The 72089-nt window shown below is 36.4% G+C and overlaps 5 protein-coding genes across 10 annotated transcripts in view; 1 reads left to right on the forward strand and 4 right to left on the reverse strand.

Moving 5' to 3' along the window:
• Positions 1-628: 628 nt before the first annotated feature.
• LOC131692710 (tudor domain-containing protein 3) lies at positions 629-20827 on the reverse strand. Its single transcript, XM_058979917.1, has 5 exons — positions 20591-20827; positions 20404-20491; positions 17091-18872; positions 1641-2330; positions 629-1575 (listed from the first exon to the last, which is right to left on the reverse strand). Exons 1-5 carry the CDS (start codon positions 20623-20625, stop codon positions 1159-1161), a joined length of 3012 nt encoding a protein of 1003 aa, XP_058835900.1. The 5' UTR covers positions 20626-20827; the 3' UTR covers positions 629-1158.
• A 943-nt stretch (positions 20828-21770) lies between these two features.
• On the reverse strand, positions 21771-23552 carry LOC131692712 (uncharacterized). The gene is made up of 5 exons (XM_058979921.1): positions 22961-23552; positions 22572-22901; positions 22370-22484; positions 22174-22298; positions 21771-22117 (listed from the first exon to the last, which is right to left on the reverse strand). The coding sequence occupies exons 1-5, from the start codon at positions 23066-23068 to the stop codon at positions 21791-21793; spliced, it is 1005 nt and encodes a 334-aa protein (XP_058835904.1). The 5' UTR covers positions 23069-23552; the 3' UTR covers positions 21771-21790.
• A 20024-nt stretch (positions 23553-43576) lies between these two features.
• Positions 43577-52378, forward strand: LOC131692708 (phospholipid-transporting ATPase ABCA3-like). Of its 5 annotated transcripts, XM_058979913.1 has the most exons (10): positions 43578-43913; positions 43974-44332; positions 44389-44590; positions 44646-44924; positions 47632-48019; positions 48082-49474; positions 49529-49970; positions 50018-50867; positions 50967-52017; positions 52070-52378. In XM_058979913.1, the coding sequence occupies exons 2-10, from the start codon at positions 44121-44123 to the stop codon at positions 52248-52250; spliced, it is 4998 nt and encodes a 1665-aa protein (XP_058835896.1). In that variant the 5' UTR covers positions 43578-43913; positions 43974-44120; the 3' UTR covers positions 52251-52378. The 5 variants fall into 5 exon arrangements, with proteins under 5 accessions (XP_058835894.1, XP_058835895.1, XP_058835896.1 ...); XM_058979911.1 differs by having other exon boundaries at positions 43577-43913; positions 50018-52017; XM_058979912.1 differs by having other exon boundaries at positions 43577-44332; positions 50018-52017.
• On the reverse strand, positions 52339-54132 carry LOC131692711 (uncharacterized). Of its 2 annotated transcripts, XM_058979920.1 has the most exons (4): positions 53803-54132; positions 53106-53748; positions 52660-52721; positions 52339-52603 (listed from the first exon to the last, which is right to left on the reverse strand). In XM_058979920.1, exons 1-4 carry the CDS (start codon positions 53830-53832, stop codon positions 52436-52438), a joined length of 903 nt encoding a protein of 300 aa, XP_058835903.1. In that variant the 5' UTR covers positions 53833-54132; the 3' UTR covers positions 52339-52435. The 2 variants fall into 2 exon arrangements, with proteins under 2 accessions (XP_058835903.1, XP_058835901.1); XM_058979918.1 differs by having other exon boundaries at positions 52660-53748.
• Positions 54133-69081: 14949 nt separating this feature from the next.
• Positions 69082-72089, reverse strand: part of LOC131692709 (phospholipid-transporting ATPase ABCA3-like) — an 11943-nt gene continuing 8935 nt past the window's right edge. Inside the window, exons 6-9 of the mRNA XM_058979916.1 lie at positions 71647-72008; positions 71382-71591; positions 69662-71328; positions 69082-69573 (exon numbers count right to left, since the gene is read on the reverse strand). Of these exons, the coding sequence (XP_058835899.1) occupies positions 69387-69573; positions 69662-71328; positions 71382-71591; positions 71647-72008 (2426 nt within the window). The 3' untranslated portion in view covers positions 69082-69386. The remainder of the gene's footprint in view (positions 69574-69661; positions 71329-71381; positions 71592-71646; positions 72009-72089) is intronic.

Raw genomic sequence — 72089 nt, forward strand, 5'->3', positions numbered from 1 at the left:
TAGAATAAAAATTAATGTGATTTTTGTTATTTCTCGAAAAGAAATTGAAAAACAAAAGTTGTACAGTATTTACGCATTACTGACTTCTTCTAAGAAGTAAGAAATAGATATTTTTTACTTTGTCAAGAAAGTAAAAACTATACATTTAACTTTGCACGCATGAGTATAAATTACCCATTTTATAGTTTGTTGAAAGAGTCAAAACTATGCATTTTTTTACTTTGTTGTGTGGAGTAGAAAGTATGCAGATTCTGACGTACTCTCTGTTTACACAAAAGAGAGTAAAACAATATATTCATTTTGTGGGTAGTCCCAGTTTCCCATCAAAATGCGTACTTCATAGTTATAATAAAGTTTGTTGTGATTACCGTGTTGGTAATATTAGAACCAGCCTAACTATTGTCTTAACAAAAAGAAAAGGCTTATAAACTACAAAAACTTCTCTAAAGGCTAAGTTGTTTAGTTTTAGCAAAATCTCAAAATTCCTGCTAAATTTGCATTCTGGACCACAGCGCATTGTCGTACGAAAGTTTACTATCTATATAAAAATTTCTGCGTAAAACCTTCGTTTTGTACAGAAGCAAAACCAATACTGAGGACAAACGTTCTAAGAATAAAACACGATTGATTCAAAAAGTCATTCTCATGTATTAAATACAACATATTTCGTAAATGCTTACAAGCATTTGGATTACTAAACTCTAATTATTATTCCACGTTACGTCTGATAGTACAATCCAACTAGGAGGCAATAAAAACTATTAATCATAACACTCTTGCTGACAGAACAAATCACATTCTGTGTCATGTGTTACATATAACACAATATTGTAACATGCCAAAAATTATGTGAACAAATTTACTGTGTTAGTTTATTGCCAGCACCTTATTAAAGAAATTCAACAATTTTATACAGAAAATAAACATAGATCAGTACGAAAACATTTCCGCGTAAAATTTTTCCTCAATCCATTTTTGTCATTTTCTTAGACACAAAAAGTACAGCAATAGTTATACGAAAAATAATCTCCTAGTACTATATGGACAAGAAATTATGTTAAAATGTAGTGGTGGCCCACGCGCCTGAACTATATGCGCGTGCATGTTTTGTATGTAGACACAATGACAATTTGAATCTATGCATGATCATGAAAATGATTACTTCCGCTGTGCCGGCGGAACATACATCGGTCGCTGTTCTCGGAATTTAGAAGGCCTATGCTGCGAAGACGCCTGATGATGGGGAGGGTGTTGATGGTGTGAATACTGATTCGAATGTGGTTGCTTGTAGCCATGGCTAAAGTGTTGCCCAGATTGACCGTCTGCTCCTTGGCTGAGGTAAGCACCGGTATTCGAAGGTGGTATTAGATTACCACCATGCTGTAGATGATTCGTTGGATGGAAACCCATAGCAGGGGACGGCGGCAGACCATGCAGTGACGGTGCAGAAGTTACACCACTGGGCCCTGTCACGGGAATGCAATCTGTTTTGAGAACTTCTTCATAGTTTCCATACTCCATAAAGCACACAACGAAGGTATTTTCAGAGATTCCAGTGATTTCGGCATTATATAACTAGAAAATGGAATGAGGGAAATTATCTCAATTCGAATCCTGATACGTTAGATATAGAAACTTACCCCTCCATCTTCCCAGTATTTGGCAAGACATCGATCACCGACCTTCCAGTTGGGAGTAACACCGGTTGGCATCGATGGATGGGCGGGGGATGCTAGATGCCCAGCGGTAACTACTGCCGCAGTTGCTGGTATGGTAACTCCTGGAATCGATGATGGCCCACCAGACTGAGCTGCTACGAGATGAACCGATTGAAGTGGATCGACTTGTTGGCTTTTTAGCACATTGAGTGCAAACTCGTTAGTTTGCTTATTTTGAAAGCCTACGATTTGGTATGGGTTGTAATTGAACCCGTTCGGGAGTTGAATAAAATTCTTTGGTAAACCCGTGGCTGATGCAGGCGGAGTTATACCCACTTGACCGCCATTTGGAGTTTGAGATGGCTTCGTCGAATTATGTGCATGCGAATTACTACTGATGAAGGGTTTGGTATTGGTGATTTGCATATTTGCAGTGGCATCCGTTAGCTGAGCCATCTTATTATTGTTGATGATATTAGTTGATGCTGGTACGGCACTAGGTTTGTTACTGGACACATTTGGTTGTTGATTTCCAGCAACTGGATGAGTTCCTGCGACATTGTGTTGTGAAGTCTCCATCTTTGGTGCTGGTGGTTTCCTCCATTGTGCGTTTGTTGAAGGGGCAGAGAACATTTGTGAATCATCCTTGGTATGTCTTGATGCTTTCTGGGGCTGTAATGATCAATTAGGAATAAATTAGGGCTTAGGTTGACGATTTTCAAAGTGATTGTATAGTCTTTGTATATGAGAATAGCAAAAAGTGCAAAATCAGTCCCAAAACGTTTTTGACAAAAAAAAAAATTCAGTATAACATCGTTTCATTCATTTTTATATCAAAAATATTAATTTAATTTATGAAATCAAATTGTCTGAAAAGCTCAGTTCCTGCTTACATGGCATCAAAAACCACCATAGATGGGCAATGTGGTACCAGCAACTTAAATTGTTAGATTTTCGTTACCCTTGACTACACCACTGGGTTAGGCTGACTCAGCTACATATACCCGGTTCGGCAGCATCAGTCTTCGACAAACCGGGTGAGCCAGACCCACTGATGTAACTATTTATCAGAGTTTACCATTTTCGCATTCGGGAACAGAATAAGGCGATATTACACCTACTTCGACTAGCAATAAAAAAGCAAACATATAATGTAACATTGTTTGCTCGCCAACTTTTCTCGACAAGGCAGCATTGGATCTCATCTTTTCGCAATATTATATGAGATGATATTTTCGCGCCTAATGTAAAACTACCGAATAACTAATGGTTTCGCAAAAAATTACAAAAATGAGTAGATACAGATCCTTAGAATGAAAATACTGCAATAATGTGGGGAAATAAACGAGTGTAACACACGAATGATGCCGCACTCGCATGCGACCTCCGACTTTCTACTTGGTTATTTACATTCGAAGCCAAAGGGGCCGGCCATCGAACAAAAATAGTTAATTTTCATTGTCAAAGAGGTGGAGGTTCGAACGAAAACTAGTATGGCACGCTTGTAATCGGATTTTACGGACGCAGATAATAACTGTTTTCACAAAATCCATTATTTCCGTTACTTTCAGTAATTGTACATTCTCCAGAATTGCTGTACATATTTGGAATCAGATAACGCAAAAACCTAATATTTTCATTCAGTGCAACAGCAGATATTCACGCTAAAAAAATCGAATAAAATTCCGTCCGATAATTTTGAAACGGAGCCCCTTATTGAAACGTTAGAAATATTCCACTTCAAAAATTGTTAAGGGGTGATATACAAAGTTGTGGCGAAATAGTGAGATAAGTTCGTGATTTTTTTAAAGTATTTTGTGCATTTTTTTTTGAAAAAGCGAAAGACAGTTCGTTAGTGGCATTATCGAAGATAGAAAAAACAAGTTGAATTAAAAAAAAATATTCAAGGTTGTCGGAGTTATGGCCCATCGCCCGAAATGTGTTTTTTGGCAGAGGTTTGCGGTGAACGCCCTCCAAGCCGAACCGCTCAACTGAAATCCAAAAACTAAAAAGATTATTGAAGAAAAATGTATTGTGGTGTACTTGAACGGATCGGTTTCCCAATAATTTTTTTTTCTTACAAATAGAACACGCTGACCAAAAAATTTTAAATAAAACTTCATTGCAAAGAATCCAAATTTTTTTAATGAAAAAGGAACCGCTCAAGTACACAAGAATGTAAATACAAACAATTCATAAAAAAATTGAAAATCGAATGAATAGTTTTTGAAATATCACGTTCACCGAAACGGTACTTTTCAAAAAACTTCATTCCGAGATAATTGCATTTAAAGTTTTGCGTTAACTTCATTCACAGAAGAACCAGCGCGCTGCAAACGGATGTAATTTAAAATCTAGTACTCCGATTTCGCACAGATATTTTCAAAAGTATGTACTTTCAGAATATTCAATAATTTTTTTTCGATTTTTCCAACTTTGTATATAACCCCTTAAGGCAAATAAACGTATGGCACGTGTCGTTGAAAGAATTTCCAGATTTTTATAAAATTGAATCATTACACTACACTGTCCACAAATCTCACAAATGATCAATTTTTGTTTTGTGCCATTCTACATGAAAGTGACAATATTCTTCACAAGTTACTCACTTAACACCACGTATATGGCACCCCTATCCCATTTGTATTGAACTGACATAAGTCAACATCTCAGCGGGCACACAAATTATGGGCCCCACTGACAGTTCAAATTGTTCTGCTCGTTTTGGTCGAAGCTCGATCTCCACTATTCAGATACGGCACGGCATGCCTCAATCATTAGATTTTTGTTAAAAAGTTTAAATATTGCACCGCTAATTGATAAAAAGTGTTGTTTTGGACATGTCGGTGAATAACAAAAAACTTTTCACCATGATGCCCAACAAATTAAACGAACTCGAGTATCACAAATATGTGTCGAATAAAATTGATTTTGTTTATTGTGGATCGACCCTAACGCGACGTTTTAGATGTTGGTATAGAAATCATGGCGGCGTAGCAGATACCTGCTTACCACCCAACGCTCTGGGCAAGTTAACCTGCTGTTGCTTGTAACAACAAAATTTCAATTCGATTCTTTGTCGATAAATTTTTTGGCCCTGAAAAAGGCCTTTTGTTTAAAGTTTTCAGAACTTATTTGGAGCTGGTGTATTTGGTAATAGATTTGGTGCCTTCTGAGACGACGTGCTAGGCTAACTCTCCTGGCAACAGCAAATTTAAGGCGGTTTGAATTTCGCGGGAGTTTATCGTCAAGGGCTTGTTTTAATATGCCAGGCGGGAGACCTTGTTTGCAATGCGTTCGAAAATGTCTAACAAAACTGTTCATGATGTTCATGGCTTTCGGCGAGACTCCGGTGTCCGGAAGGTGATGTTTCAGCACCTTGTGGATGTAGATGACATAGCTTTTCTTACGGCGTTGCTTCCGTTTTCTGTCTCTTTTCACAATACTCTCCTGCGCCTTGCCAGATTTCTTTACGACCTTTCCACTGGTATGTTATGATGCAACAAACGAACTGAAAGTGAGCCACAGCATGCTAAGTTTTATACCTGACTATAGCACAATGCGATGTAAGCTCGTCCGTTTTGTGTTGTCCTCAATGCGTATTATTCGTAGCTCCACCTCTTGGTTGGTCGATACACATCGAAGGGGGTATATAAAGACGGGCTTTCCGTGCGGATGGTATCAGTATTCGCACTTTTTATTTTACGTGAATCAAACGCTAAACGCAGTGAATGTCTGGACGTCGTAAAGGTGGCAAAGTTGAGGGAAAGGGAAAGTCCCCCTGGAATCGCGCCGATCTTCAATTTCCGGTTAAACAAATCAACCATCTACTGAGGAAAGGAAATTATGCTGAACATATCGGAGCCGGTGCGTCCGTCTATTTAGCAGCTGTAATTGAATACCTTGCTGTTGAAATATTAGAATTGGCAGAAAATGCTGCCCGCGACAACAAAAAGACTAGAATCATCCCCCACGTCATCTGCAGCTGGCGATTTGTAACGAACGACGTAGGCACAGAGAACAGACATACATGATCGAACAAAAATATTTAAAAAACGTGTGTAAACATTTGAATTAATATACGATAAACGCTAGCGCCGCCACACCAACCTATCCCAACTATCCGTCAAAACCATTCCGGAACCGGTTCAAAATCCTTAATGGATTCAGTATGGAATCTTGCTCAAAGAAAACAACCGATTCCGACTCTATCGGTTGATGCATTTGAGCTGGAATTCATGGTGGAAGTCCGAACCGGTTCCGGACTAGTTTGACTGGGTGGAAGAATAACTACTGTCAATTCTGTCGAACTCAGCCACAAAAAAACATGACGACAGTAGCGCACCTGGTTTGGATATCCCAACTACCTTCGAAACCGTTAGAGATTTTACACAAGTTGAATGCTGAAGATGGACGTCTGTTCTCTGTGACGTAGGGTTGAACAAACTGCTCTCCCGGAATGACCATTGCTCAGGGCGGTGTGTTGCCAAACATCCAAACCGTACTGCTGCACAGGAAAACCGAAAAGAGAGCATACATCGAACGCTGAAACTCACCAATGAAATGCTCTGATGAAAACCGTCCTTTTTTGATGTGATTTGCATTCTCAATAACAACTTAAATCAAACGGAAGTCGGATTTGATCGAACCATATTCTTTCGAAAAAGCTATCTCTTGTAATTAAGCTGAAAATCCTCAGCAAACTATAGCCGTAGAAAACCACTCATTTATTAGATAATCATAATTACATTTCGCAATAAATATAGCTGCGAATATTGGCTGTAATATTTAGACACACATTGCTGGGCACATGATATAACTAACGAAATAACCGATATTTTTTCAAGCGCATCTTTCGGATAGGTTATTGCGTGATTCGAATCATGATCAAATAGCTCGAGTGATTTGCTTGTTTCACAGTTTAAAAATATGAAGGTTACGTAGTCTGACGGAACCGGCGCCATCGTACTGCTTATAACCGGATATATCGAACCATATTTGCAATTTTCGCACTAAAATAAATCATAATTTTGGGTTTAACCCAAATTGCTCTCCAGGGAGAAACAGCTCATGAAATAGAAAATACAAACAAATTCTTTGAAATGATTTTGATGGCCCTGAAAAGGGCGTTTTTATAACAATTCAAGTGCATTCTAGCTTTTTAGTTTCCAAATGCATACAAAATGCGTCCCTGCCAGGGTTGTTAATACGATACATTTTTCACGATAATTTATCGGCGTTACTCGTTAACGATAATGTATCGTCATCGGAAACTCCGTTAACGATAATGTATCGTCGCCTTCATCGTCATCGTCGATAATTGTATCGTCGTTTTCATCGTCATCGTCGGTTCATCGGTTATCGCGATACATTTTGCGTTATTTTCCCATTTATTGGAGTTGAAGTTGATCCGGTTAACCTTCAATTGTTTAGAAATAAATACCTATTGAGGGACATGTTGTTGGCAGTTGGAAATCAATAGTTTTGGACATTTTCTATGCACAGCGGGGTCCAACGATGCGTCAAAATGAAATAATTTAAACTTTTCGGGAAAGTGTACTATATTGAAGGGAAAGTTGTTGGCAATTGAAAATCAATAATTTTGGACATTTCAATACGCAGAAGGGTCTGACGATGTGTCAAAATTGAATTTTTCAACTTTTCGAGTAAGTTTGTGCACAGAAGAGTCCCAGGTGCACAGTGTTTCCAAGCGGCAAAAAGGTGATCAAAATTATTTTGACCATGAAGAAAATAAATTTTGAGCTATTGTGTAATTAGTAATTTACAGCACGCAAAATTGTAGTGTATTAAAAAAAACTTCTAAACCACTATTAGTAGGCCATTAACAAATTACACTACACATTTTAGTGGGTTGGTGATTAACAGATTTTATTATAATTTTAATTTAATTTTTCCTTTTTAATTTCGACTATGTTAGTCCCATTTTCTTTTTTACGTTTTAACGACATTCAATTAGCTAGAGATTACTGGGTATGGAATGTTATGAAAATTAGAGCCATAGTACTCAAGTGAGAGCAAGGATGTGAAGTAAACAGATCGGAAAACTAGAAGTGGCAGATTCATTAGAACAGGCTTAATATCGTACGGCCTTATCTTTGCCTTCTGTTAATGAGGGTCGAGCTTAGGCAGAATAACTACGAATCACCCGAGTTCACTAACATGTGTCCTGATAAAGGTAGACGTATTTACCGTGACAACCGGTTATGCAAATGCAAAAAAATATAAATAAACTTTGCTGAAGACATTATAGCTAAAAAATGTTTTTCGTGGTTCAAAGAATTTATTTCACCTTTTTGCCACTTTGGAAACACTGTGCACTGGTGGATCCTCCTGTGAATTGAAAATGTCCAAAACTATCGATTTTCAACTGCCAACAACCTGCCCTTCAATATAAAAAGTTCGCGAAAAGTTGAAAAAATTTCTATTTTGACGCACCGACGGTACATTGAAAATGCCCAAAACTATTGATTTTCACTTACCAATAACTTCTTCAATATAATAAACTTTCCCCAAAAGTTGAAAAAATCCATTTTGACACATCGTCGAACCCCCTGTGTATTGAAAATGTCCAAAACTATTGATTGTCAACTGCCAATAACTTTCCCTTCAATATAAAACTCCCGAAAAGTTGACAAAAATATCCATTTTGACTCATCGTCGGACCCCCTGTGCATAGAAAATGTCCAAAACTATTGATTTTCAACTGCCAACAACATGTCCTCCAATAGTTATTTATTTCAAAACAATTGAAAGTTGACCGCATCAACTTCAACTCCAATAAACGGAAAAGTAACGCAAAATGTATCGCGATAACCACCGATGAATTATCGACGATGGCGATGAATCCGACGATAAATTATCGTTAACGGAGTTTCCGATGACGTTGACGGGTTGTTAACGTTATCGACGATGACGATTAATTATCGATTAACAACCCTGGTCCCTGCCGCTTAAGAGCATAGAAGACATCGATTGCGGTCTTGCGCTTGGTGTGTTCAGTGTAGGTCACGGCGTCTCGGATGACATTTTCCTGCACACCATCGTAGATCAAATTGGAGATGCATTTTACACCACCACGACGAGCCAAACGCCGAATAGCGGGCTTGGTGATTCTCTGGATGTTATCACGAAGAACCTTGCGATGAGGCCGGCAACGAAAACATACCACTTATTGTTCCGCCTGGACAATACAGTCAACATGTTGCTGGTGTAGCAAGTGATCATCCACTGATACAAAACAAGTTCGCGTTACTTGTATAAATAACGTTCCTGTATGTGACGAAACGCTTAGATGCTCCTTTTTGACGGCTCTACCTGAGATACGCTTGCAAATTTCGCATTTTCCACGCTGTTTTCGAAGGATTTTCCGAAATTCATTTTTGCCTTTCTCATATAAAGAAAGGCTATGCAATCACTGTAAAAATCGACTTTTTAACCGAGGCCCGGAGGGCCGAGTGTCATACCCCATTCGATTCAGTTCGTCGAGATCGGCAAATGTCTGTGTGTATGTGTGTGTGTCATTTAAACTCACACAATTTTCCCAGAGATGGCTGAACCGATTTTCGCAAACTTAGTTTCATCTGAAAGGTGTAACGCTCCCGCAAGCTGCTATTGAATTTTTAGTTGATCTGACTTCCTGTTCCGGAGTTACGGGTTGAAGAGTGCGGTCACACAGCAAATTCCCATATAAACTGGTACCACCATGATGTTCAAATGATGTAAAACATATTAAAATTGATGTAACATTACTCTAGTTTGCGGGTCTGGATCACTAATGATCAATCAAAGCAGCTTTGACCACATTGGCCACCTATGACGGTTCATGACGCCCCCGGGGAACCCGCCAAGTTCCTAAGCTAATATCACACCCGCTCCCCAGCGAATTCTCTACCGATTTTTACAAACTTGATTTCAAATGAAAGATACAGTAATACCATTGACTGCTGCTGAATTTCATTCGGTTCTGACTCTTGCTTCCGGAGTTACAGGGGTGTTAGTAAGGATACATTGGAATATCCCATATAAATCGGTACAATCGTAATACCTCAGAGGCAAAAACTATTGAAATGGTCACCAAATTACTTCTAATCGCAGATCTAGATCACTGATTGCCAATCAAACATTCTTTGAATATATTGTCCACTATCGACGACTCCGGAAGTTCGGAATTCCGGGCATATTCCACAATTAAAGTCACATCGGTGCTTCGGTGATGACTGAACCGAAATTCTCAAATCAAGTCTCAAATGGAAGGCAAAATATGCAGTTGAGTATTACGTCGCCGCCCCTCCCCCTTGCCTTGCCCTTACACCTTCCTCCTTTATCACTCCCCTCCCCTTGGACCACCCTCACGCCCGTATTTCCTTCATCCAGCCCGTGTACCGAAATAAGATGAAGGATTTCTGACGCATCCTCCACTCCCACTCTACTAACCCCCCATTCCTTCCACTTTCAAACCCATTCCACCAACATTTCAAAATATAATCACATGAAGATAACATTGAACTCATACTGATTAAGCTAATTAAATATTATTCTTTTGCCTTTCTCATATAGAAAGGTTATGCAATTGCTCCAAAAACCGACTTTCTAACCGAGGGCCGAGTCTCATATAACATTCGACTCAGTTCGCCGAGATCGCAAAATATCTGTGTGTATGTATGTGTGTATGTATGTGTGCATGTATGTATGTATGTATGTATGTATGTATGTATGTATGTGTGTGTATGTGCGGATTTGTTAACAAAATGTCCACATCGGTTTCTCGGAGATGGCTGACCCGATTTTTACAAACTAAGATTCAAATGAAAGGTATAATATTCCCATAGGTTGCTATTGAATTTCATTTTCAACCGACATCTTGTTCCAGATTACGAGTTGAAGAGTATGGTTACAAAACAAAATTTGTTGATTTGTCCACATCGGTTTCTCGGAATTTTCTGAACCGATTTGGCAAGCTTGATTTTAAATGAAAGGTCCCTCAGCTGCTGTTGAATTTTGTGTGGATCCGAGTTCTGGTTCCTGAATTACAGGGTGATACGTACGATCACGCACCAATCCCGATTCTAACGAATTCTGCGATGAATGCAAAAAGGTGATTTTTTTTTCCAAAATGTAAACACAACTGTTGAATTTGTAGACCTAGGTCACCAACAGTCATTCAAAGTCTCTTTGGTCACACTGGCCACCATCAACGGATCCGGAAGCATCCAAATTCAGAATAACGGTTATATTGGTTTCTCGAAAATGGCTAGACCATTTTCGATCAACTTTGTCTCAAATGAAAGGTGTTGCGTCCCCGCAAACTGATATTAAATTCCATCTTCATCCGACTTCCGGCTCCGGAGTTACGGGTTGTGGAGTGCGATCACATAGAAAACTCCGATTCAAACCGATACCGCGATGAATGCAAAAAGGTGCTCTTATTTATACTTACCAAGTGTAATAAGAATGAATGACATTTCCATAATGTTATATTGTACGAACCAGCTATTACATCATAGTTTGTAGAAATGAGAAAGGCACAATTGCACCTCTAGGTGGATTAAAACAGGTTTTTTGGTTCATTTATAGTTGTTGCACTAATTCCGAAATTTTATACGAAATACGTGCACAAATTTCCGATCAGATAGTGCAAAAATATTTCGATTTCGATAAGAAGAACGGAGCATATTTGCATTTAAAAACTGGGAAAATTATTCAACTGAAAGTTTTGAAACGGGACCCCATAGTTAAACCAAATACAAATTACATATTTGTATTTGGTTAAATGTTAGAAGTATTCTACTTCAAAAATCAGACGAATGGATACGACAATATTTAACATAATGAGAGATGGCGTTTGGTTAAGGGGTTCTTAGTCTGCGTCTATCACCTAGTCGCGCGTTGCTGCGACGCTCTGCGAAATAGGAGGAAAACACAATTTGTTCCAAAGCGCCATCTGGCGGGCAGATATTCTCCACCTAATAGCACACAAACACGCCACATACCAAATACCTACTGTGTGCAATACATACAAACTTTGACTTTTATATATATATATATATATATATATATATATATATATATATATATATATATATATATATATATATATATATATATATATATATATATATATATATATATATATATATATATATATATATATATATATATATATATATATATATATATATATATATATATATATATATATAAAAGTCAAAGTTTGTATGTATTGCACACAGTAGGTATTTGGTATGTGGCGTGTTTGTGTGCTATTAGGTGGAGAATATCTGCCCGCCAGATGGCGCTTTGGAACAAATTGTGTTTTCCTCCTATTTCGCAGAGCGTCGCAGCAACGCGCGACTAGGTGATAGACGCAGACTAAGAACCCCTTAACCAAACGCCATCTCTCATTATGTTAAATATTGTCGTATCCATTCGTCTGATTTTTGAAGTAGAATACTTCTAACATTTAACCAAATACAAATATGTAATTTGTATTTGGTTTAACTATGGGGTCCCGTTTCAAAACTTTCAGTTGAATAATTTTCCCAGTTTTTAAATGCAAATATGCTCCGTTCTTCTTATCGAAATCGAAATATTTTTGCACTATCTGATCGGAAATTTGTGCACGTATTTCGTATAAAATTTCGGAATTAGTGCAACAACTATAAATAAACCAAAAAACCTGTTTTAATCCACCTAGAGGTGCAATTGTGCCTTTCTCATTTCTACAAACTATGATGTAATAGCTGGTTCGTACAATATAACATTATGGAAATGTCATTCATTCTTATTACACTTGGTAAGTATAAATAAGAGCACCTTTTTGCATTCATCGCGGTATCGGTTTGAATCGGAGTTTTCTATGTGATCGCACTCCACAACCCGTAACTCCGGAGCCGGAAGTCGGATGAAGATGGAATTTAATATCAGTTTGCGGGGACGCAACACCTTTCATTTGAGACAAAGTTGATCGAAAATGGTCTAGCCATTTTCGAGAAACCAATATAACCGTTATTCTGAATTTGGATGCTTCCGGATCCGTTGATGGTGGCCAGTGTGACCAAAGAGACTTTGAATGACTGTTGGTGACCTAGGTCTACAAATTCAACAGTTGTGTTTACATTTTGGAAAAAAAAAATCACCTTTTTGCATTCATCGCAGAATTCGTTAGAATCGGGATTGGTGCGTGATCGTACGTATCACCCTGTAATTCAGGAACCAGAACTCGGATCCACACAAAATTCAACAGCAGCTGAGGGACCTTTCATTTAAAATCAAGCTTGCCAAATCGGTTCAGAAAATTCCGAGAAACCGATGTGGACAAATCAACAAATTTTGTTTTGTAACCATACTCTTCAACTCGTAATCTGGAACAAGATGTCGGTTGAAAATGAAATTCAATAGCAACCTATGGGAATATTATACCTTTCATTTGAATCTTAGTTTGTAAAAATCGGGTCAGCCATCTCCGAGAAACCGATGTGGACATTTTGTTAACAAATCCGCACATACACACACATACATACATACATACATACATACATACATACATACATACATACATACATACATACATACATACATACATACATACATACATACATGCACACATACATACACACATACATACACACAGATATTTTGCGATCTCGGCGAACTGAGTCGAATGTTATATGAGACTCGGCCCTCAGTTAGAAAGTCGGTTTTTGGAGCAATTGCATAACCTTTCTATATGAGAAAGGCAAAAGAATAATATTTAATTAGCTTAATCAGTATGAGTTCAATGTTATCTTCATGTGATTATATTTTGAAATGTTGGTGGAATGGGTTTGAAAGTGGAAGGAATGGGGGGTTAGTAGAGTGGGAGTGGAGGATGCGTCAGAAATCCTTCATCTTATTTCGGTACACGGGCTGGATGAAGGAAATACGGGCGTGAGGGTGGTCCAAGGGGAGGGGAGTGATAAAGGAGGAAGGTGTAAGGGCAAGGCAAGGGGGAGGGGCGGCGACGTAATACTCAACTGCATATTTTGCCTTCCATTTGAGACTTGATTTGAGAATTTCGGTTCAGTCATCACCGAAGCACCGATGTGACTTTAATTGTGGAATATGCCCGGAATTCCGAACTTCCGGAGTCGTCGATAGTGGACAATATATTCAAAGAATGTTTGATTGGCAATCAGTGATCTAGATCTACGATTAGAAGTAATTTGGTGACCATTTCAATAGTTTTTGCCTCTGAGGTATTACGATTGTACCGATTTATATGGGATATTCCAATGTATCCTTACTAACACCCCTGTAACTCCGGAAGCAAGAGTCAGAACCGAATGAAATTCAGCAGCAGTCAATGGTATTACTGTATCTTTCATTTGAAATCAAGTTTGTAAAAATCGGTAGAGAATTCGCTGGGGAGCGGGTGTGATATTAGCTTAGGAACTTGGCGGGTTCCCCGGGGGCGTCATGAACCGTCATAGGTGGCCAATGTGGTCAAAGCTGCTTTGATTGATCATTAGTGATCCAGACCCGCAAACTAGAGTAATGTTACATCAATTTTAATATGTTTTACATCATATATATATATATATATATATATATATATATATATATATATACATATATATATATATATATATATATATATATATATATATATATATATATATATATATATATATATATATATATATATATATATATATATATATATATATATATATATATATATATATATATATATATATATATATATATATATATATATATATATATATATATATATATATATATATATATATATATATATATATATATATATATATATATATATATATATATATATATATGTATATATATATATATATCATCTTGACAGAGTCTAGATGGGCGGATGAACCTCTGCCAGGGTGTGGGCTGAGAAATGACAATGACACTGTACGAGATGGCGCTGGGCCTGTGGCCTTCGACTGGCATGGTCCATTCTCATTGATTCGGAAGTCTTCTTGGCTGGTTGGTAGATATGCGCTCCTACTTGCAAGTGGATCAATTCGCTTGGGTGGGGGACATGTGGATCCTATTAGTTGTCGACTCTTTTGATCGTGAGTATGACGTTAGTTCAGGAAAGGAGTGCAGGACTGGCACCTAAGAGATAGTTAATTATTCAGAACTTGTTCTGATGATTATTAAACTCGACCAAGCACACCGGCTCTCAGAAATGATAAGCAACCCTTTCGGGTCGGTGTGGTCTATTCGAGTCGAACCAGGCGGACATTCAGTTCGAGCAAACTTTATGGGGAATAGTGGATAAATATTTCTTACGCCTTTATTGGCAGAGATTCTTTTTGTGAAATCCTAAAATACCTTCACTGGTATAGCTACTCAGGATAATAATATTAGAAAAATCAAAGGTTTGCCTGGTCCGTAATGTAATGAATATGTATATTGACTAGAACAGGGATAATCGAGTTATGTTATAAGATAGAGAAACAGCGCAGTTGTAGGAAAAGTATTCGTGAGTAAGGACTAATACTGCTAGTATATTTACCGTTTCAATTAATAGTCGATTGATCCGCTTCGGACCTAGGAGACAAAAAGGAGATTAGGAAGAGATAGAAGCGGATTCAATGCGAAACTTGCCAATATGGCGTTGACCCCAAGGCGATGGTAAGATTATTTTCCATAGGATGACAGACTAGATGACACGACGTTACACGTTCTAAACTTGCGCCAAATAGTTTGTATGTATGTATGTATGAATGTAAGCCCGTATGTATGCCTTTTTTTACATCCTAGTCCAGTACACGTGCTATTGGTAGGGTCCAAGCTACCACACGGGGTGCACTGGGGGCGTATCGGGCTCGAATGGTGACGCTGCCATTAATACCGACTAAACTCCATTGGGCTCCGCCATCATTCCTCCCAGGAACTATCTCTCGGTATTACTTCTGGGGGGATGGCTGTACTTAATGTACTCATTCACTCTCACTCACGCGTTCATACGTCCTGTATGAGGCTTACTTGGGTGCTCTCTCTATCGCACCTTGATTCACTCTCAAACACTCCCACATGAGGCTGACTTTTGTGCTCACCTTTTTCGTTCCTTGCGAGGCTGACTTCTGCTCACCTTACTCATTCCTTGCTAGGCTTACTTTTGTGCTCGCCCCACCCATACCATGTGAGGCTGACTTGGGTGCTCACCCTATCACCTGGTTCACTCTCAATCGTGCCACTCTATTGTACCTCTGTCACTCCCCCTGGCATCCCATGTGGGACATTTTTCTAAGGCCCACTTCTGACATACCATGCGAGGCTGACTTGTGTGCTCACCTTTTTCATTCCTTGCTAGGCTTACTTTTGTGCTAGCCTCTACCATACCATGTGAGGCTGACTTTTGTGCTCACCCTTAACATGCCGTGTGAGACTGACTTGGATGCTCACCCTTTCACTCCTCTGCCACGCCATGAGGCATCGATAGCTAAGTCCCAACATACTACGCTACGACCCTCCCGTCTTGGCATGAGGCAGTCCACTTATACGCCTATACACTCACTCTTCTGTCTTGCTTCGGGGTAGCTGGGTTTACCCTTGCCTCAGCATGAACAGACAGACGTATGTATGCCTATATGCATGGATGTGTATAGGACCAATGTATCCCTGAGCAACATGGAAGGATAGCCTCTGAGCCGCCAAAACGCTCTTGGGAAGCCGGGTGCGCGGTCGTAGGTGTGACCATGAAGCACTGCACACTGTCAAGTGCAACGGAGAGACGGTAGGTGTACAGTTAATGCATAGGTTGCAGAAATAGGTTGTTGAGACAGCCCGATTGTACACTGATAAATAACAATAACAACAACAAAATTTGAAAGCGAATTATCTGTTAAATTGTATTATGTATCACCACTGAATCAAAGCGAAGCGAAAAAATAACATGCAAGTGTTTCGGAAAACTTGAGGTTCCTATTTTATGGAATGATTGTTTAGACAAAACGCTCGTCACTTTTGTGCAACATAAGCCTACGGGGCTATTCGGACTGCAATTCTATTAACCACCGTACAGTGGCTTGCGTCGCTGCACACGATTGCACATCAAAGAATATACATGATGCGCTAATCGACAGCTCTAACTACTCAGATAATTTTTTTCCAACACAATTTATGTTTTGTTTCTTAAGGAGTTTCTCCCATACAGATTTTACAGGTAAACATGATTCCATTGTAAAAAACTAAAAGATTGACGGTCGGAATTGCCCCGTAGGGAGGTCCGTATTACCCCTACATTGTAAAAGGATGGAAAAACGTAGTTTTGCAAGTCGTCGTCTAGCTTGAAATTTTATGGCTCCAAAATGTAAAAAGACGATTTGCTGAGATACGTCTGAATAGCCCCGGATTCTCCTATATAAAATAAATGAAGAAGATATGTACCTTAATACTGGCAACGTTGTTGCTGTTGAAGTTTTGGGAACTGCTTGCATATGATTGTTCATTAGAATTGCCAGCGCTGCCGTAATGCGAGCTTGGATGATTAACGACATTATTGCTGTTAGTGTTGATTCCCTGTGGTTGATTATGCTCTCCAGGCTGATGAAACTGTGTCTGATGATGCGGCTGTTGTTGCTGATAGTGGTTTGCTACAGTTTCTGAATGTTTTCTAGTATCGCCAGAGTTTAAGTAGCCTTGAGAGCTTTTAGAGTCCCCATGTCCATAACCATAATTAACATTGGACTGTTTCCCATTGTTCAAGATGTGTTGATATTTGTTCCCTTGCGCACCAGCAGCCGTGTTGTTATTGTAGCTGTCGTACCTATACTGTGACTGTTGTTGATGCGGATTATAGGAAGAATTGTTGTATTTTGTGTCTTGGCGGCCTCGGGTATATGTATCATTAGCATGATGGTTAGACTGTGCATTTGGTGGACCTCGATATCGACCGCTGTTATAGTCTCCAGATTGTTTACGCCCATGCTGAGAATTAGAGCTCGATTGATGTGACTGCTCGTGCTGAAGCTGTGGAAAATTTCGGCTATTAGGGCCGCTGTGGGAATTTCTATTGGCAAAGCTACTCGAAATATTGTTTTCGAAACGCTGTTGATTGTAGCTTTTGGTTGGATTATTGTATTGTGAAGATGAATGTGACTGATATTGGTTTGAAGAATTACCACTGAATGACCGGTTGTTTGAATAAGTGTTGTATGGACTGTTAGAATTGATTTTACTTGAATAGCCCGTTACTTGGTCGTTTTCCTTGCTAGTGAAAGGGGTCGATTCCTTGCTACTATTTTTTTTGTTACTCGCGTCACTCTCTGGGAGAATATCTTCTAAGAACTCAAAAAGTGATACTTTGGTCGATGGTTTAGATGCTCCTTCTGATTCTGAGTCGCGTTTTCCACTCATTCCTCGTCTGCCTGATTTCTGGGGTGGTTCTATTTTTCCAGTTTTTATGTCGCTATGCGTTTGTTTTCGGTCTTCTATCCTCTGCAAATTACTCAAAGCACGATGCACATTATTTCGAGTTAGTTTAAGCGCGTGAGTTGCTTGATCCTCACTAAACCCTTTATCCATGATTTTTTGTACATTCGCATCAACCATTTGCTTAGCACCACCTCCAAACGTTTTCTTCGTACCCAATTTTGTTGCTTCGGCGATAGCATCATTTCGCAGTGCAGTGAATTCAGCGTTTTCTTTAGACTCATCCTTTTCCTTGACCTGCAAGCTTTTGAAATTTCTGTCGTTCGGTAAATTTTGTTGAATTTTTTGTCCAAACGCAATCCACGGTGGAGGTCCAGAAGCACTTAGCTGCATTCTACCACCTTTTGCGTATTTTGCCATAGCCCGTCCCAGTTCCCATTTCTCCACTAGTGCTGGAACCTTTCCACCTAGTATGGCAATATTATTAGCATTCAAAATAAGCAAACCTTGGGATATCTTGATGGGTCCATTTTTTAAATAAATTTTGGTCCCTGGTGGCGTATCTAAGCTCACCGAAGGAACGTGCTCACCCTCAAGTGCCGAGTACTGTATCTGTCCATCGGTAAGTGTTAATTTAAGCAAACGCGGAGCCGCTTTAGATTCTTCATTGGCTTTCGGTGCTGAAATGTTTCGGATCTTCAGAATCTGCACCACGATATTACCTTCGATGGAATCCGATTTGTTTCCTCGAGCAGTGATAGAAGCCAAAGCGCCACCACCAATTTCACGTAAGTCGATCTGGAAAGAAACCATCGAATTATGTCTAATGTAAATGTAACTATCGTCGAAGTTTTGCTTCAATATATTTTTAATAATTGTTTCAAATCGAGACTTTTTCGAAAAAAGTTTTTTTTTGAGGATGGCTCAAATCTAAAATTTACAACTAATGAAAACACCGGAGGAAATGTTTTAGAGTGGAACTGAACTGAAATTGAAGAAATAATTTCTTCCTACTAACCTCTCCGCTGGACGAGGTGGTCTTTAATTCACCGTTGAAAGTGCAAACAAACCTGTGATCCACTCGATATACTCAAACATAGTGGCTATGATTAGTTTAAGCGGCAGAGAGTTAGAGTATATCAAGTGTTTGCACTTTCGACGGCGCGTTAAAGACCACCTGTTTCGACAGATGTATGTCGCTTCGAATCCCAGCATCAAGCTAGTTTAAAGCCGACTGAGCGGTAGCGAAGTCGGACAGTGCGCCAAAAAGCGATGTGGCGTAGCCACATTCGTCAACCATTTTGTTATTTTGTATAAATGTGAGGTTATGTTTAATCATATTTGGTTTAAATCGCGAAAAATGTCGGACGATCCAAGTGCGTGTAGCGGGTGCCAAGTTACTGCAGATAAACTATTTGTAATGGGCAAAGACGAGATAATGAAATTTTTGTACGAACATGGTGTACATTTGTCTCAAATAACAAAATAGCCCCTATATTTGAGTAAACCGGGCAAACGAAGGGATCACAGGTTTGCTTACTATTCCGCCGGAGTTAGTCATCGTCTCGTCCGGCGGCAAAGCCGCATCACACCAGCTCCGCTCCATAAGCTTACTTGCTATGGCAGTATGTCATTGTTATGAACGTTATTAAGCTTAATTTATTTTTTCAATTTATCAAACTTTGGTAATAAATTTTACATTTCCGCTCTCGGATTCGGTTTATTGAGGTAAAAAAAAACATTTTAGCAAAAAAATGGACCTCTAAACAAAGTCTCTAAACTAGACAATTACCAAAACTACATAGCATATTTTTTAGTCAGATTAGTGATCCATACCAAGATGAACTTTTCAAAATATGTTTTTGTTTGGTTTGTCTTTCTTTTCTTAATGAAAACCTTATATGTGTAACTTTTTTTTCTAATAATTATTTAGTTTCAGTTATGTTGTACTGGTACTAGTGATGAACCATATAAATTCAGTTCGGTCAAATATTTTACCACAAAAGCAGTTGCCTGATATACCCACAACCAAATTGATAGCATATGCTCATATATAAACATACCGCACCGTCCACTATTACTCTATGAGCATTGCTGGTAAATGAATATCCTTTTGCTATTTAGAACATTCGTGCGATCAGATTTCAAAAATATATGTTTCTGAAGAGCCAGGAAAATTGGAATGCTCTCTGTATTATTTGCTTTCCAAAACAAGAAATACCCCTCTAGGAACTTAAGAAACGATAAATGTATCTGGTTTATTACGAGTAGCGATCCTTCGTAGCAATAAGTATTTTTACCAGAACAATCACGATAAATCATAACTCACATCAAGTGCCAACTTGATAGCCTGTTTAGCATCAATTGATCCATTGGTTCCCTCCAATAACCGTGCTAGTCCTGTCTGCATCAAATGCCTGTGGACAAAAACAGTTATTAGAATTTGTCAATACAAGGCGATTAATTTGTAATATTTGTCTCAATACGTTTGGGAAAATCAATATTGTTCGTCTTACCATCCCTGATTTCGCAGCTGCTCAAGCAATTCCATTGTCGACTCGCTCTTGGTTAGGCTGTTTTCCAGTAGTTCTATTCCAACGTGTGGTCAATCCAATAGAGCTGGAAATATTAATTATTTTACTCCAAAAATCGGGCAAAAATAACCCGAGCCCTTCCGCCACCGAATGCAGAAAAATTATATGCCTCTTCGATAGCACAGAATACTTTTCCTCCGTGACATTTGATGCTTAATGCTGTTGACAGACAATATGGTATATACAGATATGGCAATTTGGTATTCGCTACACGCTCGTAAAAAGTTACTCAAAAATGAGTTTAATCCCACCCATTTCCAGATAAAGTGGAACAACCCTTAAATTGAGTAATTCCGGAGTTACTCAAATTTGAGTAAGCCAGCATGAACCAAAAACTGAGTAATTATTACTCGGTTTTTGAGTACAATATTATCTACACTAAACCCAAAAGTGCTTCACTAGTACTCAGATTTTGAGTTCAACATTGCTCAAATTTTGAGTTCAGTACAAATTTAACAAAACCAAAAATTAAGTAATTATTACGCTGACTTTGAGTTGAACATTACTCAAATTTTGGGTTCAGTAGAACTTCAACAAAACCAAAAATTGATCGATTTTTACTCATATTATGAGCAGAAGCTTACCCAATTTTTGAGTAGACAACAAAGCCAGTTGTAATTCCTCAGTTTTTGGGTAGAATATTACCCAATTTATGAGTGCAATATTTCATTAAAACCCAGTAAAGTTCAGCCGGAAATGAGCCGGAATTCCAGCTGTTTCCAGTCAGTATTCCGGCTCCAGTGACACAACCGATTCTAGTTAGAATAGGTTGTGTCACTGGAGCCGGAATACTGACTGGAGCCAGCCGGAATTCCGGCTCATTTCTGACTGAACTTTACTGAGAAACATCCGGATTATGACTTGCAATTCTGAATGGTTTCTGTAAGAAGAAATGCAACAACCGATTCCTATTTAAATTGGTTCATGATCGATTGTTGCATTTGAACTGGAACTAAACCGGTTTACATCCAGTGAAGAAATTGGCCGTCAAAATTTTGTTTTGGATACAACACAATGCAGTCTTTCTTTTCTTATGGAATATTTTTACAATAATAATTAAAGAAACTTCTGTTTATTAAATTTTATGGTTTTTAGTAAGTATTGTATAAAAAAGTTGTCCTTTTATTTGTTGTCAATACGTGCGCGGGAAACTTCAATAAAAGTTTGGACGAGTCTATTCACAGTTGTCCTCTGACTGTGCGGAATTATATTATATATGGCACATGCCAGAAAGTCCCAAAACATTCTAAAATTAGGTGGCACCTCCACTCCGAGAACTGCGTAGCATTTGAATAAAATTTCCACTGCATGAATAGAATTGTTAGTCTCGAATATAACTTTTTTCTCACAAATGACGGCATAATTTCCTCTTTTCATCGGGCTTGCTACGCACACCATGTGTAGTTTGGAATCAGTTGCGGGGGATGCCACGTATGTATCTAAGCACTCCTAATGATGATATAAAATCATTACATCTAACCTTATGTATATTATATTGCATTTACCCCAATCCAACGAATTAAAATTGAAGCCGAATGTTCTTCGCCTACAGTTGGACAGCCTACCAGCGTTCTTTTTTGTCCGCGAATTGGCATATGAGAAATTATTCTCAAGCATCCTCGAATGTGATCTGTGAATAGTTTTACAAATTTAAAATTTTATGACAGACCTTTGGGCTAAATTAAAAAAAATATATCTCACCATCTTCTACTCTAGAGAATCTGGACGGTGAATAAGATAGACACTGAGAGAAGACATCCTCGATTTTGAGACCTTCTGTTCTGTTAGGATACAATCTCTCAAACATTTGACGAATCTAGAAAAAGTGATATGATATAAATATTCATATGTTCCGTGAATACCATAAAGTGAAATAGTAAATAATAAAAAATAAACATGTTACCACCAATCCTTCATATGAACACAGGTGTGGAAACATATCCAAGATATCATTAACGGGTTTCTTTTCTTTTAATAACAGTTTGAGGACTGGAAAGCATCGGTCCATTTCATCACAAATATGTTCTGCTACTGATGCCGATGCAAGCATTACTCGGAGCAATTGAGCCCGCTCTACAAGTTCAGTTGAAACGGACTCTTCTACAGGCATAGTTCCTCGATTATATTTATGTTTTCCTGCAGGTAGCTGTTTGATGACATTCCGGATGCGATGAAATATCATGCCAGTATGAGCACCCTTTTCCTTGCCTCCGTTGCGCCAAAAGAAAAATGACTAGCATGAAAATAATTATAATTATATTAGAGAAATTAAATAAGCATAGAATAACAAACCTCATCAGGAGCAGTTGGTGTGACTCGCGTATTACTAAGTTGTGGAAATAATTTTACGATTTGAACAGCTGCCGCATGCTGTTGATCAACAGAAGGATACCTGCGCATTTAGAGATCATTGGTTCGTTACTCCGAAAAAGACCAAAAAGATTCCGTGAAAGATTAAGTTCTAAATTTCTTAAAAAAAATCTAAATGGTAAAAGTATGAACGGTATTTGATTCGTAATTCTTTGCATGCTGGGACACATCTATTATTTTCTGAAGAAAATCGGTCAGTTTATTACTGTTTTAAAAGTCTGTAAATGTCTGGACCAGGCATACGCAGAACTTTTTTTTAATCACCGATATCATACTTTTTGATCTGCCTCTCGTTTCTTCTGCTGCAAATTTTGTGCATTGGACGTATTCGGTCTATCCACTCATTGAATATTTACTAGAAGTATATGCTAGAAAATGCATGAAAATTCTCGACAAACATATGATTACGGCCTAAAAGCCAACTGTCAAAATCCACTTTGAATGGAAATTCCGGACAAACCGTTACACGCCAATCACAGATGTTGGTAGTAAACGAAAGAGAAAAGTTTTCTCTTTCATAAACTGTTGTGAGCTGTGTTCGACTAGTAACGGTTTGTCTGGAATTTCCATTCAAAGTGGATTTTGACGGTTGGCTTTTAGGCCGTAATCATATGTTCGTCGAGAATTACAGCAAAAGAGACGGGAATGAAAGTATGCTAATTCTGCATATTTTTGTTTCTCAGTGCAGCAAATCTGTCCACAGTCTGTAAATCTGGCATCGCTGTTGCTCGATTCAACGACATTGCGGCTTAGTTAGACCCTTTGGTCGATTTACGATTGAACTGTATATGTAAACAAATAAACACGCTCGCTATAAACAGAAATTGTATACCTTTAAATTCTGTTGGTTTAAATGTTTAAGTTATTATAATTCGTCGTCGTCGATCGTCTTTATAATTTTGTGCCGGAACATGACGAATTACGCTTTCTAAGTACCACCGTCAAAGACGCATGTACGTTCTTATGCCGAAGTTTATAAATCGAACCAGATTGAAGATGTGTAAAGAATGGTCAATATTGAAATCAGGATGCGAAGAACTGATAACTATGTGGTTTCCTCTAGCAGTTTGTACTGTGTTTCATACATTTCTTTATATTTATAATCAGAAGTGAAGTTGTTTGGCCGTGCTTCATTACTATGCATACTTCATAGTTTCATAGGCTCAATGAAGTAATAATGCATGATACTGATTGACTACGATGTTTTTTGAAATAGAAGCTTCACAACGAAAGGCATTGCTTTTCTCTGCTCATAGACAGTGTTAGATCACCTGCATATTTGCTCGAAGGACTACTAAGGGCCGATTTCTTCATTCTCGCCTAACGTCTTAACCAGGTTTAAACGTACTGGTGAACCCGGTTTAAAATTTAAGCGAGGATAAAGAAATTGGCCGTAAGCCCTATAAATATGTATAGGCATTGCGCATTTCGCCGCAAGGTTGCTCTAGCGGAGAGACTCGTGCGGTTCAATGTAAACAATTCATTCTATCACACTTTAAGGAGTGTTCATAGTTTGATGCACTAGTAGAGTAACAAATAAAACTTTCTACTTGCCTTTGACCGTCCATTATTTGAGTCTCCATTTGCTTGCATGCGACTCGTGTAAGATGATTTAAACCGTCCTTATCTGGTACGATCCCTTGATCCAAAATTGGATACAAAATTTTCATTCGGAATTTTGCGTCATCTTCGAATGTCGAACGGTTAATCTGAAAACGTTAAATATGTATAGTACGACAAGCGCTTACAGTAATTATAGTAGAAAGTTTACCAAATTTTGAACATTAGTGGAAGTCTCATCAATTTTATCTTTGGTCGGATTAGCTTCAGAACTATAGTTTTTTATTATGTTAAGAATTGTTAGACGGGATCCTTTTTCGATTATCCCCATTTCAACTAGGTCGGCATCGTTGAGCAGAACTAGGTTCTGATCGTTTATTTTTTGGGCTGAAAAGAGCGAATAAGTATATATAAAGGTTTAAAGTGACATCTCAAGTTGTTTGCACTACCTTCTTGATTGTTGTTTATTTTATTATAAATTTATTTCCAAGTTTATTTCCCTACTAACTATCTACATATTTCAAACTTATATAGTAGTTTTCTTCTGAATCTCCGTATATACTCCATAAGTTGTATGTTTTTTTCGTTTGCAAGTTCTTGTGTGATATGCGAATAACTTGACTGTCAGTTTTGAGTTTGTAACTGTTGTATTGTAAACAATATTCGCATTCGAGATGCTGTATTAGGCAAACAATTTGATTATCCGATTGCAATATATCTATTATCAAACCATAGGACATTTCGTTGCATACTTGGTATTTCGCTATCAGTCCCGGCCGAAAGCTTGTGTTATTTATTTTCATATGGTTTATATATTTGATTGAATCTGGTAGATCCCGGATCTGGAGTAAATTACTTAGAGATTTTTTGTGTATGTGCTTTGACGAAACGATATCTACCGTACCAATTTCGTATGAATGGTCAAGAATAGTGGTTATCTGTGCTAGATTCAGGCGCTTAGCAAAGCTGTTTGTTAAATTGATGAAATTGTTGCATGTCTTCGCTTGGGATTTCGACTCCTTGAATTTCGCTTCGAAGCGTAAGCAACTATGATTAACAACTGGCCCATCCTGACGAATTATGTAGGGATAATGAGAGATGTGATGGAATTTATTGGTAGGGTTGATGGCAGGGAAGCAGGATTTGAACAACTTGTAAAAACATTCGATTTCGTTTTCCAGATCGTTAATCTGATTCAATGTTAGCTTATTGGAGAAACTATAATAAGTTATTTTCATGAGAGCTCTAAGCAATGATGATAAATTTGAATTAAATCCGAGAATCTGGTTGAACATAAAAGGGAATGCTCGAAGGAGAAGCCAACATTGCGAAGCTGACTGAGGAATAGCATGTCCACGTGCTTTTAACTTCTCGCAAGTAAAATTAGCGGTAGGTTTATCAGCCGATTCAGTTATACCGTATTCGTAATGCTGTATAATTTGGTTGACTTGACTAATCGTTATCACTTTATGGATATTTACAGCTTCGTTCAAAACACATTTGATTACGACCATGACGACGCCTTCCAAAAGATCATGCATTGGATCAAACGTGTTATTTTCCGCTATGTTGAAATATTTAACTTCATTCAGTGCTGATTTTCGAATGATTCCGCATTGTGAAGGTGTTTTAGTTCCGCTTTGAAGAGCATTTAAATCACCTTGTATGCTTTCTTCAGTGCGATGAGGGAAGGCATCACCAATGTTTCCACAATGAAGTGCAGTACGCGTCGCATAGCACATTCTACAGAATAGACTTGATTGGGGCCCCATTAACTCGAAAATTTCATGAATTGCCAGCGTGTCCCCCAAAACATGCACTAGAACTGCCCTCATCGTAAACTTTTCACTCCCATATTGTACTACAACACCATCATCTGATTCAAGCTCACGCAAATCTTGAATCAGCGGTTTCATAACGTTATTGTAGCCATATTTTTTTACATCTCTTGAGCGAACTGTAAGCGTTAGATATATCCTGTTGGAGGATGAATTAATTGCGGGGTGGAGATTCTCAATTTTAACACTGAAATTGGTAAGTTTTTTTTTTGATTTGCGTGATCCCAAAGGGTTCAGATATTCGACATCGTCCAGATGAAGCGAGAGTCGTAATGCATCGGGAAACCGTGTCAGGAATGGGTGTGTTTTGAAACGTTGACCATCTTTGAAACCGCACAAGATATCGTCATTCACTGCTTCTTCTGCTATCATCTTGCGAGCTCCGGGATTCTTCATAACCAGTGCTAAAATGCTGGTTAGTGGAATATAGTGAGCAACGTCTTTCACTATTTGTACACTTTTTCTTTTGCCTAGTTTGGTAATCGCGGGGACAGTTTTAGTGATTCTAGTTCTTCCCAAGACTTCTTCCCTAGGGTTTGGCACAGCACAACCCGCAACTCCAGACAAATATGCTAGGTTGTCTTTTGGAGAAGCTACGTCTGCAAAAATTCCATCCAAAGATGCGTCGTTTATAAATTTCAAAGCGTCGGTATCGTTTAATGGGATCGACTTCGATTTCAAAAATTCTCTGAATAGATTCAACATGTAACACTCGTAATCTTCTATAAGATTCGAGGTAACCTGTAAGAACTTTTTGATTTTTGTCTCGGGAAGAGATACATCTTTTCGCAAATCTGTGGCGAATTTACTAATTTTCTTAGTAATTTCATCCAACGACGGCGCCGTTTTAAAGAATATAGTATTCGTTATTCTCAACAGATAATCATCATCTACGAGCATATTTTCCGGATGATTATTTTGAATTTGTTCAACAGCGTCATGGTCGTATGAAATATTTGTAGAATTTTCTGTAATTAGTGGATGAACACTCTCTATGTGCCGTTTCAAGCTCTTAAACCTCTGGTACAGTGAACCACATTCTGAACAAAGGAAAGGTTGAGCGGCTGCTTTGCTGGTGTTCAAATTGTGTACCAACCGGAAGTGTTCCTTCAATTCATCCACGTGTCCAGGAAACATCTTCCCACAATTTGGCACATGGCATGAGAAACCTGAAACCTTACACTTTTTTTCCAGTATATATATATATATATATATATATATATATATATATATATATATATATATATATATATATATATATATATATATATATATATATATATATATATATATATATATATATATATATATATATATATATATATATATATATATATATATATATATATATATATATATATATATATATATATATATATATATATATATATATATATATATATATATATATATATATATATATATATATATATATATATATATATATATATATATATATATATATATATATATATATATATATATATATATATATATATATATATATATATATATATATATATATATATATATATATATATATATATATATATATATATATATATATATATATATATATATATATATATATATATATATATATATATATATATATATATATATAATATAACGTGAATATTACCTCGCAACTTCATTGCAGTTTCAGCATCCACCTCTTCCGAAATCTTCTGCATGCTGGTTGTTCAAATCCACTCTTTCAATTAAAATGTATTTTACACACTACAACTCTAGCTTCAACTATTATAAATATTTGAACAAATTTTTATTTGTGAAAAAGTGATGAGCGATAACTAAACGAGCGTGTACCTACTAATGGAAAATGGCGGATGACGCTTGGAATTTTTAACTTGGCGAGAAACGGCTTTTCCGTTTGGTAACTCCAAAACGGTTTCTTGTGTAATACCCAAAAATAGAGTCAGAGTTACTCAGAGATATTATACATGACAACTCAATTTTTGACGTTTACGAACATCATTCAAAACTGAGTTAAAAGTACTCAGAATCTGAGTAACTTTTTACGAGCGTGTAAGACAAGACGTGACAATCGGCTTCTTATTTTTCCTTCGGCATTCTTCTTTTCGTACATTTTCACCCTGCCGAAATCTTCCGAACAGTGTTGCTATTTTTATTAATGCAAATAGAGTCTTGTAAATTTATTTTATGCCGACAATATTGCGAATCTTTTCTTAAATCCACATTGCGACTTTTCAGCCATGCGCCACCGGGCCGTGCGTGTTTGCATCAGTGCGAGTGAGAAAACGTTCTCACGTTTGTTTTTGTTTCGATCGCACTCGTGTCTATCCCATATAGCAAGAACTCGACGAAATGCTAGATTATCTCGAGATAGACAATATTTTGTATCTTGAATCCACTATATTGATGAAGGGCACTGTTTTTCCATGTCATGGGTGTTTAATAAGGTTTGATTAAGCCATTTTCCGAATAATTTTAGATTATAGTGTGGTCTTTGTCTTATTTTTGTTAAAGTTAATCAACCACGTATACGGTAAATGCATGACAAATACTTCTGTCACTTTGCCACACAATTTCAGCTCAACTTAGTCTGTTTTACCACAGATAACAGACGTTTAGGCTAGAACTAAATTTATTCAAAAACCTGTGGAAACTTTCAAACTGATAAACGATGGAAATCCGTGTTTCACTATTGCCATCTGCGCTGTTTACTACACGTATTTGACGGCACTCTAACTGAATTGCATCGATCACTGTGTCATCTACAAACGTTTGCCAAACGTTTTTCAGTCGTCTGATTTTTTCGGAATTTCAATAGCGGGTATTGACACACGATTCGAATGGAGCTTAAACGTCTGTTATCTGTGGTTTTACTGTTTTACGATAATAATTTTATTTGTCAAAAGTAATGACACTCTTTTCCTATAAATATAGCAACACTGCCAAACATCATTTCGATATCCCTGCAGTAACATTGCGTACGGTGCAAAAAGTCAGATCAGGAGCTGGACCATTCTGACGTAAAATTGGAACAAAAACAGCCCCCCTTATTGTCACGTCTTGTCTTAGGGTATTCGTAAGACTCGTAAGATGCTGAGTGCACACGGAAACGAAAAACTACCTAAAATCACAGAGAACAGACGTCCATCTTCAGCATTCAACTTGTGTAAAATCTCTAACGGTTTCGAAGGTAGTTTGGATATCTAAACCAGGTGCGCTACTGTCGTCATGTTTTTTTGTGACTGAGTGCGACAGAATTGACAGCGGTTATTCCTCTACCCAGTCAAACTAGTCCGGAACCGATTCGGACTTCCAGCATGAATTCCAGCTCAAATGCGTCAACCGATAGAGTCGGAATCGGTTGTTTTTTTTAGCTAGATTCCATGCAGAATCCATCCAGGATTTTGAACCGGTTCCGGAATCGATTTGACGGATGGTTGGGATAGGTTGGTGTGGCGGCGCTAGTGTTTTTAGTATATTAATTCAAATGTTTACACACGTTTTTTAAATATTTTTGTTCGATCATGGATGTCTGTTCTCTGTGCTAAGATTGAGTTCCTTTGACTCAATCTCGTGGTATCGTGGGGGAACTTAAAATTAGGTAAACTGTGTTGAAGGTAGTTTCCATTTAACCACGGCAAAAATTACAACTCATTGATAAGTTTTTTATACTCAAATTTAAGTTGAATTTACCTAATTTTGAGTTCACCCCAAACAACTCAAAAGTACCTTCCTCCACGGAAGACCTCGACTGAGTCGAATATCTCTTTTTGTTTTTGACAACACTAATAAGTGCGAAAGCGACGCACAACTCAAAAGTAAGTTAAAAGAACTTATTCTGCAGGTTGTTTTATTTAACCGTGTATATAAGGAGAATAACGACACTGTCAAAATTGGAACGGTTTCGGTTTCAGTAAATGCAAGCAGAAATAGGTAGCTGATTTTGAATTTTCGTAGCACTGGCTTCTGGATTGTTTACATATTTTTGGTTGCCAATATTAGCAAACCGTGTGTTCTGCCAAACCTATATATACGGCATTGGTTGACGGAAGGGTGGCAGATCAGGGATGCCAGGTGCTTTTGTGTCATATTTATAGCAGTGATGCCACATGCTTTGGAGAAAAATGTCGGCAACAACCCAGTTAAACTCATTCCGGAACTGGTTCGGATTTCTGAATGGAGTCAGTATGGATGCAACAACCGATTCCGACTCAATCGGTTTCAGAATCGGTTGTTGCATTTGATTTGGAGTCCATACTGATTGCATTCAGGATTCCGAATCAAATTCCGAATGGTCTGACCGGGAAAGATGTATCTGCCGAAGATCGAATAAATAAATAAAAGAGAGAATTCTCGCGTGTTTTTTGTAAACGGCCAATTAGCATACTGTCAAAATTCTCTTTGACAGAAAATTCCGGACAAACCAAAACTCGCAGAGAATGGATGCTAACAATTTATGAAATAAAAAAGTTTTCTCTTTGGTCTGCTGCTGTGATTTATAATCGGCGATTAGTGGTTTGTTCAGAATTTCTCCCCAAAGTGAATTTTGACAGTATGTATATTGGCCCTTTTCAAAAAACAATTATCACGCAGAAGAATCAGGCCTTTTGAATCAACAAAACGTTTTGTTGAATCTAAAACGTGGCGAATGACTGTTTCAAACTGAAATGGGCGTTTTTCAAAAGCATGTATTTGGTTTAGCTCAACAAATACTTCTGTTTACATTTTAAATACAAACATTGTTGAATCAAAATAAAATTTGTTAGATCTAACTGATCCCTTATTAAAAACCAACAGAATCTTTGTTTAATTTCAACTAAATTTGGGTTGTTCTCTCCTTTGATTGATACAAAAGATTTGTTTTTGTTCCTTTAAACTTGTTTGTTCGGTTAAACTTAACTTGTTGTTTCAAACGAAATATTTGTTGAAACTACTGAAAAGCCAACAAATGAATTAGTTGGTAATTTCAACCAACAGTATTGATTGAATCAAACCTTGTTTGTCACTATATAAAAGGGGAAAATTGTTATTTAAAACCAAAATTTGTTTATTTTTACTAATTTTTTTCTGCGTGATTGACTAATCCATGTGTAGTTGTGTTAGTGCGAGATTGGGGTTAAATCGGGTGGAATTTTTACCAAATGAGGTTAAATCAGATGGCGGATCGTTAACGTCGCGTTATATGTATATTGTCTATACACATTGCAACTGTCTTTGACGTCAAATAAGTCAAAAGACAAACCCACGTCACATGACACGAATACTACACTAGCTGGAGGAAAATAATATTAACATTACCGCAAAAGCAAATGGTATTTTTTCAACCAAGAAACCGCATTAGTGTTCGTGAGACCGGCAGACTACAACTTAATTAGCATGTGCACGCTGACGAAGTCAACATAAAATGACTTTTACTGTGAGCCGTGTTTACAAACATTGCTTCACAGCTTAATGACAATGTTGGTAAACATGGCTTACTGTAAACTTCATTTTATGTCGACTTCGTCAGCGTATACAGGCTAATATCACCGACGAACCGACATGACAGAGGCATTCGAAAAGTTTCCCATACAAAATAACGATTGTTTTGAAATGAAGCGATCACTACTGTTTAAACAACGACAGATCGCTCCGCCATGTTTGAATCTGGACAGGCTTCTCGATAAGTATATTCACAGATAACAGACGTTTAGCCTCAATTTGAATCGTGTGTAATTACCCGCTACTGAAATTCCGAATAAATCAGACGTCTGAAACACGTTTGGCAAACGTTTGTAGATGGCGCAGTGATCAATACAATGCAGTTAGAGTGCAGCTGTCAAACACGTGCAGCAAACAGTTGACAGATGGTAATAGTGAAACATGGATTTTCAACGTTTATCAATTTGAAAATTTACACAGGTTTTTGAAGAAATTTTGTTCTAGCCTAAACGTCTGTTATCTGTGGTATATTGATATCACAGAAGGTGTGCAATTCCCTCAGCTGCGTATGTAGAGGCAATATGCATCTAAATAGTATTCAGAGCTCATTAAAAATGCATGTATTCTGTTAGTTTTTTGCTTGTTACGAATAGTTTTGTTAAATAGTACGTACATAGGATAACAAAAAGCTGGAAAAACGATCTTCAACATGCTAAAAGAAAGTTTGTTTGTTCTAGCATACCTGGTACAACGTCGATACACCTTGGTTTTTGCGTACTGTTGTGGTATCGACGAAGAATACCACGCGAACCATCATACAGATGATGCTAGTGTAACGACGTATTTTAATTTAAACAATTAGAACAATATTTGACGCACGACCATGTGGCACGTCGGTTCGTTTCGAATATTCCTAAACCGAGATAAAATAACTATAGAAATCCATAAAAACACTTATGAATTTATGCCAGAAGTATCCCATATGGAATCCTAAGTGTGTCTTATAAGTCATGCTTGCGGCCAGTTCTCGACAAACATGTCAAATGGTCCTAAGTGAAAATGAGAGCCTCTCTTTGTTTACTTTCTCTTTCGATTATTACGGCGTCATCTTAAAACTTTTTAATATTGTTTCAGGATATATCGAAAAACTCTGATTTTGACTAGCTTATTCTGCTAAGAGTTGAATAACAAACGTATAAACTGCCGAGTTATTAACGAAAGAGAAAGTAAACAAAGAGAAACTGTCATTTGCACTTAGGACCTTTTGACATGTTTGGCTAGAGTTTCTTCGCTGGCATAAAAACCGGTTTTCGTTGAAAACCTGTTTTCGGCTAAGTGGTCCCCAGCAATCCGAAAATTGGTTTACAGCGAAACCCGGTTTTCATCCTGTGAAGAAATTGGCCATTATAAATTTCTGAGGATGTTCTTATAATTTTAGGTAGTTCTTCGTATGCGTGTGTAGATGTTTTTATGCGGCAGGATGTCTGTAATGTGGTTTTTGTTTGAGGCGAAACTGAGTCAGTTCCTAACCCCAACTGCTGTCAAAATGTATGAACTGACAGCGGTTGGGGTTAGAACCTGACTCAGAGAAACTGTCAAATGTCTGTAAAATACAGACATGTCAAAAATCTACGGGCCCATATTATTGGCTCGAATCAAAACTCGTCGAAATGTCAATTGACGATAGGTTCATCCGGAGTGTTCGTTTGTGTTTACCTTTTGCTAGCGATGCCAATTTTATTTTGTGTCCAGCACCCAATGTGGCTACGCCACATCGCTTTTGCGCGTGCTGTCCGACTTCGCTACCGCTCAGTCGGACTTAAACTAGGGATAGCCCCTATGTTTGAGTAAGCCGGGCAAACGAGTGAATCACAGGTTCGCTTGCTTCCGATGGCGGGTCGGTGGCCACCTCGCCCGGGCCTCGGTTATGCAGCTAAGCCGCATCGAAATGGTACCCCTTAAACATTCTAACTTGAATCGGTTGTGTCACCGGAGCCGGAATACGAATTAGATCCAGCCAGCATTCCGGCTGAGTTAAACTGGGAAGTTTAGTAAAATTTACTCTGGAAATAAAAATTTTTTGGCAACGCTCCAGCACCCGGTTGATTTCACCACCTGGGCGCCAGGTTGACGATATGAAATGAACTTTGTTTACTTTCGACAAGTTTTGATTCGAGCCAACAACATCCAGCCATCGCTGCCTGTAAAGGAATGTCTAGATTGGGTTTTCAAAAGGTCTTATGCGACAAAAGTAAACAAAGTACACACTGCAAATAATCCGCACATTAAATTCAAGTGTTTAACTCTTAATTTGGCTGGATGTTGTTGGCTCGAATCAAAACTTGTCGAAAGTAAACAAAGTTCATTTCATATCGTCAACCTGGCGCCCAGGTGGTGAAATCAACGGGATGCTGGAGCGTTGCCAAAAAAATTTTATTTCCAGATTAAATTTTACTAAACTTCCCAGTTTAACTCAGCCGGAATGCTGGCTGGATCTAATTCGTATTCCGGCTCCGGTGACACAACCGATTCAAGTTAGAATGTTTAAGGGGTACCATTTCGATGCGGCTTAGCCGCATAACAGAGGCCCGGGCGAGGTGGCCACCGACCCGCCGTCGGAAGCAAGCGAACCTGTGATCCACTCGTTTGCCCGGCTTACTCAAACATAGGGGCTATCCCTAGTTTAAGTCCGACTGAGCGGTAGCGAAGTCGGACAGCACGCGCAAAAGCGATGTGGCGTAGCCACATTGGGTGCTGGACACAAAATAAAATTGGCAACGCTAGCAAAAGGTAAACACAAATGAACACTCCGGATGAACCTATCGTCAATTGACATTTCGACGAGTTTTGATTCGAGCCAATAATATGGGCCCCTTAATTTTGCCACAACAGTTTTGACACTTAAAACTCATGTGTCAGACACTTAATAGCGCACTTCTTTGAAAACACGTTAGTTCCAATGGACGACACACTTAAGCTTCAAATACATGGCGTATTCAAATTAAGTGTACGACAAATAAATATTGCATGAAATTCATATAGAATTTAAGTTTACATCAACTTGAATATTATATCATTTCCTATAAAAGCCATGTGCAAAAATATTGATTGTTAAATGGAAGATTATTGGTATGTAAATGACAGTAAAGATTCTTTAGTTCGATTAAATATTTTTTTATCTATATATATATATATATATATATATATATATATATATATATATATATATATATATATATATATATATATATATATATATATATATATATATATATATATATATATATATATATATATATATATATATATATATATATATATATATATATATATATATATATATATATATATATATATATATATATATATATATATATATATATATATATATATATATATATATATATATATATATATATATATATATATATATATATATATATTATATATATATATATATATATATATATATATATATATATATATATATATATATATATATATATATATATATATATATATATATATTATATATATATATATATATATATATATATATATAAATATAAATCAATGTATGTTTGTATGTATGTCCGCTAACTACTTCTAAACTACAAGTCCGATCTTGATGAAATTTGGCATACGTATTCTTTCCCCCAAGAAGATGTTCATGGTATGGTTTTTTTTGGGGGGCGGGGTACACTGAGCTTGAGGGGGGGGGCTTGTTTTTAGGCAAAGAAATATTTATATCTCCATACTTATTAGTATTTGATTAATGTATTTCTCCCACTCAACCAATGGTTGATGGGAGCGGACCACGAATTTTGACATAAGTATTCCTTCCACTAAGGAGATGGTCATGGGGTGGTTTTTGTGCTCGATGGGGAGGGTGAGAAGTACCTAAGCCGAGGAAAGGCAGAGGGGGGGGGGGGGTGTACTGAAGAACCTTTTTTAGCTATATATATTATATATGATTTGGCATAAGTGTTTCTTCCACCAAGACGGTGGACATGATTGTTGGTTTCGGAATCTGAAGGAGAGGGAGGGTTTCTGATGCAATATCTACAAATTACATCAAAAATTTAAAATTTTGTTGCATGTATGTTTACCAGCACATTAATGGAATGGCAAGAATTTATTTGATAGAGATCTATTACGCGAATGACAATATAATACTGATGAATTGCATGAATTTGTCGACAATTAAATTGAAAACAAATTGAAAATTGCGCTTGCGATCGCTTCATCTGAAGTTAAATCAACATTGCTGGATGATGGACGAAAAGCTCTGCCCTAAAATAACTACTAAATCTTGCGCTTGCGGAAAACGTTACTTACAATAAAATTCGGGTATAAGCAAAATTCTGGAAGAATGCAACACACACTTATATAGGACGAATTCACGATGACCCATAAAAGGAAACAATCGAATAGTTGGTGGCGTGGTCGGCGATCTTCGTCAAATTTTACCCGTTAGTCGACACCTACTGATGCAATCAGTTCTTGCTTAAGGGAGTAGGATTATTGTTGAAAAAATATCGTACTCAAAAAAACAATGGCGATACCGAGAGTGTTATTCTATTCAGTTAATAATGCAACATTTAAGCTATATTTTCCTAAATGTTCACCGTAAAATATTGAAAATTGGGTGTGTTACAGTGAATCTTTAGGAGACACCTCGAATAAATCCGATGTACAGCATAACTCAAAATCTACTGAACCAAATTGTTTGATTTTGCACAATTCTCCTTCATATCATAACATCATTAAAAATCATAACTTTGTTCACAAAAATAAGTTTCATGATTTTTTAAACGAAAATTGCATTTTTAGCTGCAGAATGCTACGAAAAATTCAAATATCAAGACAAAAATAAAAGCTTCGATCAATACCTGGGGATATGTAGAAGAACTGTACAAACGTTGAAAACGATTTATCCAATATATTTTGATTTATGATGTACACCACAAAGCAAGTTTTCAACGAGATACCTCCAGAGATTTTCTGTCACTGGCTCAATTTTCAGTATTCTGCTATGATATTCGAAGAAATATTGTTCAATTGTGCAGCGATTATATGGAAAGTGAATGAATATACTAACCATTTTTTGCCATTTTTTATGAATTAATTTTACCCACGTCCATCAACACTCCGTTATGTCTTCGTATCATTGCATTGTAAATATGTTTCGAAAACAGAACTTTTCACTATATGTGCATACTTTTATTGAATGATTCTTATAGTCACCTTCGTAGGTCAATTCGCCAAAATAAAGTATTGGGAAAATGTTGATGCAACAATAAATTGCACCACATTTCCACATGATTTTGTAAAATAATACACTCTGTTGAAGAATCAATCGATTGCGTATATTGACTTCAATTTCATACACTACTCCATCCAAAATAAAATCGATGGTAATTCTGTTACGCATGTAAATCTATGGATTTACGTGTTGAATTATTTAATTCAGTCGATCCACCATGCTTTCAGAGGTATTGGTTTTATACGTAACCTACCCAGCAGTCTCCGTCAGACGAAGGTTTTTATATTTAAACGAAAGAATAAAGTTCTTTCTACGAATTTTTTTATAGCATAGAACGAATTTTTGCTATTAAGGAAGTTGCTTAAGGTGTAAATTGATAAAAAAATATTCGAAAATTGACAATAACTTTGTTGTTTCGAGAGCTACAGATTCTTCGTTGTTTAAAAAATGTGTATTTTATCGCTTTTAACAATTTTTTAGAAGACACTTTTCATAATAAAAAGTAATCGTGAAAAGTTATATTCGAAAAACTGTTTTGAATGGGTCTATCCCAATCAAACCTACATATCTCGCTACTGTTACTATATAGAGCTTTAGTAACTTCAGTAAAGATTTTTACAATAATATTTTCTAGAACTTTACTGAAGACAGCGAGTTTCTAGCTAAATTATTCGGGGAAATAAATTTTCTATCTCACTTTTAGGGGATTAATAACTCAATTCATTATATCAAAAGATGCATCTATTTATATCCAGAAACTTCTTTGAAAAAATCCATTCTCCAAAACCAATGGTTCAGGAGTTATTGAATTTTGATCGTGAAAACGTCGTTTTGCAACACTGTGCACCGCATGTGTTGCAATTGAAACTTTATGTGCCTATTATATTAGTTACTGCGCAACATCGACCCACCACAACTGTGCTTTGGTTGAAAAATTTCATTTAAGCGACCATTGTAACTAGAAAATATAAAGAAGCAGATGTACTGTTACCTCGAATTCGAATGATACCAAGGGATTTCAAACGATTGTGTGTAGGAAAACAGAGCAATTAATTTAATTGTGCTCCAGGTGGACAAACTAAGAGGATTGTCTATCCGCGAGAATTACAATAAGTTTCTTCTTTGTAACAAAAATATTTGTTATTTTTAGTATTTTTAAAATATTTCGTTTAGTCCTGATGGGTGTAGCGAAGCGCACCGGGTTACAGCTAGTTTGAATATAAAAATATATTACAACGATATACATTCTGTTAAAAAAATAACTACTCTTTCATGAGAATTGAAACATTCATCATTAACGCGTCTTTTCTTCCATAGATATAAATTATATAGCTGCCAAAAATAGTGGACCATCGATTACATTATCTGCAAACACATATTTATATATAATTTATGCAAAAAAATATTTTCAAGCATTAACTTACCTTCCAAAACCTTCTTAATTCGCCATGCCTTGAATTAGATATTTTCCAATGTTTTTACACTTAGTGTCACCGAAATTGTCAAAAACATGGTTTACATGGGTAAAACATTTACTAATATTTAAATGTTATTTTATTGAAGAGCAAAAGGAAAATACATGAGTTTTCAGTGTGGTTTGAAACTCAAATCATATGTGTTGAATCTGTTCAAAGAAAAGTGTACATTAATCACTGTTATGGGCAAAACATTTATGATTTAGTACGCTGACTTTTAAATTTTAATTGCGATGACACTTAATGTTGCCGCAATTGTCAAAAACTGGAATTTCACGGGCAAAACTTTTATGGTTTAATACGCTGACACTTAAAATTTAAAAGTCAATCGTGTCATCGGGTGGCACCCTTAAGTTTTAAGTGTAATTTTCTTAAAGGTCAAATGGAAAGTTCTTGAATTCTCAGTGTGGCTCGAAACCTAAAACTTATGTGTCAAATCTCTTCGAATAAAGTGTAGATTATGTACAGTGCACGCAAACGAAAAACTATCTAGAATTGAGTGCTTTCGATCAACCTCGCGGTTTTGTGGAATATGGTCAAATTAGGTAAACCCTAATAAATATCGTATGATTCAAGAGCCGAACGACCTGTTCAGGGTATCATCCAAACAATATGTGGAATCGTTGCATCACATGGGTTAAAGTTCGTGTTTAATTCTTTTTTATTAGGGAACCGTGTTGAAGGTAGTTTCCCTTTAATCACGGCACAACTTATTGATAGGTTTTTATACTCAACTTTGAGTTCAATACACTGCAATATTTAAGTTGAATTTAGCTAATTTTGAGTATACCACAAACAACTCAAAAGTACCTTATTCCACGGTTAACCTCGGCTGAGTCGAATCTCTCGTTTTGTTTTCGACAACACTAATAAGTGCGAAAGCGACGCGCAACTCAAAATTAAGTTAAAGGAACTTATTCTTTGGTTGTTTTGGTTGTTTTATTTTTCCGTGCACATCACACTAGACATATACTAAGGTAATAAGATACTACTCTTAGGACAGATACAGCGTAAATTCGTTAGTTGGGTGACGACTGCGCCCCAACTAGCGAATCTTATCGTTAATTGGGACAGCTGACAGCTAGCAAATTAAAGATAAGATTCGCTAGATTCGTTACCCGAGGGAAACGCTGTTTGTTTTCTTTCGATAAAAACAAACAGACATATTTTGCGGTTCACGATAGTTGGCTGTTTCTTCCCAGTTTAGTGATGAATTTTATGACAAAGAATGTCATTAGTGTTCTTTTTGTTATTAATTACATTTTTGATAAATTATTTCACATAAAACAGGAAATGGATACGCCACTGAAAAAAACGGTGAAGCGCAAGCATACTAAGTTGCCACTAGATAGAAAGTCATTTGATAATGTGACTGAATACATCAGAGATAACCTCCAAGAAATTAGCAACCAAAATTCCACTGGATTTCAAAGTATGTTTTTTTCTCTAAATCTCCACAGAAATTCAGTTTTGACATAAGAGTGTCTTTTAGTTGGGGTATGCCATTCACATACGTTTGCAACTGTCAGCGAACCAAACCAAACTACGGCACCAAGCCGAATAACCGAACTTTCACGAACATTTAACAGGCACAGCAGCCGTAGTCAATCTTGCACCGGTGCTGTCGTGTTGGTTTTTTCCCGAACTTTCGCATAAAAATGTCAAATAAAATGACTTCTTCCAGCATTGATAGCGCATCGACGAATTGAATTTGATTATTGTTATTAATTTACAACTTACAATTTTCTTTAGTTACAAAAATGAATATTCAAGAGTTCAAAGTATTTAAGGATGCTTGAAAATGCAACGTATTCTAGACTACACGTTTACAAGGTTTACACGCTAAACTGGAATGAGGAGAAAAATGTCTGAAAACCCCGTCTCACGCAACTTTACACGCATTTGCTAACCAAATCGGGATCCGACGCAGCTGCCACGAATTTTGTAATTGTTTATATTCAGCGGTTTCTAAGCAGGGTAGAACATTATTTGAAAATTCGGAATTGATTCCATTTCTCACAAATATGACATGAATACGCAAGTAATCGTTGTTCGATATTGTAGCAGAACATTGATTTTCTCATCGGCCATGTATAGAAAGATCTTAATTATAGCATTGTCACATACAACCATGCGTTTTAAGTTGCTCGAAATGGTTTCGTATGAGCTAATTTGTTAGGCGCTGAATGCGTGACATGTAGGGTTGTGGTACCGGTAATACCGGTACCGAAAATCCCGGGAATACCGACCCATTTTTGGTACCGTAATACCGGTACTGAACAAAAGCCAGTACCAGGTATTTTCGGTACTATACAATTTTTTATGACAAATATGTTAACTCTACAGGGGATCTGTTTCAAAATATCGGTCTGCAAGATAACGTTTAATTATATTAATTTGCCTTCTAGATAAATCGTTGAGATAACACCTTTGTGTGGGAACGAGGTGGGGCCATCATCATAATAATTCTAGAAGTTAAAGTTTTATTAGCGACATTCTGATTGGTTTCCATTATTCACTGGGTGGCGCGTAATAAGACTATGGTCTAAGTCATGAATGTATTTGGTTTACTCTTAAACCTTTATCTATAATAGAACGAACAGCGATTTACTAGCTAACAGTTTTAGACTTGGTTAACTGCTTCAAATGGGGAGATTTGTAATTATTGGTGATCGGAAAATTCAGCAAAACTCCATAGTTTACAGGAAAGCAAAGAGCCTGGATATGCGTTAGAGAATAGTAGGCAAACGACCTAAAGTTCGAAACCAATTTTCAGAAAAGCAAGAGAAGAAATGCGATTAACCTGCTCGGATTTACTGCCATTCTCGCTTTGATTTACTGTTGTTAATAGGGTTTCATACATTTACCATCTGTTCAAGTCGACGAAAGTCGCACCACTTAGCAGTTATTGATTTCGAAGTGGCCTAGATTTCGAAATAAAGAAAAATATCTTCTGTGAAATAAGTCTTGCCATTCCGAAGCAATTAAAAACAATAAACATGTTTTTTGATCAGCAAAAATCAATCATCTGAGAATAAGATCATCAGTTTGAGCATTCAATTTCAGTTTGAAGCTTTTTTCGAATTTTTTAAAAAAATATTCGAGTACCGGTACTACCGGTACTGAGGGCTTTAGTACCGCAGTACCGGTTCTCGCCAAAAAGGGTCGGTACTGCGAACCCTAGTGACATGGCAAAACTCGATAAAGGCGGCTTCCGAAAGTCTAACCTCCATTTACACCTTCAGGAAATGTTCCACATTATAAATACCCGGTCCAATGCGAGTCATCAATAATTTTATTATCACCGTATTTGGTTAGAGCACCACTTCTTGCTTCAGCTACTCACTCATCTGGACAGATTACTACAGCAAAAGTATAGTAACAGTTTCGTTTGTTCTTCAGATAAGGTATACAATATGAAAGTAGCTATTTTTTCGTTCACTTCGCACCGGCTCGAGCAAAAGCATTAAGCGCACTGAATTTCTTTAGTGGTTGGAAATAGACTACTTCAACCTTTTCTCAATAATTTGTCCAAACAAATTAGCTACAATTTTGTTATAAGTCGCCGAAAAACACTTCTTTTAACTTATTTTGGAATAATATCGGGGGGGGGGGAGGTCTTTAACCCCCTAGCCACCCTTCTGGCTACGTGCCTGTAGACGCTGCTCTGACCAGCGGCTGCAAATGGATAGGGTGATAACTAATTGAAACAGGGCGAAAAAGGACATTGCCCTTTATATAACTTCATTTTTCATTGAAATAATAATGTATTAAGGGGTTAAAATTGAATTTTTTTTTATTACATTATAAGAAAGTACAACTCCTTGAGAATATTTTCCCAAATTTTCATAGAGATTCGAGAAACGGATCGAAAGTCACAGCGGTTCCAAGTGTACTTCATCTACCAAGAGCAGTGGTAACTTGAAATTTAAACTCGATTATTTTGAAATGTCGTTTTACAAAAAAAGGTTTTTCCATGATCACAATTGCCGAAAAACCACTCAACCGAGTTTCTTCAACTTTTTTTTCAATTGATCGTAATTAATTTTTCTTCTACCTGAACGATTCCTTTTTTATGCGTAGATTTTTGTTGGGTTCGGTTGATCTATTGGTCTTGAATCGTGATCACCGCAAATCTTCTAAATAAAAAAAGTTTCGAGGAAAAAGCTATAACTCCGCCAATATATATATATATATATATATATATATATATATATATATATATATATATATATATATATATATATATATATATATATATATATATATATATATATATATATATATATATATATATATATATATATATATATATATATATATATATATATATATATATATATATATATATATATATATATATATATATATATATATATATATATATATATATATATATATATATATATATATATATATATATATATATATATATATATATATATATATATATATATATATATATATATATATATATATATATATATATATATATATATATATATATATATATATATATAAACTTATGCTTGTTTATTTCACTGAAAAATGTACTACCAAAACAATATAAGCTTGATCTAATGAAATCATTGCTGTATGCCTTTACGTTAATTCAAACTTTCTTGACAGTTTTCGCACAAAAGGTATATAACCCCTTAAACACTCATGGCTTACAAGCTAACACATCAAGTTACTTTATAATAATTTAAGATATGTATATAGGTTGATATAGAATAATGAAATTGGAATTCAGAATGTATTGAGAGTCGCATATGGCTTTCGCACTACACAAATACTATAGCGTACCACGTGCTTTCTGAGTGAACTTGAGTGCTACAACAAGCTGGTGTGAATACCAACAATTCACTATATTTATTAACAAACTCACACATTAAAACACGGCGTCTGGGTATCATATTTTTATGAATGAACATTGAACATACATTCTTGGCGACGATTTCTTCACCCTCGCTTAAGCCACGTTTGAAGCATCGAAGATGAAGAAATCAATTCTGATGGGGGACTTGTTAATAATGCTCGGATATCATTTCATAACCATTAATAAATGTTTTAAGCAAATCGTAAAATGTGTTGTGTAGTTTAGCTCCTCTAGTCAGCCATGTTCCAATAGACTGAACCGGCAATATGCTGCATATGTCGCACACTACTCAATCTGATGTTTTTTTTTCTCAAGCTATGTGCTAGGTTGCAGAGGTGGTGGCTTGTTTATGATTCACTAGTGTTTATCGAAGCACCACCAGTAAAAGAATAATTGTCAGAGGATAAACCGTGAGTCATACTGCGCTGAGAATCGAATTTAAGTAAGTAGATAAAATTTCATAGCAAAGATTTTTTCTCGAGTTATGCAAATAAAATTGCAGCATACTTATATCCTCCCAACTACGAGATGACCCATTCGTGAATTCGTATGACTATAACCTGCTTGCGATATCCGCTACTTTAGTGTTGTTGTTGAAAGAATCGCAACATCGGTGGACGATTCGTCTTTAAGACGAGTGCTGCTACAAATGGCAACCACCGATTGGGAAAAGTTCAAATTGTTACTGTGGAAAAACTGGATTATCCAAAAAAGGCATTATGTGCAGACGATATTTGAGATAACAATTCCAGTGTTGGCTTGTTCCTTACTAATTCTCGTGCGAGGTTTGGTGAATCCTTCAACATACACAGAGCCAGTTACTTTCGAGAGACTCTATGTCAGCAGCATTGCTAGTTTACGGTAAGTAAATTTTAAAGACCATATGTAGTTTACATAATAGGGTCGAATTATTTTAGAACGATGATATCAAACCATCCTATTGAATTGACACTAGTGTACTCGCCAGGAAACTTGTTGTTCGAGCAGGTGGACAAAAGAGCGGCTAAAATGTTAGGGACGGATGTACGTACTAAACCATTCAATAACAGCGATAGTATGTATAACATTCTGGTTACAAATAATTACCTCGCGGGGATCGAATTTGGTGATCATTTGACGGTGAGGAATGATTTGATGAATTATATGCATAAATAAATATGAATTTTCTTTCTAGAATATTACTGAGCTACCGGAAAATTTAACATTTGCTCTTCGATTTCCCAGCGAAATGAGAACAACACTGTTACCAGGCGCTGAATTCTGGGCAAATTGGCGAACATTTCTGACCTTTCCACCGTTCCAGGCTTACGGAGCTCGTGCTGTCAACTACAGTGACGGTGGTTATCCAGCTAATTATTACGCAGAAGGTTTCGTTTCCGTGCAAAATGCAATAACACGAGCTCTGTTAGAGCGGAAAAACAATTCTCACAAGCTGCCGATCGTCTCCCTGCAGGTAATTTTTATGTGATTTATCTGAACCACATCGTGGATGGTTGGCAAATGTGTCAGTTAAGGAGGGGGTTAGGGTTTTAGCGTGAAAATAAAACACTTTTTTCGCGATTTTTTTAGAACTTTGGTTGAACCGAATTGACCAAAACTTTGCATTATAGTGTATTATTTCAATAACATTCTGTAATTTTTTCATTCAGAAATATCGATAAGCGACTCGGCGACGAAGTTTTTTGCAGAACATCTCTGGAAAAAACACGATTTGCGGTATTAACTGCCATTCAAAAACTACTTAACCGATTTATTTCAAACTTTACATACACATTCCATGTAAAAAATGCCTAACCCCTACGTTGAGTTTTTGAATTATTTTTTCAATTAAGAGAAAAAGAGTAAAGAAAACTCATTTGAAATAAAAATTGCTATTTTCACGAAAAATTCCTTCATTCTATGAGTATAAAGCCCCCTTAACAGTTATGTGTCCAACAAAAAAACACCTTTAACAGGCCAACGTGGGTACCCGGGTACCCACAAATTGAAATGCTTATAACTATGGCTTCCTTCAAACTATTTGGACACTTTTAGATGTTTTGAATTCAGCAACTCGTCCGCTTTTTGATTTTGCAAAATTGAACTGGATTAATGCATCTGGTTCTTGGTAATCCGGATTTTCCGGAGCAATGTTCCAGTACTAGGGAATGATTTGTAAATTTTAATAATGTCCTAGCAATATGAGTATCAAAACTCTTCAAATTGTCTCGGAAGTATGTTATTTATTGTTACGGGACCCTATGGCAATTTGAAAAATGGAATTGGAATGGAATGGACACTCACGGCCCCACGGCACCAAATGGTTCCAAAACCACGAGATATAGCCTACTGATGAGATTCCAAGAATTTTGATACCCATATTGCTAGTATTCCATTGAAGTTCACAAATAGTATTCCATCAGTGGAACCTGCTTCCGGAAATCTGGATTCCCGGGAACCGTATGAAGTAACCCGATTCATTTTTACCAAGTCTAAAAGTGAGTTCCTGAATCCAAAACACCCAAAAGTGTCGACATCGGTTGGAAATTGCCTTAGTTATTGACATTTCAGTTTTGTGGGTACCCACGTCAGCCTGTTACGTAGTAAAAAAATTCAGGAGCCCCTCCCCCTTACTATATCAATAATATTATTAACCCAAAGCTTGACTTAGTGAAGTTCTAAGATGTCACAAAGTTTCAGTTTCCAGTTATAGGCAAAACATGGGAATTTCATTAATTGAAACTTAAAAAGGTACCCGGGTACCGCGTTGGACACACAACGGTTAATCGAAAAATCATCTCGAAAATTCACACAGATAGCGGGTTTGCGTTGAAAGACGTGCTACTGAAAGGACGACTTGTTAAGTCTTCTTTTACGCTTTCGTAAGCATGAGGTGGCCCTCGTTGGGGATTTTAAATATATGTATAGACAAGTGCGTTTACACCAGGATGATACTTCTTTGCAAAGAATTTTATGGAGGTTTTCCGAACATGAGCCCATTGGTGTATATGAACGGAACCGTTAGCAGTTCATGTACACCAATGGGCTCATGTCCGGGCTAACACCGTCGTCCTTGCTGGCAATCAGGACGCTTCATCAACTTGCTGTTGACGAGAGTCTTAACCATCCACGCGCGAGTTTTGTACACTTGTTCAATATTTCTACGATTATATGGGTGGAGCTTCAACTGTCCAAGAAGTGATCCAGCTACGGAAGGAGCTTGCTTATCTTACCTGCAAACCAACTTGAAACTAAACTATCTATTTCTTTCGAGCTCACTCCAGGCGAGTAAGTGAAGGCTTTGAGAATTACATGGGATCCTAAGACGGATCATCTGTTATTCGCGTTCGACATTGTAGAAAATTGCAAGAACTGGACTAGGCGTATTCTCTCTGCCGTAGCAAAACTTTTCGATCCGTTTGGATTCATTTCGTCGGTGGTGGTTGTAGTAGTTGGTGTTATAATGTAAGAACTTGCTCTGATACAATCTGTTTGAAACACTACTGTGTCGTCACTGCTGGAGAGAAAATGGACACAGTAACCCTAAAAACCATCGACGAAGTATATAAGCGACCAGTATGCAGTATTTGCCCTTTACCGTCCTATGAGGAAGCCGGCAATCAAGAAGAATATGAAACAGAGAGGCAGTAATGTTGGGGTATAGGGAAATTTAAATCTAAAATCTAACTAACTCTAAGCTACGAGATAAACTTTATGTGCGAACGTCATCTAAACTGTTATACTGTTAGAGTATATTTTGAGCATCACCATTTCCTTATCACTAAAACACTTGCAATCCGATACCGTAATAGTAGATAAAAAGTAGAACGATAGGGAAGAAGAGATGCAGGATACAACATTACTGAACAGTTAGTAGCAACCAGATCGCCGTACAATAAAGGTATTATCTACACGCAAGCGCATCCTAATAAATTTAATTACGGGTGAATTTTTTTTTTTTTTGTAATTTGGAAAATTATCTGAATTGTGGAAAATATTCGTTTGGTGTGAAAAGAACCTTCATTTGGTAGTCTGAAATACGTGCTACAGGTGTGGGCTTAATTTTTCCAGAATAAGCTACCCGGTAGTTCGAATCATCCATTCATCCATCTATTTCAAATTCTTTAATTTGTAGACATTAACCGAAAAAAAAAAATTTATCGAAAACCATTTTTTTTCAGCGCTTTCCATACCCGCCGTTCTATAACGACCCGTTGCTGAGAGGACTTGAAAATCTATTCCCTGTCATCATAATGATTGCGTTTTTCTATTCCTGCATAAACACCGTGAAGTTTATAACCCTGGAAAAGGAAAGACAGCTGAAGGAATCAATGAAAATCATGGGTGTCAGTGGATGGCTTCACTGGATGGCTTGGTTTGTCAAAACGCTCATCCTCCTATCGATCTCTATAACGCTGATTACTTTGCTGCTGTGTGTCAGCCTAACGACAAACACTGATATTGCGATTTTCGAGTTTTCAAACTGGTTATTAGTCTGGATCTTCTTGTTCATCTATAGCATTACAACCATAACGTTCTGTTTCATGTTAAGTACATTTTTTTCGAAAGGTTTGAAAATTATTTATGTTAAACAAACATATGCTTATACGAAAAACACGAAAATTTTGCAGCTAACATAGCATCTGGCGTTTCCGGTATTATCTGGTTCTATTCGCTCACACCATACAACATCACTTTTGGAAACTATGATCGTATGTCTCTTGTAACAAAACTCGCCGCTAGTCTGTGGTGCAATACGGCGATGGGTTATGGCTTTATGCTCTTGATGAAACACGAAGGAACCTCCATTGGGTTACAGTGGTCTAATTTATTCACACCGGTGACTGTAGATGACCAGCTTACGGTGGCACATATCATGCTAATGCTCCTGATAGACGCAGTGTTTTACTTGTTAGTTGCCCTATACGTAGAACAAATTGCCCCTGGTCAGTTTGGAATCCCAAAAAAATGGAATTTTATTTTCACCATTAACTTTCGGAGTTCACGCGATTCCTTCAATAAACAGCGAAATACATTAGGCAGAGAATATTTTTCCAGTCACTCGATCAACAATCCCGAAGAAGACCTTACCGAAAAACATGCTGGAATAAAGATATTAGGATTGACGAAAGTATTCAAAGGATCTGAAGTTGCAGTTAAGGATTTGACTTTAAATTTATATGAAGATCAAATATCTGTACTGCTAGGACATAATGGTGCCGGCAAGACTACTACAATGTCAATGCTAGCCGGAATGTTTCCTCCAACATCCGGAACAGCTATCGTTAATGGTTTCGACATTCGATATAACATTAAAAAATTGAGAAATACTTTGGGGTTATGTCCACAACACAATATTTTATTTGACGAGCTAACAGTAGTAGAGCATATAAGATTTTTTTCTAAGCTTAAAGGAGTTACAGATGATGTGATCAGCACGGAGATTAACAAGTATCTAAAATTATTGGAGCTAGAGGAAAAGAAAGATGCCCTATCACAGACTTTATCTGGTGGTATGAAACGCAAGCTTTCGATGGCGATTGCTCTATGCGGAGGTTCGAAAGTTGTTTTGTGTGACGAACCTACATCAGGAATGGATCCAGCAGCTAGAAGATTGCTGTGGAATTTGTTGCAGCAAGAAAAAGTTGGTAGAACCATACTGTTGTCTACCCATTTCATGGACGAAGCTGACATTCTGGGGGACCGTGTTGTAATAATGGCTAGCGGAGATTTGAAAGCCGTTGGATCGCCTTTCTATTTGAAAAAAAAATTCGGTCGAGGTTACAGGCTTGTATGTGTCACTGAAGCTGGTTGCAATCCAATGCATTTGACTGGCTTGATAAGGAAATATATTCCGAATATTGAAGTAGAAACAGATATTGGAACAGAGTTAAGCTACATTCTTGGGCATGAATATTTGCACTTGTATCAGAGATTGTTGACTGATTTAGAGGAGAATGCTGCGCAATTCCGTATATCCAGCTACGGAATAACTCCATCGACATTGGAGGAAGTATTTATGAGGTATGCTAGAAAAACTGAATTTCAAATATAATCTAATTTAAACATTACTTTCAGACTTGGAAGTGATAGAGCTACAAAAGACGATAGCAAAACGTTTAATGATTCCACAACTCGGTTAAACTATGCATCTTATTTGCCTGAGGAGCCATATCCATTAGTAAAGGGAAGACAGCGCACAGTTAATCAAATGAAGGCTATGTTCATGAAAAAATATCTTAGTTTCATCAGAGCTTGGAAGATTTCGTTTTTACAAACAACACTATCAATGTTCTACATAATGATAATAATAGCTATTGTTCGTTCATTTCCCAATAATGTTGTACTGCCTCCTTTGGAAATATCGTTGAGTTCGTATTCGAAAACAGTTACAATTCTACAAACGACGGATATAAATGCAACTATAACAAGAAGCTACGTGAGTTTGTTTGAAAATACCCCTGAAGTCCACGAGCTTATAGTGACTTCTGCTTCTTTTGAGGAATACGTCTTAAACAAAGTAAGAATTAATGTGTTTTCAGGCATGCATACTAATAACGTTTTTAGTCCGCAGAGAACATTAAAAAGGTAGATAATACCTACATGGTTGGAGCAACACTGCATGAATCTGATCAAAATTTGACTGTTTGGTTCAACAACAAGGCTTATCATACGGCACCGCTGGCCTTGAATCTCATCTATAACGCAATACTACGAACATTTTGCAACAATTGTCATCTACAAGTTGTAAATAAACCCTTGCCTTACAGCACACGTATCAGATTTCTACGATTACAGGCAGGTAGTAATATGGGATTCCAGTTAGCCTTCAACACGGGTTTTGCAATGGCCTTCGTGGGGGCAATGTACATCATGTTTAATATCAAAGAACGGGCTTCCGGAGCTAAGTTATTACAGCTTGTTAGTGGAGTCCACGTTGTGATATTCTGGAGCATCTCTTTCCTGTGGGACTATTTTGTGTTCATTGTAGCGATGGTCTTATACATTATAACATTGGCAGCCTTCCAGGAAGAAGGTTGGTCTTCGCCAACTGAGTTGTCACGCGTTGTGATAGTGATGTTGTGTTTCGGAAGTGCAGTTATTCCATTTACGTATCTATGGTCGCTCTTCTTTCAAGTTCCCTCAACTGGATTCATTAAAATGCTAATATTTAACATATTTACTGGTACAGTTATTTTCACGGGTATATTTCTGCTCAAGTACAGCGAGTTCAACTTGAAAGATGTGGCAGAAACATTGGAGTGGTTTTATATGATTTTTCCCCATTTTGCGCTTAGTCATAGTCTGAACAACATCAACTTGGCATTAACAATACAGCAAATCTGCCAAGCCCAAAGTGAAGCGATGCCTTTTAGTATCGATGATCTTTTATGCAACATTGACAAGCGTTGCTGTAGTAAGTATAGTGTGTGGAAAATTGTTGCCATTTACATACCGTCAAACTACCCTAAAATAATTACGATACACAAACTAATGAGTGTTTACTATATTCCAGATACAAACATATTTTCCTTCGAACCAAACGGAGTCAGTCGCAATCTTGTTTACATGCTAGCAGTAGGAATCTTATCGTTTGTAGTATTATTACTGAATGAGTTAGGAATGATTACGTTTAACATCAACTGTAGAAATCCTAGGAACAGTTCACCGATGAAATGCGCCTTTAGGTCGTTAGAGACCATAACAATTGACGAAGACTCAGACGTTTCAGATGAACGGCAGCGAATTTCTCTTTTTCGATTAAATGATCTCGAACGGCATACTATAGTATTAAAGGAAGTCTCGAAATTTTACGAATCGGTTTTGGCAGTGAATCGCCTATATCTAGCTGTTAATAATTACGAGTGTTTTGGTTTGCTTGGAGCGAACGGAGCTGGCAAGACTTCTACATTTAAAATATTAACGGGTGACGAGAAGATGTCATCTGGAGATGCCTGGATCTGTGGATTAAACATAAAAACTAAAAAGAATGAAGTTAACCGCCATATTGGATATTGTCCTCAGTTTGACGCAACTCTTGAAGATCTGACTGGTCGCGAAACGTTGAAAATCTTTGGTCTCTTGAGAAGCGTTCCGGAAAATTTCATAGCCGCTGTTTCTGAAAGCCTATCAAATGATCTAAATTTTACAACGCACCTTGACAAGCAAGTGAAGGCTTACAGTGGAGGTAACAAGCGAAAATTAAGCACTGCACTTGCACTGATCGGCAATCCAGCCGTCATTTATTTAGATGAGCCTACCACGGGAATGGATCCGGGCGCAAAACGGAATTTTTGGAACGTGATATGTAAGATTAGAGCAACTGGTAAAGCAATTATTTTAACGTCCCATAGTATGGAGGAATGTGAGGCTCTCTGCACACGATTGGCAATCATGGTTAATGGAGAGTTTAGATGCCTAGGATCGTCGCAACACTTGAAGAACAAATTCACAGATGGTTTCTTCTTGACGATCAAACTTGAAAAACGAGACAATGACGATTCCAATGATAACGTTAGTCTAGTCGTGCAATATATTGAAGAAAATTTTGAAGGTGCTCGATTGAAGTAAGTATATTTTTTCTATTAAAGTTCAAAGTCTAAAACAAAGCATTTGTAGAGAACAATATAAAGATTTCCTGACTTATCACATTACAAGAACTCCTTTGAAATGGTCCACGATGTTTGGACTAATGGAGCAAGCTAAATCTCGATTCGACATCGAAGATTATGCCTTAGGACAGACCACTCTCGAGCAAGTATTTCTTACATTAGTCTCTCATCAACGAACTAGTCAATGAAACTGTGGTAATTTTAATAGTGCATATTACAAAAAATAAGTGCAATGGGGTTAGTACTCTAAATTAAAATGGATCTGATTATTGTACAACTATGATAAATAAAAATATTTTTTTAAATATATTCCCTATACACATAGTTCAACAAACGTTATTATCACATGTACTATAATCTTATTGCTCTGCTATTACATAAACCGTCCAAACCTAACTTCGTCGAATGAAATGCACATTCTTGAATTCATTCTCCTAAGTTTTTCGACCTCGTGGCGCGTGAAACCAGAACATTTGACTATTTTAAGCCTGCACAAAGCCGGGAATTTTTTTACAAGTATTTGGAGGTGGTTCTCTTGGAGCTAGAAAGTAAAGAAAATAAACATTATTATTAAATACGTACAACATCATTTCTTACTCTTTTGTAATGACTGATGTGAATCATCCGCACATTGTAGACTGGGGTTAATTTGAGCACTTCTGGAAAAAATTTAACATTATGCAAATCCAATATTCGTAAACTGTCCTGCAGCATCAGGTTTTCTAAACCGTACACAAATGTCCCATTATTTATTTCAGCAGAACCGAGCCGAAGTTGTTTCAGCTTTGGAAGCTTGGTACTCAGTAGATTAACTTTCTCAGCCGAGACGGCCAGTTTTTCTAACTTTATCAATTTACTAACATTGGATAATTCGATAGTTCCTTCGCACACTTGTAATTTCAATTCAGTTAAATTTGAAATGCTAGAATAAATCTCCTGCATCACATAACTATCAATGAATTTAATTGAAAAATGCAATTTTTTAAGCTGTTTTAGTCGCTTGAAAAACGCAATACTAATATTTTGTTCACTTTTTATCATACCTTTCATGTGTCTGTCAATAACAAGCTCTGTTAACTTGGGAAAGTTAAGATTAAAGAAGTAATATCCATCCTTCGAGTCAAATACTACCGACAGCTTAGTTAGTTGATCGGTAAATTGAGATAACAGATCTAAGTGGTCCTCTGATCGTATATACAGAAATAACTCAGTTAGATTGGGTGCGCTTAGCCTAAAGTACTGGATGTGATATGCGTTTATCATAAGTACATTAAGATTGTTTAGAAAGGCACAGAATGATCCCTTTTCTGTCCTGCAGTTTCCTGTAAGGTGTAGTTCCTCGATATGCTCAAGATTGCAGAAAATATTTTCAAAAATCCATCCCAATCGGTTGTCGGAGCTCCAATTTTCCAAACGTAAATATGTCGGATTCGGACTGACCGTATTAAGCAGCCTAAGATTTTTTAACATTTCATTGTAGAATTGGTCTTCAATTTTAAGCGACAAAGCTTGATAATATCTCTTGACAGGTTTTTTAACATCTAATAAACGGCATCCCTCAATATTAAAAACGACATGTCTATGTAAATATTGATCTGAAAACAGCACCTCATCCCAACGGCAACACACTGAAGATAATCTTTTACGCTCTTTCAAATTCAGGTATTGGAAAATATTTTCCAGAATCTGTAAATATGTACAATGTTCTAAAAGTCGGACAATGGATCTCATAAATAATACCTCGTTGGGAAGTAAATCAAAATTAGCCATCCGATGCGTATGTTGTTGAACTTTAATGCTTGTTGTCGAATAAGATTACAAATGTACGTGCACAAGTTGGAAGTGACGACGAAGGTACAAACAAACATTAGTAAGTATCACATGATATGTTTTGTTTTTGTTTGCTTTTTTCGTTTTTTAATTTTCTTCAAAATATTTACAAGTACATAACTAAGACAGAAAATAATTATTTTTCAATTGTATGTATAAATTTGATGATGGAATCAAATAGAATTATTTAAAAGAAAACACTTTTTATCACTCAACTTCGCGGTTTCTGCTTTACGGTTGTATGCTGTAAAAACTTAAACGAATGACGTTTCCCCTGTTGGTATTTGTTCGTTATCTACGTTGAGTGCCGATAATTCACGACGGTTCATTTGTGACTTTTTAAATATATACAGTGACATAATCTTATTTTCGTACACCGTTATGCGGAATGCTTATATGCATTTTACAAGTAAGAAGTTAGTTTACGAGACGTTTTACATTTCTTATAAAAGAAATGTATAGAATTCGCTCAAACTTTCAAGATTTTTTCCGAGGCCCGGAGGGCCGAGTCTTATATACCAATCGACTCAGCTTGACGATTTGGGACAATGTCTGTGTGTGTGTGTGTGTGTGTATGTAACGGACAAATTCTCATTCGTGTTTCTCAGCAATGGCTGAACCGATCTTATCCAAACCAATTTTAAATGAAAGAACTAAAAAACAGTATGAACGCTATTAATTTGTTTTTGATTCTGATGTTTAGTTTCCAAGATATGAATGTTTGAATGCGTAAAAATAGCGTTGACAATATAGATTAACAATTTATATGTTTTTAGATAGCTTTAACGAATACCTTTCGAACAAGCTATAGATTGTGGAAATCGGACTATTATCAAAAAAGATATTTAACATTAAATGCGGACGAAAGATTTTTATCATTTCCCATTGCCAGAAATATGACCAAAAACATGTAATCTATTATTAACGCCAAAACGGCTTATTTTAGGTCAATAGTATCTTCGGAGAATTTAATGAAGGCAATATGCCCTTTCTTTTGATATTGTGCTTTTGCTGATTAATCTCCCTATGAGTGAGATATTTTCACAAATTCTTGGAAGTGATTATATCGAAATAATGTCTTTATCAAATTTGTAGCTCTTACTTTAGCGAATAACTTTACTGAAGACTTCAAATATCTATTTTGAATACTTTAAAAGTTATGGCTTGTTGTTTGTGGATTACTCTTTGTCGCCTATTTATTGTTCAATATAGTAATAATCCATTAAAATAAGCCAAACATTATTTCGATAAAACGAATTTTGTATTTCATTTTTTGTATCTGCAACCGCTAGAAATAATCACCGAACACTTCCAAGAATCTGGAAGGAACTTAATAACTTATCAGTGCAAAAATGTTCATTTGTGCGAACCTTCTGACTACAATTTCTCTAACTTAAAACCATCGGATCGATCTGAAACATATCGGAAAATGGAAGGCGAAATAAATAACTCCAAGCAACGGCGTAGCCAAGAGAAAGTTTTGGGGTTTAACACCGTAAACCCCCCCCTCCCCCCCACACCACACCCAACAAAAAAAAATTGGATTGAAGTTGAAAATTTATTGATGCTGACTGATTTAATTCAATATTACAATAACAATTATCTGATCCGTAGATTGATAACCTGTAGTTGTAAACATCATGAGGACTTTTGATAAATTGTCGGAATGGGGTCCTGATATGTAACTGATCTATTGGTCTTGATTTCACAGTTGTCTAATAGCATCAATATCAAATTCCTGCCTGAAAACATTCCAATAGAAAATTCCAGAGTTCTGTAATCAATCATAATCCTCAGATTTATTTTCAAATTCAGCTCGTTTTTGTAGAGATGTACTGTAATAAGGGTGTTTATTTAATAGGAAGCGAAGATAAAATTGATTTAATGTCTATGAAACATAGAACTGCTCACCAAAAAAAAATGCATAACTTTCAACATTTGCAAAAAATGTTTTTGCCTTTCTCATTCACTCTAAAATTCGTCAATCTAATCCCGACCCGGAGGGCCGAGTGTCATATGCCAATCGACTGAGTTCGTCGAGATCGGAAAATGTCTGTGTGTGTATGTATGTGTGTATGTGGAAAAAATGTGACCTCTGTTTCTCAGAGATGGCTGGATCGATTTACACAAAGTTAGTTTCAAATAAAAGGTACAACCTTCCCATCGGCTGCTATTGAATTTTTTATTGATTGGACTTCCGGTTCCGAAGTTACGAGTTGAAGAGTGCAATCACACAGCAAATTCCCATAAAAACTGAAATGAAAATTTTTCAAAATCAAATTTGTATTTTTGATGCCAAATGCCTTTAAAATGCATGAAACATTGAGATGTTTGGCAAAAATGGACTTTTTTGGACTTTGGTACATTTTTGCCTTTCTCATATAGAAAGGTTATGCAATGAGGGGTTGCTACTTTAAAATTAAAACTAGTTTAAAATTTCTTAACAAGTTGAAAATTTTCGGCAGGACCCGGACCTCCCGAATCTTTCTCCATGATCCACAGCTGGTTTCAAGCGATGTTTCAGTATCACATAGTATCTCAAAATCGTGGCTGTCGATCCATTGTATATATGTGCAAATCGTACTGAACATGTAATATTCATTTCCACCATTGTATTGAACATAACCAGCCATGAAATCGTAGTCTGGACAAATGAGAAAAGCACAATTGCACCACTAGGTGGATTAAAACAGGTTTATATTTTGGGAATGCGTCGAGTTGAGACGAAAACGTAATATGATTAATAACGAGGATAACACTTTCCGAATGTAAAGAGAAATTTATGAAAAATGACGATTTCCATTCGACTCTAGCAGGTTCTGATCAATGTTGATGAGCATTTGATTTTTGTTGTATGACCAATTATATGTATAGGTCAAATGTTTAAAAACAGTAATTTAAGGTCAAGATAGCATCAGTTTGAAACCGCCAATTTATGAGGTTTAGTATCTTCAATGAGTTTTACAAACATTAAACAGCGCATCATTTGATAAAATTATTTTGACGGTATATCGTCCAAGAAGTATTTATGGTGAATTTTCTCAGGTTAATATTCATGACTACAATAAAGTCTCAACAAATTCGCTAAAGACACGAACCTTGTTACTATTTTCTGGAAAATAATTCTGCATAATTTTAAAACTTTAAAAATTATGGTTTCGGAATTATGCCGTTTGGACAGTAAGATCGATTTTCACCAAACCCCCACCAAACCGAATTTCTAGCTACGCCGCTGACCGTAGAAACAAAGTCGTTCTACACTCGTTCACAAGAAACTTCTTCGAATGCTGAATATCTATTATAATACATTGACACCCCAATTTTATCAGCCAAATATGAATTGCCAAATATGATTTTTTTTATTGCATCGAACTACAACAATTTTTAGGTAGCTTTCAAGGGGTTATTTTATAGACTTCTTCCAAAATTTGGCGAACCTATTCCAATTCGTATACCAATTGATTGGTATACTTAAGGGTTTATATGTTGCAGAGAGAGAAAATACTGAAATTTTCAGCTTTTTTCCTACACAATATTACGAAAGCTTATTAAACAATTTTTCCTAATAAGTTTGTGAAAATTATAAACTATTTGAAATTTTTTAATAGTTTAATTTTTTATTTAACCGTGATTTTTTAATAAATAGTGACCATCGCTTCACAACGTAGTCTATTTTTCATGGCTTGCGGTGAGCACGATCTCTCGAATTGCTGCACTGAAAATTATGGAATAGAAATTAGTTTTTAGTATTCTTTACAGATTTAACTCGCCGCGCAGATAGCTCTGAATTAGACCCGCTGGTGCCCTAAGACGATTTCGCTAGATTTTCGGAGCACTGTGCACCCAGTGCATTAACGCAAGTGACGGAAGGCAATCGAAAAGTTTCGTGAAAATGAAAATTCCAGTAATGATGATGATTTCCCCAAACGGTTCGGTTTCGAGAGGTTTTTATTTGTTCTTTGGCATTAGGATTAGCGATAATAATTCAAATCAAGAATACTACTGGGAAGTCACCTTTAGAAAAAGTCGATGTCAAAGTAAAATTTGAAACTATGCACGCATGCACTTCAGAGATAGCATGATATCATGAGCTGCGAGTTCATTTCAACGCTTTTTTGTGAAAAGGGCGATACTCACAAATGTAAACATAAGGCTTTTTTCATACATGCGAATGATTAATAAATAACCCCTTTAGGAAAATTCAGTTTTCCTACCACAATTTAGATATTTTATTAACAGAGCATTAACAATATGTCTATTTGGGCCATTTTTTCGCTTTCCTATTGATTTGGTTTGAAATTTCTAGCACTGATGTTGTCCTATGCTGATTTGAGCGATTCTCTGAGTCCTGCCACTATCCCATGTAGTATGTGTTATCAAAAACATCGCGTAGCATCAAGTTCTAAATGTTCTCATACGATATAATATCCGAAGAGAGTGAAAAGAGTTATAAGAAATGTCTCATCACACTGTTAGGTGGATTAAAAGCGTTTTATTTATTTAGAAATAGTTTACTAGACAGCATAGGGAAGATACAATAATTATCTTTGTACTACAAATGCTCATTTTTTCAAAAATAATCATAATTCTAAAGACATTCAAATATACACTCAATCTCATATTCGTATAGTACACATATTTTTTTTTAAATCAATTGAAATTTCTATAATAAATATTCAGTGTGGTAGCTTTTGTTTGTAATTATAGTTTTCAATCGTATTGTAATGCTGGCCACTAGTTTTTGTGTGTGTTCAACTTATCCCATTCTTCTAAATAGTAGTTTATAAGATCATTCTCATTATAATCCGCATAGTTTAGCACTTTTTATCCAAATACTCCCCTTAATTTTTCTCATCAGTTAATAAACGGGGTCCGCAGTGGAGAATCCATAACACTTAAACAATGATAAATTTACTCTAAACGTTTTTGCACGCTTTATGCTTTAGGTTCTTCTCCTGATCGAATTTCCAATATCCACCATTTCTTAGTAAAACTACCATTTTTACCATTTACCAGCTTTGCTTTAAAATTTATTTTAAGTTATTCATATTAAAATACACATTCTGATCCGTTATTCGGTCAATGAAGACCAAATTTCTAGCACTACTAGTGAACATATAATACCTCATACAATAAATCCACTGTCCCTGCGCTTAGCTGCTGTTATAAGGCTTTTACGTCCAGGTCTGAGTTCGATTTTCTTGAAATAAAATTAAATAAAAATTCTTTGTTCTTCTCATTGATGAACGGCTTCTTGCTCAGAATACAGGCATTGTAATTGTCCGTTCTATATACGCGATTTTCTCAATTTTTTCTAATTAAAAATCGTTTATCCCTCATCGTAATTTTTTTACAGTTCAAGTTTTTCGAAATATCTGCTCTACGTTTCGCCACACCAAAGTTTTTAACGACATGTTAAATAGTTGGACGCAACCTTTGAACAATTTCAAAAATTTCATGAAGTGGTTTAGCTTCATTTTAATGAGTAATAATTAGTTTCCGTCCCATAATGGCACTTAGTTTACATTTTGCCTTTCTCCTATAAAAAGGTTATTCAATCACTCTGAACATCGTCAACATAATCCCGGCTTGCATAAGTTTTCTGTATTTGATCAGGGTCTTAGGGGGATACGGTGAGGGCCCTCCCATCCCCCCACATCTCTCCCCACCCTTCCCTAAACCGCCCTTCCCTCATCAAGTACCCCTCCAGGCGAATAAAATCTAATTCCTCTAGAATAAATTTTCCTAGCGGGCCTGAAAAACCAGGGCAAAATTTGGTTTGAAATGATTTTGAGTTGAGAAACTAATTTAAAATTTCTTAACAAGTTGAAATTTTTTGGCGGGGTCCAAATCCCCGAACCCTCCTCCTGGATTCGCCGCTGGTTTCAAGTGTTTCAGCGTCGACATATAGCGACTCAAGTTCGTAGCTATCGATTTATTGTACGTATGTGTAAATCGCACTGAATATTTAATAGACATTTCCACCATTATATTAAACATAACCAGCCATGGAATCGTAGTTTGGATAATTGAAAAAGGCACAATTGCACCACTAGGTGGATTAAAACGGGTTGCAACCATTACGTTAATTTGAGGGAATTTATTAAACTAGTGTAAAGGAAACTGTGCCAATGAACACTTTTCTGTAGTCATAAAATCTTTTTTTCTGAGTAAAACAAAAAAATAAAGAAATAGCAGGTCTTAAATTACAAATTAATTGACTTTTCAAAATTGTACGAATATGAAATTGTACCATTTTCACACCAAATAATGATTTTTTATGTGTAGTGTACGGAAACTTGCACTACAAATGATAAGAAAATGACAGATGATGAATTTAATACCACATTTACAAAACAATACCTATATTAAATAGCGCAACCATTTATGAAACAATATTAAACATATACACTAGAGGTGTACGAATATGAAATTGTGTCACTGTAAATAACTTGCCAATTGTTTCTCATAATTGCGAGTATTGTGTACGGTAATATAGAAGATAAAGACGAAAGTTATGCAAAGTTATGCAGATAATATTGTGCATGTCGTTTGAACATTGGGGAAATGGAAGGATTTTTGTTTAGTTTCTTTACGAGCATGTTTTAAAATTTTTGTTTATTTTTATGTTTGTGTTTTACATTTTAACGACATTCAATTAAATAGAGATTGCTGTATAGGGAAAGTTATGAAAATTAGAGCCATAGTACTCAAGTGAGAGCAAGGATGTGAAGTATACAAACCGGAAAACTAGAAGTGGCAGGGTCATAAAAACAGGCTTAATATCTCACGGGCTTAACCTTTGTCTTCTGCTGATGAGGGTCGGGTATGTTTGTGTGTGCGTTATTTTGAATCTTTGGAGGCCGCGCATGATTTTTTTTTCTGGCGTGATTGTAATATTCCCATGATTGACGCAGTATAATCTAGTAAGCAGATCTTATAAGAGTTTCTGGAGCATTTGCAAAAAAAAAATGGATACGATTTACCCTGAAGATTTTTTACCTGTATCATTAGCAAATAGTTCCGTGTTATTGTGAAAACATTGTGGAAACCTTAGAAAATATAAAACTTTCGCTTACGTTTTGTTAATGTTAATTTTTGATGAATTTTCATAATTCGAACAACAATCGAATCAGACAATTACCAAAATTGATATCAAATTTATTTATGTGTTTTAATAGTACTGTGAAAACTCGTTTTTATCAGCTCCCAATTTTGTCGGCCTTTCGACACGATTTCGTTAACCAGCCAGGTTTATGAGGATGTTGACCAGAATAATGTTGAATATTTTAACAGCTTCGGTTTATAAAAGAAAATAAATAGATATGTTTTGTCATTGCCTCCATTTTGTCAACCAAAGATACACCAAAGATAACACAGACTTCATCTCCACACCCACACTGATGATTACACAAAACATAGCGAGATGCCTAGTTGTTGTTTTATCTCTCATTAGTAGAGCTGTGCGCCGCCGCCGGTAATTTTTAACGTACGCTGACGCCGAAAGGTAGACCGACGGCGCGCTGCGGATTTATTTTTCCTCCGCCGTCAATTCGCGAACTCGAAAATTCTTGACTCATAATTTTATCCACAAATCTAGGAACATTATCTATGGACCGAATATACAACGTTAACTGATTCATACTCAATCACATTTTGATGATTATTTGGTATTATTGGTTATCAATTGGATTACAAAACTAAAATAGTCTTGATATTTTCTCGAAAACCATTACGCGCCGTTTGGAATATTATTCATGGATACATTCTTGCTTCGTGAACTGGATGTGATTCCAAGTATATAAGTTAAAATTCACCATTCGTGTGCGTGAAATAGTCCACAAATTCAAAAAACACTTCGACATTCAAAATATAGTTAATGAAATTTGTGCTTGATTCTTAGTCACGATTCACCAGTAGAGCTCGTGAAACAGTTCATGAAGTTATTAAATTTCTGCATGATCTTAATATATTTACGTAAACAATTTCAAGGAACTCTGACTATTCATGGATTCGAGAACTGTTTCTTCTGCGCTTCTGAATGCCACCCTGCTCGCTGGTCTAGAAATTTCTACGTGAGCTATTGTGTACAACTGCTACTTGCCAGCAACCAGTCTCAAAGGCGCGAGCATTAGATACAAAGAAACTACTAGGACCTGCAACCTTATTATTTTTTGTTAAGATTCAGTGTAATGTTCGTAATAAAATGAAACTACACTAAGCACCAAAATACATTATATAGCCACAATTCATGTCAGTGAAATAATTAAGAAAACTATAAGATACGTGACTATGTAAAAAATCCGACGGTAAGTTCAACACTAAAATATCTCGATACCACGAAGAGAATTTTAGTCTTTTTAGTTGATAAAGTTAATACAAATCGGTGTATCCTCACATTATGACCTAGGATCATAAAAACAGTAAACGCATTCAGACACAACCGCAGTACTAAACATTAGAGTATAACGCCATTTTTATTTCTTTTTTTGTGTGAGCTAGTTTTGTGAAAACACAAAAATTGTTTTCAATATGAGGTTCATTGATTAAATCGTGACCTCAATTTTTTTCTCAAAAAAATGTTGAGCAGAATGATCTACACTTTTCGCGACGCTGGTGCACTGAAGTCGCGATGCAGAGAGTAAGATTTCTGGTCTCATTAATTAATAGTCGTGTAGTCGAACCCAACTCAGGAAAGCTTTTCAGTGTCAGTTGCACCAGCCCTGTATCACAGACAAATAGACGTAACAATAAATGAATTTTCATCATAATTTTTGACACTTCGCTAGTCTGTGTATAAAGTGTCTGTAATCTTGACACAGAGCTAAAAGCGTTACTTATAACGTTTTTGGTTGACCCCGAAACTGAGTCAGGTGCTACATTTTGACAGCAGTTGGGGTTAAAGCTGACTCAGCTTCGCTTCAAGCAAAAACGACATTAGTTTCCGCACCAACCCGAAAATGTTACCGCCTTTTTAATCTCATGCAAACCGAAACAAACAAAATGGACCGGAAATGTGAAATGCATTCTTGTCGAAGGGCACAAGGCAGAGTTGTTCAAAATCATTTCATAGTTTACCACACGATGCTGATCGGTGAGTAAGAACATAATAGGATGTTATTAATTTAATTGATTCGGTGTATCGAATCTAACCGGAACTGATAGAGTAATTGGCGGGGCAGGAGCTACGAAAACTATAGATACGCTTAGACCATTGTCAATCAGACAGGTTTAGTGATCCGTTTCAACCTAACAGAAGGTGAAACATCAAGTCGTGGAAATGATATGAATGATATTAACTGTATATTTGGGTTTCGCCAGGATGCAGACCTGTATGACACCAGCACATCGAGCATACTTTGCACTCAAGTAGAAGCAAATCTTCCGTTAAAAGGATATGTAGTGCCACAGAATCGTATGCCTTATCATCGTGGCGGTTTTGTACTTACAAGAAGTAAAAGTAAACGCTAGCCTGGAAAATGCAGTAATGTGATAGGTGTCCTTACACGATCATTAAAAGTGACATTTCTGCGCAGTAATGCCATTATTAACGCCTCGTGTTATAGTACCTGATGTCGGCAGGATTCTAAAAGAGCGACGGTACAGAATACTAAATAGAAACAAAAAACAATAAAACGATAACAGGAATTGATTTCCTAAAAAAAAACAAAAACTTTTTTATCGTTGCTTGATTTCCCAAATATAGAACAATAAATGATTATGATGGGACGTAAATATGCAGTCGTTACTCTGCATTCTTCAAATTTGCCCATTGCAACCATTATTCCATGGGAAGTCGTAGTATGCGATATCGCCGATTTCTGTATTTCGCTCTTAAAATTTGACTACTGTAAAAATAATCCCGCCTTCCTTTTATTATCTTGCAATCATTTCTGTTTTAGAGTACATATTATTGTATTAAAAAAATCGTAGAAATTTGATTAGCAAATAAAATCTTTCCAATCTGCATTGATGCATTATAGAAATATATTTATATTCTCTATCTGCCACAGTGCAAACAAAAATATGAAATATACTGCCCATGATCGCAAATCAGTCCCATAAAGGTGGGAAATTCCACAGAAAACTGGACAAAACAAAAACTGCGATCAAGGGCAGCATAACACTTGTGAATTTAAAATGATCACTCTATCAAACCTTTGTTTACTTTTTTTAAGCCCCGACAAAAAAAACATGTACAATTTTAATTCGCAGAGTGTGATCTAACCTTTATTTATAATTGATATTTATACCAAACTTGTGAAAATTCGCTTGAAATGAATATAAATATTCTCCCTCACGTCGACAGGTATCGTGTTCAATTAGAATAACATTCACAGTTCATTTTGAATTAAAATTTGAATATTTCAACCAATTTTTTAATTAAATATTAAAATAACTATCATGGCACCAACTATAACCGATGGTTAAACTACCCCAAACTCGACGAGCATGTATTCAAACTGAATGAAAACATGCATATGTATACCTATTTGTTTTGTGAATTGAATATTATGTCACTACAAAATGCTGTACATCATCTGCCAACTATCAACTATCCACGTTAAATTCTAAGCTCAGGAACATATCGGTACAAGTTGACAAAATTGTTCTCACACGCTATGGAACAAGACATATGACGAAGAAAAGCTATTTTACTGCAAGAAAATATCGGAACGAAAAACAATTAACCATGTTGTCTAATTAACTTATCTTATTTAACTTGAATTTGTTGTTTTTTTTTTAATTATCGTATAACGGAACGTGCCAAAAACGGAATCTTACTGCATTTAAAATTAATAAAATAACCAAGAAAAATGGAATCCATGAAGTGAAGAAACTAAAAAATTGACTATTTAGAATGAAATATAAAACCATTTTTGAATAAAGAACGCAGCCATATAAATGACAGCATCGTTTGGTTAAAGCTTACCAAATATTTTAGGCCCGTTTGAAAGTTAGTTCGGTTTAAAAACAGTTAGTACGCCTTTGAGGTTACGGCTAATAGAGTATTAAGGGGTTACTAGGGTGGGGCAAAATGATCGTTTTTTCAGCACAGCACTTTTTTGGTTCCATTTGGGGTCTCAAACAACTGTGCAAAATTTTGGGTGGATTGGTTTTGACCCGGTAGGGCACATTGCGTTTGAAATTTGTATGGAAGTTAGCATGGGAAAACCTACTTTTTTCATTTTCAGTTCTACAGGCTACAATTCTCTCTGTATTATGTCAACAATTAGATAGAAGTTTAATCCAGGATATGCTGAACAACTTTGGCAAAGGATATATGGTCTTAGAATGTCTCTAAAACAAGTTAAAGCTATTCAAAGTTCGATAGATCGAATTGAACGTCAAAAATTATTTTTTTGCCAACACTGCGGATGTACCAATGATATTTCATATAGCATACCAAAATAACATCATATATTTTAGATTTACAACATTGGTTTGTTTAGATGAATTATTCAATAGCCTTAGCTCAATTCCATGGGCGTAGGTAGTTTAGAAATAGGGAGTAGTGAGGGGAAAGGGGGGGGGTTATATATAAAAATTTGAACTGAAATATTGTTGAGTTGAAATGTTCAGATGAATTCATCATTCACTCAGATAAGACCATGTGTATTCCCCACGCACATTAAATACCCAGTGGATTCGTTTCTTAATTGGTCAAATAAACACTAAACAAACAAATAAACTAGTTTGCTCAGTTTACAAAACTGTCAGCTCGATGGACATCAACCGGCGGATACGTGCTCCCTTACAATGCCATCAAATCAAAGAAAATTTAAAATTACCTACGACAAAATATGGGCAAATCAAATATAACAAAACGAAGACTGATTAATTATTTTCATTAAAATATGATCGGAAAAAATAGTTGCATAATCGAGTTGGTTCATTTTGCACTGTTGATGAATCATTTTATAAAAATAAGTGGTAAGAGACGCAGATCAAAATAGCTAACCACACATATATCATATTCAGCCAAAACAAAAATTACATGTCAATTATTTTTAGCTAAAGAATGCAAGAAATTTTTTTGGAAAGGATTAAAATTTTGGTTGTAAATCTGATGTGGAATGACATCCGCAGGGGAGAGGGGGTAACAGTGACAAACATTTTTTTCTTCGATTTAATTTTGATGATAATACCTACATGTTATTTGTGCAGCCAAAAGAGATACAGAGTAGAACTCTGTTATTAACTAATATGTACATGTATTTTTCCAACTGGTGGGATGCACGGGATATAACTTTTTTGGATAAATAACAATCGGTGGTAAAATGTATCAGCATGTCCCATAAGTGGGAACTATGAAATACGACGTCGGCTCTAGTGAAATATTCTTCTTGTAAATTTTATTCTTTTGTTTTAAGGAAGAGAGATCCTTCTAATTAAAGTTATATTGAGGCGAAAATCATTTGTTATTGTTATTGCGAATGTTTCATAGTTCCTGCTGTTCCACCGTTAACCTCTTTCCTCTATTCTGTAAATGATAGAAACAATTTAATTTTTGTTTTGTTTTTTGAAAGAATTTATAGTTTTATTGGGAAGATTGTGTAAAAATTTATTTTAATATCTCGCAAAGTACATATTTTGATATCCACTTCAAAAATTTTACGCAATATTTTAGCATGTATTTAAAGAAAATAATAAGCAAAAAATAAGTAGCCCAATTGTACAAAAAAACAAGTCGTGTGTTGGAGAATTCAGTTATATATCAAACAAAACCTTTTCCGTAATTTTTTCCGGAAAGGTCATACATATACGCATTTTTTATTTAATATTTTTCCGTACATCGAATAGTTTCCGAGTTATCAGTGATTAAGAAAACTTCACTTTTCTAAACTTCAAAAGTTCAAACACTTATAACTTGAAAAAAAAACCTTATTCGGTCAAAACAAAAAATACGTGCCAACTATTTTTAGCTTAAGAATGCAAGAAAAGAATTTGGAAGGAATTAAAATTTTGGTTTTAAATCTGACGTGGAAGGATCCATATGTTGTTTGCTATGATATGCCAGCTAATCTTAAAATTTAGGCTTTTTTGTTAAGCTTATTGATATACTCAGGCTCTTAGATATGAATATGACATCACAAACCGATAACTTACGCGACGAGGAACATCCAATTTACCAACACGAGATGAGTGAAATTACACTTATTGCAGATTGTAGTCACTGGGGGCCGCCTATTGAATGACACAAACCTCACCTTCTGTTGACAATATTTTCAAATATAACTAATGCGTGTTGTTTCTATTGAACATCTCAGTTCTTTGTCACGAATTATAATAAGGTGCATTGAAAACGTAGTGATTCACAGTATTTTATATAGTAAAGAGCTTTTGTCGAAATACCGGGCTCCTACCAACCAGGAGGAAAGTAACTGACCAATAATCCGAGCATGCTATTTTCTGGTATCATACCAAAACTTGGTATTAATTCACTATTATACCTCATTGAAGTATTAAGCAGGTTTTCAAGAAACATTTTTCAATACCTACTTAATACCTCAAACAGGTATAATAATTTAATTTGGTTTACTACGCTATATTGGAGCTTAGTGGAGAAAAATTTTGATAAAAACTATAACTAATAACTTATAACTAAATTAGTTATGGAATTTGCGTTTCGACTTCGTCTCATCAGAATCCGACACTAACTTAGTGAACGGACTGAGCTAGCGCCGGAATGACGCTAGCTCTAAAAACGAAAACACAATGTGTTCCTGAGCAAACCCCTAGTCAATCGTGATGTCCCGCAAGAAAAGAAGCTCATTTTAAGCTGATGAGAACTAACGAAATCGAAACATTTGGTTTGGCTTAGTAGGACAACGCAAGATGCACTATGCTATATTTAGTGGAGAACTATTTTGGTAAAAAGTAATTTTCTCCATTAAGCAGAAAATTGTTTAAAACCATCTTTGTGCGTGACGAGCACAAAACCTATAACTAAATTTGTTGTGGGATTTCCGTCCGACTTCGTCTCATCAGAATCCGACACTAGCTTAGTTAACGGACTAAGCTTGCGGAACATCACGCTTGACTAGAGGTTTGCTCATGAACACAACTCCGTGTGTCTCCGTTTTTTGGAGCTAGCGTCAATCCGGAGCTAGCTTAGCCCTTTAACTCAGTTGGTGTCGGATTCTGATAAGACGAATTCGAAACGCAAATTCCGTAACTAGTTTAATTTGGTGTTATGCGTTCCAGTGATTTTTACAAATGCCAAATCAATGCCTTATTGAATACCTCCATACAATGAATTTTGTTATTGAACGGTTGAAAAATGGTTTATTATTATTCAGATTTATTAGTCATGGGTGCGTTTCGACTTCGTCTCATCAGAAACCGATACTCACTTTTAGTCGGAATAGATTAGCGCCGGCTTGACGCTAAATCCCTAAAACTAAAACACAATTTGTGTTTCAATCGAACGACTGATCAAACATGATGTCCCATCCGAGCAGAAGTTCTATTTATGCCGATAAGACACAGTGAAGCCGAAACTTGTCTTGGCTTAGCAGGCCTATGCGAAAGCACTATGCTATATTTCACCCTAAGGAGAAAAATTGGGTAAACACCAAAATTTCTCACTGGATCGAATTTTTTTGGTAAAATCAGTCTTTGTACATGAAGAGCACAAATCCTAACTTATTAGTCATTGGTGCGTTTCGACTTCGTCTCATCAGAAACCGACAGTAACTTTTTGTCGGAATAGATTACCATATTATTCAGGTATTTTAATAACTCGTTTCTTTATCAACTATAGATATTCGTATAACATATCTGTGTATTTATTGTTGGTATCTCACCTCCGATGTAGATCTTATTAACACAATAATGTGGTATTCAATCGTTGGTGTGCAATACATAAATTTAGTATTCCGCAATTATTTTCTTCAGCCTGGGAAGTGCAGTGGATAGCAGAAGACAAGTCAAAGTTAGTTCTCCATTGACTCGACTTGCTATTTCAAGCGATCCGCAAAATGTTCCCGTTTGTTTGCCGTCCGTTTCTGCGATGATTAGACACACTAACAGGGCATGAAATTCAATTGCGACCATTTATCGACATGGATCAATTTCATATATGTACGGGGACTTGGATTATGTACTGTTTTATTGATCATCATCATGAATGAAGTTACGTTTTCATTAGAGGGGGGTTTGGGACAAAATGATACGACAGAAGAGGAGTGTTACTATCATTTAAAAATGATACATAATTTATGTATGTTCCATAAGTAATAAATTATAAAAAATTGCTTCTGCAAAATTTTATCAGTTGCTGGCCGATATGTAATTGCATAATCACAGAATTACACTCCCCACGTTAGAATTGGTATTTTGTGCGAATGACTAATTCATTTATGGAGATTGTTTCCTTTCCTATGTGAATGACTAAGCCTTTTGTGGACATTTTTCCTTTATTTGCTAATCCCAAACATGAGTATTGCATTTTTAGGTCTTTTTGAACGCGAAAAAACTGCCGGCCTAATTTATTTCCCTTCACACACTCGTTGGTACTTCGTGAACAGCAAAAACACCTGTTCCAGTGATGTTTGACCTAACGAATAGTCTTCTATTTCCAGTATTCGCTTGGCATCTTCCATCAATCCAAACATCGACGACCATTTCAAATTAGATTGAGCGATGTGATACGTTAGAGTGTCCTGATGATCTTCTCTACAATTGGAAAATAGTTTAATGGTTATTAAAAGTATGTTTTGAATACAATTTGAAATAACTCAAAAATAATCATTAGTGAACTTACCGTAATGTTACATCCTCAAAATGCTGTCTTACATAATCCTTCACTGCACTTTGCCTCGAAAGTGTTGATTCATCATTTTCGAAACTTTTTATCTTCACCGTCAGAAAATATCCTTTAGAGAATTTACTCTTCAAGTGTTGTGTGGATCCAATACACTTGAACTCACCATTAACCATAATTGCCAATCTGGTGCAGAGTGCTTCACATTCCTCCATGCTGTGCGAAGTAAGAATGATGGACTTGCCTGTTTTCTTCACATTGAGAATTACGTTCCACAAATGTCGCTTGGCTCCCGGATCCATTCCTGTGGTCGGTTCATCCAGGTATACTACGTCAGGATTTCCTAACAATGCCAAAGCTGTACTCAGCTTTCGCTTATTACCACCACTGTATTCCTTGATCTTTTTATCGATGTATTGCAGAAAGTTCAAATCTCGAGCAAGTTTCTCAGAGGAAAAGGTTATATCTTGATCAGGGATTCCTCTTATCAGCGCGAACATTCTCAAGGTTTCTCGGCCAGTCAAATCGTCCAAAACCGCATCGAACTGTGGGCAATAGCCAATATATTTATGTACTCGATTCATACTGTTTTTCAGATCATTTCCTTTAACCCATGCATCGCCAGATGATATTCTTTCATCTCCTGTCAACATTTTAAATGTAGAGGTTTTACCGGCTCCGTTAACACCCAGAAGCCCAAAGCATTCCGCATGCTCAACGGATACACTAATCTGGTTAACAGCTAGCAGTCCTTTGTAATACTTGGTCAGATCGCGTACAACTAGATTATGCCCAGTAATTTGCTCAGGAGACAATGCAGAAACTCGTTCCTTTTCTTTGCGAACGTCGTCATCTAAAATGTACTGTTCGGAAATTGAACGACGTTTACTAAACATATATTTTCTGTCGAAAATTCTTCCGAACACCCTGAATTCAATTAAAATTAGAGTAGCAAATCCAATAATGCCAACGCTTGCCATGTACATAAGCTGCCGATTTACACCCTTGGGATCCCAGGTGAATATTTCGGTGTCGCAACAGTTAGCAAACTGATCACACATAAGCTGTTCGGTGCAGAACGGAATAGCTTGACATTGTTGATTGCACACCGACCGTGTAGTAGCCAATACATTGATGTTGCTAAGGCTTTCGCTCAATGAAAATAGAGGGAATATCATGAATGCCCATTCCAAAGCACGTGCCACGTTCATTAAATTAAATGCTTCAAATTGTAGCAAGAATACGGCAGTGAAAAATATTGTTCCAGAGAATATGTTGAGCATCATCATCTTAACAAATCCTGTCGATGGTATTTCAAACCAGAACGAGAAGATATATATTGTTGGTAGGAAAGCTAATCCAAATACACAAAGTATCAAGAAAACGCGTCCAAGCTCTTCGATGGTTGACCAACCCTCTTCTTGGAAAACAGCTAGTATTCCCAAGTAGATCAATGCCGTAATCATGAAGGTGAAGTAATCCCATATGAAAGATACACCCCAGAAAGTGGCAACGTTAACTCCGCTGACGAATTGTAATAGCTTCGCGCGAGATGTTCGCTCCTTGATGTAGAACATTATATACATGGCTGCAATGAATGACATTGCAAACCCCGTATTGAAGGATAGTTGAAATCCCAGATTATTGCCAGCTTGAAATTGCGTGAACTGGAATGAATGGTAGCTATATTAAAACTTCGAAAATATTACGTTATACTCACCCTGGTGTTTGGTCTGTAAGGAAGCGGTTTGTTAATGGTAGTTATTTCGCAATTGCTGCAACTGGATTTCAATAAGGCATTGTGCAGAAAACTTATTCCAAGAGGAGCTGTATGGAATCCTTGAGGATTGAACCAGACGGTGTAGTTCGTGTTTGTCGCAGATGTAGCTACCATAAACTCTCGATTGATACGTCCAATGTTATCAACAGACTGCATAATATGTCAAAAATATAAGCTTGTAAGCTCAAATGTCATTGATACTCACCAATGACAAGATTTGCTCGATCATGTCGTGATCTATTATTTGCAGTTGATGAGATAAGGGAAAATCCTCGAATAACTTTCGATAACCTGTAACTAATGAGTTTTCTGGAGGAGACACATATAGTAGAGTCGTAGTAGTAGAATAGTTATGTATAGAAATTGGAAGTGCAGGAAGCTCAGTTATTCCTGGAAACGAACGTACTATTATAACAGTTACAACCACAAAATATACAGGAATAAGAAACTGGACCATTTGCTGTATCCAACTTCGCTTAGTTGTGATAATTTTTTTCATGAACATGGACCGGATTTGATTTAAGGCTAATTTTGATCCACTTAAGAGAGAATCATGATCGACGTCAACTAGAATAAAAAAATATATATTTGTATTATTCACTATTGCACTGCAACTTGACATACAGAGTGCGGCATAATTTTAACATT

This window comes from Topomyia yanbarensis, chromosome 3, assembly GCF_030247195.1.
Source record: "Topomyia yanbarensis strain Yona2022 chromosome 3, ASM3024719v1, whole genome shotgun sequence".
NCBI lineage: Eukaryota > Metazoa > Arthropoda > Insecta > Diptera > Culicidae > Topomyia > Topomyia yanbarensis.

What these genes read in the sequence shown, in the direction of transcription:
- LOC131692710 (XM_058979917.1), bottom strand. Translation starts at nt 20,625, where the DNA reads ATGGAATTGCTTGAGCAGCTGCGAAATCAGGGATG. An exon ending in CAGCTGCGAAATCAGGGATG is followed by an intron (nt 20,492 to 20,590) that starts GTAAGACGAACA and finishes TTTTGTCCACAG; the next exon opens with GCATTTGATGCAGACAGGAC. An exon ending in AATACTGGGAAGATGGAGGG is followed by an intron (nt 1,576 to 1,640) that starts GTAAGTTTCTAT and finishes TCCATTTTCTAG; the next exon opens with TTATATAATGCCGAAATCAC.
- LOC131692712 (XM_058979921.1), bottom strand. Translation starts at nt 23,068, where the DNA reads ATGCGCAGGTATCCTTCTGTTGATCAACAGCATGCGGCAGCTGTTCAA. An exon ending in CACCAACTGCTCCTGATGAG is followed by an intron (nt 22,902 to 22,960) that starts GTTTGTTATTCT and finishes TTTTCATGCTAG; the next exon opens with TCATTTTTCTTTTGGCGCAA. An exon ending in TTTTAATTCGTTGGATTGGG is followed by an intron (nt 22,118 to 22,173) that starts GTAAATGCAATA and finishes TATCATCATTAG; the next exon opens with GAGTGCTTAGATACATACGT.
- LOC131692708 (XM_058979912.1), top strand. Translation starts at nt 44,121, where the DNA reads ATGGCAACCACCGATTGGGAAAAGTTCAAATTGTTACTGTGGAAAAAC. An exon ending in TGCCGATCGTCTCCCTGCAG is followed by an intron (nt 44,925 to 47,631) that starts GTAATTTTTATG and finishes ATTTTTTTTCAG; the next exon opens with CGCTTTCCATACCCGCCGTT. An exon ending in TTTGAAGGTGCTCGATTGAA is followed by an intron (nt 52,018 to 52,069) that starts GTAAGTATATTT and finishes AAGCATTTGTAG; the next exon opens with AGAACAATATAAAGATTTCC.
- LOC131692711 (XM_058979918.1), bottom strand. Translation starts at nt 53,832, where the DNA reads ATGGCTAATTTTGATTTACTTCCCAACGAG. An exon ending in TTGATTTACTTCCCAACGAG is followed by an intron (nt 53,749 to 53,802) that starts GTATTATTTATG and finishes ACATATTTACAG; the next exon opens with ATTCTGGAAAATATTTTCCA. An exon ending in ACATCAGTCATTACAAAAGA is followed by an intron (nt 52,604 to 52,659) that starts GTAAGAAATGAT and finishes TTTACTTTCTAG; the next exon opens with CTCCAAGAGAACCACCTCCA.